Genomic DNA, 67,561 nt, shown 5'->3' with positions numbered 1-67,561 from the left:
GACCTGAATGCCGATATTGGTATAATCGACCGCCGGTTTTTGTATATCGATCTGGAATTGATCTTCTTGGAGGACAGTTCCTGGATTGCCAAACCACTTGCTGTACAAACCGTCTTGAATACCATTGTCTTTATGGGCCTCTTGTAAAAAAGCACGGATCTTTTCTACAACCGCCCGGTTAAGAGCTGAAATTTTTCTCGGTTTTCCAGCCTGTTGAGAGGTGAGACTCCCATGGATCTCGCAAATCTCATCCTTTGGAGGAGGGCCAAAAGCATAGGTCCATGGAAAACTCTTGGTCCGGAGTTTTTCGGTGATCTGTGCGTCATTCAAGATCCAGCTGTTGTCCCAATGAGCGAGTTCATCGGCGACGATCTGATGGATGAAAAGGTTCGATCTCAATCCTTCAACCTCTCGATGGAGAGAGATTGCACGACCGTGGCTATTATAGATCAAAGCCCCACTAGAGCCTTCCCCTCCATCCAGAGCTAAAACCAGATTTCCATTCGAAGACTCCCCCACGCAGACGGAAGGGTCGGCGGAATTATTCGCATAGTGGATCATCCCGTAATGGCCTATTGTTACCTCTTCGTAATCGAGCATCGCCCCTTGCTCATTTTCTGTCTGTGAAAAGGCTTCTTGTTCTAAAAAAGCCAAGGCATAGTTTGCATCTCCATTGAGACGGTTGAGTGTGAGTGGTATCTTGTCTTTAGAGGAGGTCTGTATCGATGCAGCGTAAGGGAAAAAATGGGCTGCTGTGAGGAGAAGTCTGGGAGATAGGAGATTCCCAGTACCAATAAAGTGGTTTCCTTGGTCAAAAATTTTGACAGTCCATCTGGCACTGTCGTGGAATATTTTAGAAAATACCCTCCCCACTTTCCGATTGGAGGCCTCTTTGAGAGGGGTATTGGAGCAAGAGATCGGATCCCCAAACGGTTCGTCAATCGGCGTAAAAGCGTTGTTGGAATAGAAGTTGGCAGGAACCAGATTAGACATCTTTACACCTCAATTGAGGGTAAAGTTTAAACTCTTCCATAGATAAGAGAGAAGGGTTTTCTCTACTTGACTCTAAGGGCGACCGTAGAGACGTGGTGATGGGTATGGCTAATCGTAATTAAGACTTCAGGGTTATTGAAGTGGAGCTTCACTTTTTCAGAGAAAAAGGCCTCTGGCTTACCTCGCGCATTATTGAGAATTTCGAGATCGAGCCAAGAGACCTCTTCTCCAAAACCTGTTCCCAGAGCTTTGGCAATCGCCTCTTTTGCAGAAAATCGAGCCGCATAGTGGGGGATGGGGTCTTGATATTTTGAACAGTACTCTTGCTCCCCATGGGTGAAGAGACGGTTGATAAATCGATCCCCATGCTTTTCAATCGCCTCTCGGATGCGGTCGATCTCTAAGATGTCATTCCCAAGGCTCATCACGACGAGTGGTCCTCATCGTCATCGGTTAAATCTTCCTCTAGGTAGTCTCCATTCTCATCGGCGACATTGCAGAAGATCATACGACCCGATGAGGTGTGTTTAACAGAGAGGACATGCGCCTCAATCGTATCCCCGATGTAATCACCCCCACCATTGACGACCACCATCGTCCCATCTTCGAGGTATCCAACCCCTTGGCGTGGCTCTTTCCCAATCCGTTGAATTTTGATCCGGATGACCTCTCCGCCAGCCATAAGGGGTTTTAAGGCGTTAGAGAGAGCGTGGAGGTTCACAACGGTGATCCCTTCGATGGTGGCCGTTTGGACTCGGCTGATGTCAGCGCTCAAGATATTTCCGTCGAGAAGTCGAGCGAGTCTCACAATTTTACCCATCATCTCTTTAACTTCGGGAAAATCGGTATCGTTATAACGGAGCTCCAGATGAGAAATCCCTTCGAGTTTTTTCACAACTTCTAGAGACCGTTTGGCTTTATTTTTCGTATTCTCTTCCCCTATCTCAGCCTGAGCATACAGCTCTTTGATGATAAATCTCGGGATGATGAGTTGGTGATCGAGAAGCCCTGTCGAAGCGAGGTCGATAATACGGGGGTCAGCGAGGACGGAGAAATCGACGACGAGGTCTTTTTTCTTTTGAGCGGCTTGGGTGAACCGAATGAAGGGGATGCTGATATAGACTTCATCGCTCGAGCGGAGTGTCATGATAGTCCCGAGATAGACGCTGAAGAGGAAAATCCCAATTTTGATGATCTCGACGGTTTTAGGAGAGAGAATAAAGGAGATGGAGCTGATATCGATAATCGCATCAAAGACGAGGAGAAGTCCTTGCCCCATGAGGTAGCCAAAGAAGATTCCGAGGACGGCGATATTAAACGACCGGAGGTTGAATCTTCGAAACGCGATATCGAAACCAATCAACAGAAGTCCAAAAAGCCCCCCCAACCCTACTCCTAAGATGGTATTGACAAACGTTTTGCCCGTTGGCATGGAGTGCATGTAGATTGTCATGAAGACAACGCTGAGGACCACGAAGAGCGACCTGAGAAAGGCTAGGGAAACGTTCATAGCAGAGTTCCTTTTTTTTAGAAGTCTAACCTGTACAGATTTTTTTGGACAGAGGGGATCATATGGTATCGCAAAAATCGGTGACTTTACCGTACAGAGAGTCGAGGGTTCAGATCGGGTTAGGGCATGGGCATCATGTTGTAGTCGAGGTCATTCACGATCCAAATCGTCCCTGCGACGATGAAAAAAGCCGTGAGAAGTGTGAGTACAAAGGCGATCGTATTCCAGTCGGGCTTTTCTCCTACTCCCAAAAAGAAAAAGAAGATCAGCTGTAAGACCATCTGAACGATGGCAAGTCCAAAGACGACCAAGCTTATCGTCAGGGTGAGGGGATACTCTTTGACAACGCCATAAGAGAGAAGGGTCAAAATAAGAGAGAGAGCGAACCCGAAGATGGGGGGTTTAAGACTGATGTTCCAGCCGTGGTGCTTATCAATCATTGAACACCTCCTAAAAGGTAGACGAGGGTAAAGGTCAAGAGCCACATCAGGTTGACAAATTGCCAGAACAGCTTCAGGCAAGCGACTCTTTGCAAGCTTGTCATGGTAAACCCATCTCGGTAGAGCAAGATGAGGATCAGCGGAATCCACAGGAGTCCAATGATGAGATGGAGGGTATGAGTTCCGATCAAGATATAGAAAATAGATAAAAAGGCGCTTTGATTCCATCCGTGGCCGGCGACGATCAGCGACTTGAAATCGAGACCCTGGAGCACTAAGAAAGCGAGACCTAAGAGAAGCGTCAATGCAAAGTAGGTCGTCGTTTCGGTTCTCTGCTTCCGGTGGGCGTAACTTGAGGCAACTCCGCTTGTCAAGCTAGCTGCTAGCAAGAGGAGGGTTTGAGTGAGTGCAGACGAGAGGTGGAAAAGGTCTTTGGCCGAAGGGCCTCCAAAGGTACTCCTTTTTAACACTTCATAGGTTGCAAAAAGGGCTGCAAATAGCATGAAATCGGTCAAGAGATAGAGCCAAAATCCGAAGACGGTCTTGGAGTAGGTGTCGTGGTGAGGGTCAGGACTTTTTTCGTGGGTGATCATACCTTTTCCATCTTTTTAATTTCGTCAGCTGAAATCAGATAATCGGGCTCTTTTTGCCACAGGTGTTTGATCACACAGGCGACAATTGCAATGACGCTTAAAGCCGCTAGCCAAAACATGTACCAGATGAGCCCAAAAGAGAGGAGGAAGCTCCAGACGCTGATGTAAAACCCAAGGGTTGTATTCTTAGGCATATGAATAGGATGGTACTGTTTGGGCTCTTCTCGATTTTTCCTATTTTTTGAGGCCCAAAAGGCGTCTCTCTCATGAACCTCTGGCGTGATGGCAAAGTTATAAAAGGGGGGTGGAGATGTTGTTGACCATTCGAGGGTTCTCCCATTCCAAGGATCTCCTGTCTGATCTCGGTTGGTATTCCGATTCCGAAAACTGACATAGAATTGGAGGAATTGGAAGGCGACTCCAAGAGCAATGATAGCAGCTCCAATGGCCGCGATGACAAAGAGGGGTTGCCACTCTGCGACGTCGTAGTTGTTTAAGCGGCGGGTAGCTCCCATAAAACCGAGTAGATAGAGGGGAAGAAAGGCGATAAAAAAGCCGACGATCCAACACCAAAAAGCGTATTTGCCAAGCCGTTCGTTGAGCTTAAAGCCGGCGAATTTAGGGAACCAGTAGCTATAAGCTGCAAAAATTCCAAAGACAACACCTCCGATGATGACATTATGGAAGTGGGCGATTAAGAAAAGAGAGTTGTGAATCTGGAAGTCTGCAGCTGGGATCGCCATTAAAACGCCCGTTGCTCCCCCCAGCGTAAAGGTGACCACAAAACCTAGAAACCAGAGGAGAGGTGTTGAAAACTGAACGCGACCTCGGAACATCGTGAAGAGCCAGTTGAAGATCTTTACCCCTGTTGGAACTGCGATGACCATCGTCATGATTCCAAAGAAGGCGTTGATAGAGGCGCTAGATCCCATGGTAAAAAAGTGGTGAAGCCAGACGATGAAAGAGAGAATGGTGATGGAGACAAGGGCCCAGACCATCGAGGTATAGCCGAAAAGTCGTTTATGAGAGAAGACAGGAACAACCTCGGAAAAGACCCCAAAGGCGGGTAAGACGAGAATATAGACCTCGGGATGGCCCCAAGCCCAGAAGAGGTTGATGTAGAGCATCGGATTCCCCCCAAACTCCGTCGTAAAGAGATGGGTCTCTAAAAGCCGATCGGTGGTCAACATTCCAAGGGTTGCAGTCAAGATAGGAAACGCTAAGACGACGAGAACCATCGCCACAAGTGTTGACCAGATAAAAATGGGCATTTTCATGAGACTCATCCCAGGAGCGCGCATCTTCAGGATGGTGACGATGAAGTTGACCCCGGAAAGGAGACTTCCAACCCCTGAGATCTGGATGCTCCAAATCCAGTAGTCGACGCCGACTCCAGGATTGTACTTTGTCCCTGCAAGAGGGGGGTAAGCTGTCCACCCTGTTCCTGCATACTCCCCAATGACAAGCGAAGTCATCACCAACATTCCACCTATTGCAAAAAGCCAAAAGCTGAGGTTGTTGAGGAATGGGAAGGCGACATCGCGTGCGCCGATTTGCAGCGGCATGACGAGATTGATCATTCCAAAGATGAATCCCATCGCCACGAAGAAGATCATCGTCACTCCATGCGCTGTAAAGAGCTGTTGATAGTGGTCGGGTTCTAAGTACCCCATCGACTCTCCTACAGCCATCATCTGCTGTGCTCGCATCATGAGGGCATCGACAAGCCCTTTCGCAAGCATAATCGTCGATGCGACGATATACATGATGCCGATTTTTTTATGATCGACGGAGGTGATCCACTCTCTCCAAAGCCAACCCCATTTTTTGTAATAGGTGAGGAGAAGGGCGAAGAAAAGAGCTCCAATGACCATGGAGCCATCGGCGACATATTCGATGAAGTCGTGTTTAAATGCGTCGATTGTGAGTCTTCCAAACATGAGCTACTCCTTAGGACTATATTTCATGAGAATTTGGTTAAAAAGGTCTTGTTCCTGGAGTCGATAAAATGTGGCGGGGACGTACTGCGATGGTTCGAAGACGAGGTTATAGTCGAGAGGAGGGGCGGTTGTTTTGATTTTTTCAATCCACTGCAAGTACTCTTCTTCTGAAGTCGCCTTTGCCTGAAACACCATTCCCGCAAAGCCGACACCGCTGATATTGGAAGAGGCTCCCCTAAAGAGACCGGGGTGATCGGCGATCAGATGGAGCTGTGTCTCCATGGCAGGCATCGCATAGATCTGTCCTCCCAGCGCTGGAATCCAAAAGGAGTTCATGGGAGCATCGGCGGTGATTTGGAAGTTCAGGGGAGTTTTCTCTGGAAATTGAAGAAAGTTCACCGTTGCAATCCCCTCTTCGGGGTAGAGAAAGAGCCATTTCCAATCGAGGGCAACAACCTGAATGGTGATCGGCTTTTTATCGGATTCAATCGGCTTATAAGGGCTTAATTCATAGGACGACTTCCACGTTAAAACTCCGATGATGATGACGATGATCAGAGGGAAGCCCCACCAGCAACACTCTGCGACTGTGCTGTGGTCCCAATCAGGGGAGTGGTCGGCTTGTCTGTTGCTAGCACGGTATTTCCAAGCGATGAACCACGTCATGATGTAGACAGGAACAATCACAATGAGCATCAGGAGAGAAGAGATGGCGATCAGATTCCGTTCCTTCAATYCCAATGAGACCTTGAGGGTTCATCACAGGAATATCGAGTCGGCTCATGTAGATGCCGGCAATGGCGATCAGAGCCAGCGCCAATAAAGTGAAGAATACGAGCCTGAATTTTCTGTTCATGAAATTTTTAGATACAAGAATTCACCACATTTGTCTAGACAATTGGTTTGACATTCTTTAAATAACAAAGGTTATGAAAAAATCTATTTTAACTTATGTTAGCGTGACAAAACCCGGCATTATCGCAGGGAATGCATTGACTGCAGTGGCTGGATTTGCCCTAGCTTCATCAGGCGGGAGGGGCGATTTTAAACAGTTCATCGCCATGCTCATCGGGTTGTCCCTGATTGTGGGGGCCGGTTGCGCCCTGAATAACTGTATCGATAGAGTCGCCGATCGTCGAATGGCTAGAACTAAAAATCGACCCCTTGCAACGGGTTCAGTCTCTGTACGGAACGGTCTAATTTTTGGCGCTGCTTTAGCCCTTTGTGGTGGTGTGGTCTTAGCCTGCTGGACAAATCCAACCGCGCTCATCACAGCGGTGGTCGGTTTTTTTATCTATGTGTTTCTCTATTCGCCACTCAAGTACCGCACCCGATTTGCGACTTTGATCGGAGCGGTTGCAGGAGCAGTCCCTCCTGTTGTGGGATACACAGCGGTTCATCCTGTAATCGATGGAGCGGCTTTGCTCTTATTGATCACCCTGTTTTTCTGGCAGATGCCCCATTTTTATGCGATTGCCATTTACCGTTTGAACGACTACTCAGCAGCTGGGATCCCCGTCTACCCCCTTGCAAAAGGGATGGAAGTCACAAAGAGGTGGATGGTTTTTTATACAGCGGCTTTTGGAGTTGCAGCGACTGCATTGATTGATCTCCAAGGTGGAGGAGCTCTTAGTCTCTCAATGACCATTGCAATCAGTCTCGCATGGCTTCTGCTTGTATTGAGGGGGTTTAAAGCTCCAAACGACTCAAGATGGGCGCGTCAGGTATTTCTCGTCTCCTTGATGGTCATCACGGTGCTTTCCCTGATGATGGTGGTCAAGGCCTCTCTCGCATAGCCAAAGGTTCATCGCCTCTTTTTAACTTCAGGCCCCCTCTTCTTTCCCGGGGCTCGAAGCTTTCACAACCCCAAAGCCGTGAGGAAAAGGTGGGTCGAATAAGAACGCATCCACCGTTTTATTAAACTATTCATATAGTTTGAACACATGCGAAATTTATCCTAATTCTCACAGTAAGTAGCTGATTTTAAATTGGTTGTAAAAATAAGAGGCGCTTATGCCTTTTGGTGTAAATCAGATGATCAAGGGAAAGGTTTTTATTCAAAATAATTATTTGCATCTCTGTGCCAGAATGGACGTAGTTCAAAGATAGATTGAAATTTAAGTCGAGAAGCTTGTTTTTCTTTATAATTTTTGAATTGAGGCTGTTTTGTAAAAAAAATGGAATAGATTTTTTAACCGATTTTGGTATACTCAATGAGGCTCAAAGCTCTGTTGTAGGGTTGCGGTAGAAGAAAAGGAGACAAGATATGACTCGAGGGATAGGCGAGATTTCAGTTAAATTAGACAACGCGTGCGACTATATTCCAATTGTCAGCACGGTGAGTAATTTGGTCGATCTATTTCAAAAATATATCTCCCTTTCGTTTGTGAAAAAAGAAACCATCCAGCAGAGTTATTACTATGAGCATTTAGAGCAAAAACACGCCTTGCGCTGCATAACTCTTTTGGTTCCTGTCATTGGGAATATCGGTGTGGGGATCTACGACTTTGCCAACAGAAGATATAATAATGAGAAGTTCTTACTGGAACAAGCCCAGTTAGATGTCTCTATATTTGGGAAAGCAAGTGAAAGACTCAAAAATGATCCCAAATTCTTGCGCATCGCTATTCAATCCGATGCTCAAGCGTTTATGTATGCTAGTAGAAGGCTCAAAAATAATAGAGAGTTTACGCTTGAAGCTGTTTGGGACAACGCCAAGGTGTGGGAGTTCATCGATCTAGCTTTTAAAAGCGATGAGGGTTTTGTGCTTCAAGCTGTTTGGGACAACGCCAAGGTGTGGGAGTTCATTGATCCAGCTCTTAAAACGGATAGGGACTTCGTGCTTCGAGCTATTTGGAAGAGGGCCAAGGTATGGCAGTTCATCGATCCAGTCCTTAAAACGGATAGAGATCTCGCACTTCAAGCTCTTCAGAGGAACAGCACCGTGTGGGAATTTCTCGATTCGGATCTCAAAGATGATGAGAGTTTTGCGCTTGATGCTCTTCGGCAAGATTACAGGGTATTTTATGAACTCGACGCCGGGGTTAAAGAAGATCCAGCCTTTCGAAGGAAAGCCGCTGGATGCCATCCCTATCTTAAAGCGTCCGTACTTTCTCCTTACCCCGTATAGTTCTCTCTTATGAGGACAACTCCACAGCCTTTAAAATCGACAGTTCGGCGGATTTCAATACATGACGCTATTGTGATCTCGGTCGAGTCTGATCTCACAGTGCGGAGAGTCGTACTCTCTTGAGAGGGTTCATTTTGGGCCTCTTCAGCAGTTGCTACAGATTCTGGCTGCTGGGGAAGCATTTTCCCCTCTCTTTGGCTTGTTTTGAGGTAGTACCTCACCTTACGCATGTGCAATGGTGAATAAACACAATCTTTTGATTATCGAGCTCTTAAAAAATGGTCGCCATATTTGAAAATATGTCTGTGCTTTTTTAAGAGCTCGATAATCAAAATCTCATATTTCTCCACTCATCACCCCTGCGTAAGGTGAGGTAGTAAAGAAGACCTCCATCTGCCATCTGCAAGATAGGCTTCTAGGAGTCTGCCGATTAAAAAACTTGGGGCTTGTGGGGCGTGAAAAGACCTTAAGAGATTCCGACTTTGACCGCTGCCTCTTTCAATTCTCGATTCTCTGGCTTATCCAAAGCGCCCGAGTTTTTTAGCCATTGGAAATAGTCGGGAGGGACCTCGGAGAGGAGTCTCCCTTGATATTTTCCAAAAGGCATCCGGTTCCCATTTGTCGATTGAGAGAGAAGCTCCAGTACCGTGGAGATGGGAAGGTCGTCGATCATGACGGAGAAGATCCGGTAGAGAGTCATGACGTCATCAAGGGCGCGGTGGGCTTGATTCGACTCAAATCCATAGATTTCTCGGAGGTTTTGAAGGGCGTGGCTTGGAAGATCTGACCGGTATTTGCGCGACCACTTGAGTGTGTCGACATATTTCCAAGCTGGAAGTACGAGATTTGATCGGGCCGATTCTGTCTCGATAAACGGTTTGTCGAATCGTTCATTGTTGTGGGCGATGAGGACAGCGTTGGGACCACAAAATTCAATGAACTGCTGGCCAATAATCTCATAGCCAGGAGCAGAGGCAACCATCTCATCGGTAATGCCGGTGATAGCTGTCGATTCGGCGGGAATTGGACACCCTGGATTGATGAATTGCACAAAGGTTCGGTTCTCCTCTGGATCATAGGCTGCAATTTCAATAATCCGGTCTTTGTCTGGCCGAATACCTGTTGTCTCAGTGTCGAAATAAATCGGTTTCATCAATTTATATGATACGGTACCATATTTTGGGAAATATGGTAACCCTTCTTGTTGCACTCTTCTCTCTACCCTTAACCCAAATACCGATAGGAGTGGCGATCTCGAAAGATGCGACGGTCTATTTTGCTCCAGAAGATCGGCTGGAGAGACGGCTGATTGAAATGATTGCACAAGAGAAAAAAAGTATCTCGATCTGCGTTTATGCATTCACTCACAGGGCGATTGCGAATGGTTTGGTCGAAGCGAAGAGAAGGGGGGTTGAGGTTGAAGTGGTTGTCGACCGATTTTCTGTGAAGAGGAATTCGCCGCTTCAACGGATTGTCAACGCAGGGATTCCGGTCTATGTCTGGAGCGAGGGGGATCGGAACAAGGTCAAACGAGCTCTGATGCACCATAAATTTTGCGTTTTTGGAATGGAGAAAGTCTGGACGGGTTCGTTCAATTTCACCTATGATGCCGCTAAAATTCATCAAGAGAATGTCGTCGTTTTAAACGATCCAATCGTCGTCGCGGCTTATCGAGATCGGTTTGAGAATCTCAAAACTCGATCATCCACTCCCTACACTTCTTATATTGCTCAAAACCGGAATAAGGTATAATAACTCCCTATGAGTATAAAATTTATTCTTGTATTTATGTGTTGTGGACTTCTGACAGGATGCTATGAGCTGGGTCCTAAAGATGAGGGAGTGCATACCATACCTGTAACCAATAACCCGAATGCGATGCCAGGGCTCATGAAGATGAGTCCGCTTCCTTCGATTTTTTAGGAAAAAAATGAATCAAAAAGCTGTAACCTACAACTTTTTCCCAAGCGATACCAAGCAACTAATTGGACAAATTGGGAAAGAAAAACTGATCCATTGTCTCAAGCAGATGTTGCTCATTCGGAATTTTGAGCTCCGTGCTGAATCGGCTTACCTTCAGGGGAAGATCGGGGGATTTTTCCACTCTTATATGGGGCAAGAGGCGATCCAGACAACGGCTGTTGAAGTCATGGGAAAGGAGCAGTGGTGGGCAACCTCTTACCGTTGTCATGCGCTTGCACTTCTACTGGGTGCGACCCCGGATGAGCTGATGGCCGAACTCTATGGACGCGAGACTGGGAATGCAAAAGGTCGAGGAGGCTCGATGCACTTCTATACGGAGCGGTTGCTGGGAGGATTTGGGATTGTAACGGGGCAGGTTCCTGTAGCTACAGGGGCGGCTTTTACAATCAAATATCGAAAAGAGGATGCCGTTTCGGTCTGTTTCTTAGGGGATGGAGCCGTCGCTCAAGGCTCTTTCCATGAATCGCTGAACATGGCGGTTCTTTGGAACCTTCCCTGTATCTATGTGATTGAGAATAATGGATGGGGGATGGGAACAGCCGTTGCTCGAGCCATTAGCGTTGAGCCGATTGCAGAGACAAAAGCAGCCGGGTATGGAATGAAAGGGTATACATTTGACGGGATGGACTTTTTCAATTGCTACGCTGGATTTACCCATGTTTTTGAAGAGGTCCGTCGAACATCAAGACCTGTTTTGATCGAGGTGATAACAGACCGTTTTCGAGGCCACTCGATTTCAGATCCAGGTCTCTATAGATCTAAAGAGTGTCTTGCACAGTCGATGGAGAAAGATCCTCTTTTGATGTACTTTAAGACGCTTGCAGAGCATCAATTGATCAGCGACGAAGAGTATGAAGCGCTCAATCAAGAACAGAAAAGTCTCGTCGTTGCCGCTATGAAATTCGCCGATGAGAGCCGTTGGCCTGACCCGATAACCCTTGGAGAGGATGTGTTTGCACCATGAAGACGCAAGTTGTAGAGATGAGAGAGGCGCTTCGTCAAGCGCTGGATGAAGAGATGACGCGTGATCAAAGAGTCTTCATCATGGGAGAGGAAGTGGCCGAGTATAACGGGGCCTACAAAGTCACCAAAGGGATGCTCGCAAAATGGGGCCCAGAACGGGTCATCGATACGCCGATTGCCGAAGAGGGGTTTGCAGGGATCGCCATTGGAGCTGCGATGACAGGGCTTAGACCTGTGGTCGAGTTTATGAGCTTTAACTTCTCTTTTGTCGCCGCCGACCAAATCATCTCGAATGCGGCAAAGATGTACTATATGTCGGGGAATCGATTTTCAGTGCCGATCGTGTTCCGTGGTCCCAATGGAGCTGCAGCTCAAGTCTCTTCACAACACTCTCACTGCGTTGAAGCGCTCTATGGCAATTTTCCAGGACTTATCGTGGTTGCTCCGAGTAATCCTTACGATGCAAAAGGGTTGCTCAAGTCGGCGATTCGGTCTAACAATCCGGTCTTGTTTCTAGAGAACGAACTTTGTTACAACGACAAGATGGAAATCCCCGTGGAAGAGTATCTCGTCCCCATTGGAAAAGCTCAGGTTGTTCGAGAGGGGAGTCATGTGACCCTCGTCTCTCACAGCCGTATGACCAATCTGTGCAAAAAAGCAGCTGAAGAGCTGAGCCGGCAGGGAATCTCTGTCGAATTGATCGACCTTCGGACGATTAAACCGCTCGACATCACCACGATTGCAACCTCTGTTCGAAAGACCCACCATGTCGTGCTGGTCGAAGAGGGGCATTACTTCTCTGGAATTTGCGCAGAGGTCGGTTTTGAGATCCAGACCCACTGCTTTGACTATCTAGATGCACCTATCAAGCGGGTGACTCAGTGTGAGACCCCCATGCCGTATGCCAAAACACTCGAACGAGAGACAATGCCGACAGTCGAGAAGATCTGTCAGGCTATTTTAGAAACCCTATAGGAGTTATTATGCCATTCACCTTGACCATGCCTAAACTCTCCCCCACAATGGAAGAAGGGACAATTACAAAATGGAGAAAAAAAGAGGGCGATTTCGTCAAAGTAGGCGAGGTGATTTTCGAGGTTGCCACCGATAAAGCGACTGTTGAACACGCTGTTCTCGATGGCGGTTACCTTCGGAAGATTTTAATGAAAGAGGGGGGATCGGCAGTTGTCAATCAACCGGTTGCTATTTTTACAGAAAAGCAAGACGAGAGTATTGAAGGGTATCAAGTCGAAGGAGCCACTCCACAACCAGAGGTTTCAGCCCCAGTTGCGGAGAAAACAGAGACGGAAAGTCGACAGGCAACCGTCCCCCTTAAAGAAGGGTTTGCCCAGCCGGCTTTCACTCCAGAACCCCCTTTACAAGGGTACGAATTCTCCGCTGGAAATTCAGACCATATCGCCGCCTCTCCTTTCGCAAAAAAAATGGCCAAAGAGAAGGGGATCGACTTGTCGACTGTCAAAGGGTCTGGCCCAGGCAACCGGATTGTGAGCGGTGATCTCAACCTAGGACAACCCGATCTTCCGGTGACATTTAACTCTCAGGCAAAACCGACGCTGCCCCCTGGTACTTACGAGGAAGAGCCGCTGACCCCGATGAGAAAAGTCATCGCGCAGCGACTTCAAGCGTCGAAAACATTTGTCCCCCACTTTTATATCACGACAGAAGTCCGTGCTGAAAAACTACTCGATGCGAGAGAACAGCTCAAGAAGATCGGGCATAAAATTTCAGTCAACGACTGTGTCATTCGAGCTTGCGCCATTGCGCTCCGAGAACACCCGCAGGTGAATAGCGGCTTTAACTCGGTCAATCAGACGATGATCCGTTTCAAGACGATCGATATCTCGATTGCTGTGGCGATTCCCGATGGTTTGATCACCCCGATTGTTCGGCACTGTGATTTCAAAAACCTCGGAGAGATTTCCGCCGAAGTGAGATATCTTGCTCAAAAGGCGAAAGACGGGAAGCTCCAAAGAGAAGAGTTCGTGGGAGGATCGTTCACCGTCTCTAATCTCGGGATGCTTGGAATCTCGGAATTCATGGCGATCATCAACCCTCCTCAGGCGGCGATCTTAGCCGTTGGAGCCGTTCTCGATCAACCTGTCGTCTCCGACCATACGATCATCCCTGGCAAGGTGATGAAACTCACCCTCTCAGCAGACCACCGTGTCATTGATGGAGCCGAAGGGGCCAAGTTTATTAAGACAGTTCAAAAATATCTAGAGAATCCAGCCTCTCTTTTACTCTGAATTTGGATCTTTCAGTGTGGAAAAAACGGACCTTTTAGGTCCGTTCATGCTTTTCAAGGGAGATGCCCAAATCTGTTGAGGAGTGGGAGAGTTCGTCCTTCCAGTAGCTGAACGTCTGTGGAGAGAGTCGTTGTTGCTCACACCACTTGACAATGGAGAGTCCACTCTCTTTCTGCTGGCGAAGGCGGGCTTCTCAGATTTGACGTTTTTAGATTGAAGCTTCTGTTGGCATACGGCTCCTTTTTATTTGCCACTCAGAATGCCAGTCTATGTTAAATTAAAAAAGATGCTCTTCCCTAGACGGTTACATGCATGAGGTAGAAACCCTTAGGACGAGGATGCTTGATAATCCAAAGGCCGATACTTACTCGGAGGGGTTCATATAGGTGTGAGGGACGGGAGTCAAAGCACACCCTCCTACTCAATAACTCCCCAAATTCAGCTCGGAAACTGAGAAATCGAAGATAAAATGAATGCTGTACGGAATGTAGGCTATATACAGAGCACGACTCACGATATGAACATTTACCGATCAAATGGGTTTTAATTTCTCTCCTCCCCACAGAAATCCAGGAACTTATGTTAGGTTATTTGAGAGAATAAAATTCACACATCGCGTTAATTTTGCTGACTTGAATATAAAAAAAACTTCAGCCGCAACGCATTTGTGCAATAACGCCATCTTAAATCATTAAAGAGGAGTTTTTCCCGTACAAATCTTGTCGATATGAGTTGTATTGCATTTCACAATATTTTTTATATATTTTGGAGATTTTTTCCTGGTTATCTCCTAACTCATTCTTAATAGAAGGTGAATTTTTAAAATCATTTAAGGGCTCAACGTGCTTCTTTATAAAATCTTCAAAAGACAAAATAGCTTTTTTCATGCCACCTTCAGATTGAGTTGTTTTGCTTTTATTTTGGCTATAATAGCACTTCTGACTTCCCTTGGTAAGGGCGCGTCTTGATACTAAACCTAAATATGTAATAGCTAACATTTTTCACCTACTTTTTAAATAATGTTTTCAGCTCTAGTTTTTTCTTATAGCTAAAAATCGTTCACCAGAAATTTTTATGGCGGATGATTTTTTATTTGGATTGGGTATAATTCGTTGTTCGAAGGAGTCTTTTATCAATTCTGAAATATTTGGAAGCATATCTTCTAAGTGATCAGAAAAATCAGCCGTAAGAGCGGATTTGTAAAACCCATCTTTGTCATGAAATGCCCTAATCCCATTCACCTCTTCTTTGGATTTCAACCCAAACTGTATTAAACCGAACTCCGTCTGACAAACAACCGTTTCTCCAGTTTTCTAATCTTTTACTGTCTCAAGCATAATAGAGGCCGCTTGCGTCGCTGACGCAAGGGAGTGGAGATGCCATAAGGTGAGTCTTTGATTTTCTGGATACGTCGGTGTTTGTTTTTTTGTTTAGGTAGTAAACGGCGATGTCTTCTCTTGGGGGGAGCTGTTTTTCAATGTTCTCAGCTCGAGGTTATTTTTGGGTATCAGGAGGAGAGTCGTCCGTTTTCATCATCGGAAAGAAGAGAACATCTCGAATAGAGGTTGCTTTTGTCAGCAACATCACAAGGCGGTCAATCCCAATTCCAAGTCCGCCGGTAGGGGGCATCCCTTGGCAGATGGCTTCGATAAACTCTTCATCGAGAGGATGGGCCTCTTTATCACCACCGATCCGTTTTCCATTTTGTTCGACGAGGAGTTCGCGCTGCAACTCGGGGTCGTTGAGCTCTGTATACGAGTTGCAAAACTCGGTTCCGCAAATAAAGCTCTCAAATCGTTCGACAAACCGCTCTTGACGAAGCTTTGGATCTCGGTGAAGTTTACAAAGAGGAGTTGTCTCAATGGGATGGTCGATGATGTGGTGTGGTTGGATGAGGTGGGTTTCTGCAGTCTCTTCAAAAAGCGCTGCAATCAAAAGACCACGAGGAGCTGTGTCAATCTTTTTAGGGTCTCCTCCTAGGTCGAGGAGAGTTTTACGCAATTGGTCGTCTGAAAGAGGGTCGACATCGATTTTTCCATAGGTGAGAATCGCCTCTTTCATGCTCATTCGAATCCAAGGGGTTTGTAGGTCGATCGAGTTTTCCCCCAGCTGAATCTTCGTTGAGCCAAAGAGCTGAAGTGCTAGAAACTCAAAGAGTTTCTCCGTGAACACCATCATATCGTTATAGTCCCAATAGGCGGCATACGCTTCGAGCATGGTGAACTCAGGGTTGTGAGTTCGGTCGAGCCCTTCATTCCGAAAAATCTTGGAGATTTCAAAAACTCGATCAAAACCGCCGATAATCAGTTTCTTCAAGGAGATCTCCAGAGAGATTCTGAGGTACATCATTTGATGTAGAGCGTTGAGCTCCGTTGTAAAGGGGGCTGCTTCAGCTCCTCCATAGATATTCTGCAGAATGGGGGTTTCAACTTCCATGAAGTCGGATTTTTCGAAATAGTCCCGAATCAGTCGGACGATTTTGCTCCGGAGTTTGAAGGTTGTGAGCACCTCTTCATGCGTGATGAGATCGAGCCACCGTTTCCGGTAGCGGAGCTCTTTATCGGAGAGACCTGCGTGTTTGTCAGGAAGGGGGAGGAGTGTCTTACAGAGGAGTGTCAAGGTTTTGACATAGAGGGTTAGCTCTCCTGCCTGTGTACGAAAGAGATGTCCCTCAACGCCAACGATATCACCGAGGTCGATCTTCTTTTCGACAAATTTAAGGGGGGTGAGCTCTTCCGTGGGAGTAAATCCAGCGACGGTTGTGTGGTTCCGATTGAGCATGAGTTGAAGACGTCCGGTTGCATCCTGTAGGTGGGCAAACGCGTTTTTCCCCATGCCGCGAAAAAGGACGAGTCTTCCAGCCAAAACAACGTGCTCGGTACGACCTGCTTCTGCCTCTTCGCTTCTGCCAAGTTCATGAGATGCATACTTATGTGCAAGTGCATGTGCTGTTTGGGTCGGTTTAAACTGCGCGGGGTAAGGATCGATGCCGAGTGTTCGGATCTCCGCAAGCTTTGCGCTCCGGTTTTTAAACTCTTCGTGGTGGTGGTAATCGGGATGCATAGGGGCATTTTAGTCGAGATCTACAACAGAAGTCAAACAGAACGTGACCTCGACTTTGCAACTTTTGGATGCGAAGGGCTCAAGATGTTTGTTCTCGGAAGAGTTATTTAACTCACCTTACGCATGTGCAATGGTGAATAAACACAATCTTTTGATTATCGAGCTCTTAAAAAATGGTCGCCATATTTGAAAATATGTCTGTGCTTTTTTAAGAGCTCGATAATCAAAATCTCATATTTCTCCACTCATCACCCCTGTGTAAGGTGAGTAAATAACTCTTCAGTTCAGAAGAGCAGAAACGACTGAGAGCAAAGAGATGAGACAGGCGCATCCAAAAAGTTGCAAAGTCGAGGTGACTGGAGGTTTTTCCAAATAACAGCGAGAGCCGGTTTTTGAAGTTGTCCGCCATCTCCAGTGCTGGAGCATTTTTACAGCCAACGCTTTCGCTGGAAGTAGAGGACGGCGAGGATGATGGAGACCCCTGTAGCACCGATGATATAGAGAAAGGCGAGGGGGTGAGACGCTAGGGGGAGCGCGATATTCATCCCGTAGAGGCTGGCGATCATCGTAGGGATATTGAAGAGGATCGTCAGAGCTGTGAGCAGTTTGATCGTCTTGTGCAGGTTGTTGGTGAAGATGATTTGGTACGAGTCTCTTAAAGAGCGGATGCTCTTTAAGCTGATACTGCAGAGGTCTTCCGACTGTTTGATCGCATTCCGTAGATCTTCTAGCAACCCCTGGTCTTTTTCATAGAGACTCGTATACCTTCCCGAGATGATAGCCTCTAGGACCGAATGGAGGGGAATCAGGGTAGAGAGGTATTGATTGAGCACTTCTTCACTGCGGGTGAGCTCTGTGATATCTTCGCTATCGACCGTGATCATCTCTTTCTCTTGTTTTAAGACGGTATGACGGATACGGCGGGTGTGTGCTGTGAACTCTTGGGTTATTTTTAAAAAGAGAGAGATCAAAAATTTCGATTTTTGAAGGGTGGAGAGTTTGTTTTTTTGGAGCAAAAAATTGCTGATCAGATAGCTTTTATGGGGAGTGAGGGTGACGATGTAATGGGGGGTGAGGATCATTGCAAGTGTTGAGGTGTAAAGCCCTGTCTCATACTCCGTTGGATAACGGGTAAAGATAATCACCGTATTTTGAATCCGCTCGATGCGAGGGACTTCGAATTTATCCAGGCAGTCTTGGAGGTCGGTCGGTTCAAGCTGAATCAGTCCAGCTAGGTTGACAATATCTTCAGGGGTCGCTTCATCGACATGGATCCAGCACCCTTCGTCGATTTGAGGGGAGATCTGAAAGGTGTCGTCATGAGCTGTTTTGGAGTAGATCTCGATCATCAACTCGATCTATGGACCGAATCAACTAAATTTATCAACCTCTAATTTAGAGAGCCGTTCCTCAACCGCTTTGAGTCGAAGGGGGATTTTTTTTTGGGAAACCAGCTCCCGTTGGTGCGTGTCGAGGGGAACAGCCGGATTTCCACCGTATTTTCCAGGAGAGGTGATCGATTTTTTTATGCCGCTGCGCGCTGCAAAGAGGGTGTGATCTGCAATCTCGATGTGGCCGACGGTTCCCGTCTGACCGGCCATGACGACGTACTTGCCGGTTTTCACAGAGCCGGAGATGCCGGTTTGAGAGACAATCAGATTGTGTTCTCCAAGGACAACGTTGTGGGCAATTTGAACGAGATTATCGATCTTTGTCCCTCGACGGACGAGGGTCTCCTTAAAGCGGGCTCTGTCAATGGTGGTATTGGCTCCAATTTCGACGTCGTCTTCGAGAACGACAACTCCGAGCTGTTCTTGTTTTTGGTGTCTCCCATTCCCATCAGTTGTATAGCCGTAGCCACAAGAGCCGATGACTGCACCGGGTTGAATGATCACGCGGTTGCCAATTCTGCACCCTTCTCGGATGGTGACATGCGAGTGGAGGGTACAGCTAGAGCCGATTCGAACATAGGCTCCTAGTGTGACAGAGGGGCCAAGAGTGGTCCCGGACTCGATCTGGCAGTGGGCGTCGACAACGACATACGGTCCCAGCGTGACATTGGGTCCAATGACGGCTGTTGGATGGACAACAGCGGTGGGATGGATCCCTTGAAACCCAGAGGTGTAGGCTGGACGGAAGAGTTTGATGATCTGTTGGAAGGTGGCAGACGGATGATCTGAGATGAGATAATTTTTCCCTTCGATACGAGGGGTCTGAGGGTCGATACAAACCACACCTGCTTGAGTTGTTTTTAGAGAGGGTCGGTAGAGCGGGTTTGCCAAGAAAGAGGCGTCGGATGAGCAGGCAGAATCGAGCTCGTCAACCCCGGTGATGAGATGGGAGGGGTCGCCGATGAGTTGTGCTCCTGTCAATTCTGCAAGCTCAAAGAGGGTCTTCACTACTTTCCAACAGCGGGTTGTTTCTCTGTATCGTCAAAAGATTTATCCATCTCTTTGATCACATCTGCTGTGATATCGAGCTTGGGATCGTAGAAGAAGCAAGCCTCTTTATTGAGGATCATCGAGTAGCCTTTAGAAGAGGCGAGTTTTTCTGCAGCTGAGGTGATTCCACCGACGACGTTTTGAAAAATTCGATTTTGTCCTTGCTGGATGAATTGGTAATATTGTTGGTTGTAACGGTTCATCTCTTCGCTGAGTTGGGACCATTTCCCTTTGAGCTCTTGCTCTCCTTCAGGAGAGAGACCATCGAGAAAATCTCTGTCTTGCAACTGTTCTGTGACTTCTTTGAGTTGTTTCTCTTTATCTTCGATCAACGTTGCGATCTGTTTGCGCATCTCTTCGACGGCCGATTGCTCGTGTTTACCGACTTTGGATTCAGTCACACAACTGACGAAATTGACGATCCCAACTTTTGTCTCCGTTGCACAGAGTTGCAAGCTGGTTAAGGTGAGGGCGATGAGTGTAGAGAGTTTTTTCATGTTGACTCCTTTTTTTGTTTAAAATTGTCCGCCCATCGAGAAGAAAACCCTCTCAATTTGGCTGTTGTGCTTTGCATTGACGGGGAATCCGATTCCGACGGTGATCGGCATCCGGTGCATGACTTCGAGTCGAATTCCAGCTCCGTAGCTCATATTGTACCGCTGAATGTTGAATTTCTTTCTCGAAATAGAGCCGGCATCGATGAAGAGAAAGCCGTCTAAGATAGAGAGGATCTCATGGAGGTATTCAACCGAAATGACAGAGGCGGAGATTCCACCGATCGGGTCGCCATTGCTATATCTCGATCCCAGGTCAAAGGCGCGGTAGCCACGGACGGAGTTCTCTCCACCGAGAAAGAACCGCTCTCCTTTTGGGATGTCTTCGACACTACTTGTCCACCATGTCGGTTGAACGAAGCGGGCCTCCCAACGGTATTTCATGACTCCATGTCGCCACAGCTGTTGATAAAAGGTGTTCACATAGCTGTATTTGAGGAAAGAGACATTCCCTCCGACCCCTGCAAATTCAAGCTCCAAAAGGGTTCGAAGACCGTTATGTGGCTTGATCATGCTATCTGTCGAGTCGTAGTTAAGGGAGGTTCCAATAGCAGAGATGTGACCTTTCCCCTTTTTTAAATCTCTTCTCTCTTGCGTGGTTGCGTTGTCATCGGCTTTGTCTTTTTCATGCTTAAGCCGGTATTTTGTCCCTGCTGTCCAGTAGGCAGAGAGAGGGTAAGAGGCGAATAGATTTCCTCCGATTGAATCGATCTGATACTCTTTTGCCTGAAGCTCACTCTGGCTTAAAGAGCCTTCAAACCCGACTCTCCAGAGTGTATCGCGAAAGTAAGGTGTTAGCCACGAGACCACATACGATCTCTCTTTAGCCCCCAGTGTTACTTTTGCGTGAGCGTATTCACCCCCACCCCGCATGGCAGAGGGTCCCTCTTTAGGGAGTTTTGCAAACCCTTTGTAGTTGAAGTTGGTCTCTGTAATATCGAGTCCTCCGAAGATGCTACTATCTGAACTGAGTCCGAAGAATAGGCTGGCATGTCCCGTGGGGGTCTCTTCGACCTCAATGTAAACATCGCGGTAGTTTTCACCTAAGATCTGATCGTCTTGGGTCCGGACTGAATAGACGTTGACACTTTTAAAATACCCCATGTTTTGGAGTCTTTCCTGAGTCGCTTTGAGGCGAACAGAGTCGAACGTCTCACCAGGGATGAGGAGAGACTCGCGTAAAATGACATGAATCTGCGTCTGCTCATTTCCAAAAACCCGGATCAATCCAATCTTGTATTGAGACCCTTCCTCGATTTCAAAACGGATGTTGTAAACCGGTTGATCACTGGAGAGCTCGGTTTCGTATTGAACATTGGTGTCGATATACCCTTTTCGTCCATAGAGATCTTTAATGGCTTCGGCGGTGTTTCGCAGGACTTCTGGGGAGTATTTCTCCTCGGGGTGGACCAAAAAAGCCTTTTCGATTTCTACATCGGTGAAGAGGGTGTTCCCTTTAAAGGTGATTGTCCCGTAGTGAAAGAGGGGGCCATGGTCTGCGGTGAGGGTGATAATGATACGCCCCTCTTTCTCTGCATTGGTGATTTGGAGATCGACTTTAGCATCGGCATACCCTTCATTTTGAAGCATCGTGACAATGGCCAGCCGATCTTGTTCGATCGCCTCTTCCTGGAGAATTCCCGACCCCGTCAGCCAACTGGTAAAGAGGCTGTACGACTTCGTGTAGATCTTCTCTAAGATTCGGCTCTTCTCTTTTTTCGTGAACCCACTGAAGACGATATCGTCGACAATTCCAGGACGCCCTTCGATCACATTCACATGAATATCGACCTCGTTGGTATTTCCAATCGGGGTCGCGGTATAGGAGAGTTGCGACTCAAAATACCCTTTTTTGATGTAGTACTCTTTGACTTTATTGAACTTTTTATTGAATTCAACCCGGTTAAAAACCTGATGCTCTTTCACTTCGAGCTCTTTCCGTAGGGTGCCCGATGAAAAATGGGTATTCCCTTGCCAAATGATCTTGTGAACCGTCGGTCGGAGCCATATTTTGAGCGTGATGACGACCTCTCCACTCACCGTTGAGATCTGGGGGTCGACTCGATCGTACTCGGTAGAGAGGGTTTTCAGATCTCCATCAAAGACGAGTTGTGAAAACGGGTCGCCGACCTTTGTCTTAAGTCTCTCTTGGACGAGGCGAGGGTCAAAAGATGTGCCTGGAGGGAGATTTTCAGCTTGAATATCGATCCGTCCAACGGCTCTCTGCTCATACGTCTCAACACTTAAAGCTGGGGCTGTAAAGAGCTGTTCAAAGGGAGCACATGTCAGTAGAACTGCAGATGAGAGTAAAACTATTTTTTTCATATGTGTCATTGGTTAACCCAAAGATGCGGAGTATAAGAAAAGGGTTGGAATTATGCAATGGATAGCTGTGATTTCTAAAAAATATTCCCCATGAGGCTGTTTGGGGGGAGATTTCATCTTTTAATGCTTCAGATTCGGGTATGCAAATCGCCCTCTAGTGCAAGAGGGCGATTTTAAAAAGTTATAGGGGTTTTTAAGTTTTGCGCTGCTTCTCGTAATAGGTATTGGCTTCCTGGCTCTGTCCCAATTTTTGGAAACAGTCTCCAAGATGACCACAAGCACTCTTTTCTCCTGCTAAATCACCTCTAGCCTGAGCGATGGCCAAGTGTCTTTTGTGGTACTCAATGGCTTTTTTGTAATCACCTAATGAATACCATCCGGTTCCAAGGCCACTACAGCTGCTACCGATCCCTTCTTGGTCTTCTAGCCATTCGGCAACATCAAGCCCTTTCTGATACCACTTGATCATGGTCTTGTAGTCTTTGATCAAGAGCCAAGACCCTGCAACAAGACCACACGATTTCCATTGCTAATCTTTTCGATAGGTAGGCACGATGTAGACTCCATCTTTTGCGTAGTGGATTTTGCCCCACGTGGTGAGAGTTTTTTCTCCTCAACGGTCTCCGATGTTAATTGACTAAAATAGGTGTCTCCCTGTTAGGGCTCTAGAGAGGGTCCCTCCATCGACGTACTCGAGAGGGCTTCCCATCGGTAGACCTAGAGCGAGCCTGGAGACGGGGATCTCGAGCTTGCTGAGTTGCTCTTTCAGGTAGAGGGCGGTGGCGTCCCCTTCCAGAGTGGAATCGAGTGCGACGATGACCTCTTTCACATCTAAATCTGCAATTCTTCGGAGAAGTCCGGGGAGATTGAGCCGTTCGAGTGTTCGTCCATCCAGGGGGGAGAGGAGCCCGCCTAAGACATGGTAGAGCCCTTTGTAGATGTGGGTCTCTTCGATCGCATAGGCGTCTTTAGGAGAAGAGATGAGGCAGAGAAGAGAAGAGTCGCGCCGGTCTCTATCACAGAATTCACACTTTTTGAGGTCGGTGAGACAGTTGCAGTGAGGACATGTCCCGATTTTTTCTTTGAGGGAGGCGACATGGTGTGAAAACTCTTGAAGTGCCTCTTCCGATCTTGTTAAAAGATGGAAGGCAAATCTCTCAGCTGTTTTAGCCCCCACGCCTGGCAACGTTTTTAGGGAGGAGATGAGTTGTTGAAGAGCGAGGGGATATTTGGACATGAGTAAAGAGATATCCGATCATAGAATCGATTTCAAGTTGAAAATTATACCGTTTTCGCAATTAAATAGATGGGAAGAGAGGATGCGATGAAAGGTTTAGACTCCGGAAAAGATAAGATTAAAAAAATTTGCGATGCGCTTCGCCGAGAGACGCTAGAGCCAGCCCGGCATGAAGCTGAGAGTTTGCTGGAGCAGGCGCACAGAGAGGCCGTTGAAATTTTGGCAGAGGCTCACATCCAAGCTAAAAAATTGATGGAGAGTGCACTAGCTGAGAATGAGAAGCAAAAGGCGATTTTTCAAGCGGCTTTGCGTCAAGCTTGTCGCCAAATGCTCGATTCTCTTAAAGAGAAAATTGAGAAGAAGTTGTTCAACCCGGCTCTTGCTCATCTGGTAGCAGCTCCGCTTCACGACCCTAAGATTGTCGCTCACATCATCAATACGTTGGTGGGCGCGATTGAAAAAGAGGGGTTGAAAGCCGATTTGAGCGCTGCTATTGCAGCTTCTATCCCCGCTAAGGGAGTCAATGAGTTGCTCGCTTCAAAAGTGGTCCAAAGGCTCCGAGAAAAGGGAGTTCTTTTGAGTTCTATTGGAGGCGGAGTTGAAATTAAGTTGATCCAAGACCATATCACGCTCGATTTTTCCGATGCGACACTCCGAGAGTTGATAGCAACTCATATTCGGAAAGATTTTCGAGACTATATCTTCAAATCATAGGAATTTGTGGCAAATTACTACTTTTTAGCAGCCGGGCTTCCTCCCCTGACTTTGGGTGAAAGGCCCGATTTTTCATTTGAAGAGTTGGTCGCTCGTTTAGAGATCAATCTCACCAAAGATGATTTGAAGCAGACAAAGATTTTTCGACAATTTATCGATATCAGTAATATGCGGATGCTTTTTTTGGAAGATGCGATCGATCCTCGAGGAAACCTCAACGAAAAGGAGCTCGATCAAGCCCTTCTTCTTCAAGATGGACTTCCAAGCTATGTTTTCGATTTTTTAGACCGGTTTGAAACGATTCAACAGAAAATCGGTTTTTTCCCCGGCTTGATATCGCTCTATTTCTCTGAAGAGGTGACACGTTGCAGAGGTTTTCTGAAAAATTATCTGAAGTTTGAGAGGGAATGGAGATTGGTGATTTTGGCGCTGCGGGCTAAGCAGCTGGGGAGAGATCTCGTGACTGAACTTCAATTTGAAGATTTAAAAGATCCACTCATTATCGATATTTTAGCTCAGAAAGATGCCCCTTCTTACGAACCACCTCCAGAGTATACAGAATTAAAAGAGAAGTATCTCTCTTGCGGCCCAGATCCGTGGCAGCAAAACCGAGTTGTGAGTGAGTGGCGTTTTCACAATATTGAGGAGTTGGTGGAAAAGCCTTTATTTTCCATCGACTGGATATTATCGTATATGGCACAACTTCTCATCGTGGAACAATGGAATGAGCTCGATGAGGCAAAGGGAAAGATCATTCTAGAGGCGTTTGTAGGTTAATTCATGAGAGATGTAGCGATTGGAAAAGTTGTAAAAGCGTTCGGAAACTTGCTTCACGTGGTCTTTGAGCGAGCTGTTCGTCAGGGGGAAGTGGGGATGATAAAACTCGGAAACACCCTCTTGAAAGGAGAAGTCATCGAGATTGCAGGTGACGAGGTGAAAATGCAAATTTTCGAAGATACCCGAGGGGTTAAACTCGGAACACCTGTCGAGTTTAACGGCCATCTTTTGGAGGCGGAGTTGGGTCCCGGTCTTTTAGGCGCTATTGTCGACGGGTTGCAAAATCCGCTTGAGAAGGTTGCCGATGCGACAGGCCTCTTTCTCACAAGAGGGGTCTACCTGCCACCTTTGGACCGGTCACGGCATTGGGATTACCACCCTGTTGCTAAAGTCGGCGATGTTCTGCAACGTGGAGAAGAGCTCGGCTATACGATGGAGGGGAGATTCCACCACTCCATCTTCATCCCTTTTAATCTGTTTGGGGAGTACACCGTGACATGGATCGCTAAAGCGGGCTCTTATACAGTCGATACCGTGGTTGCAAAGGGGACCGACAATAAAGGGGTAGAACACTCTTTTACCATGATTCAAAAATGGCCGGTTAAGTCCTCCCTTTTCGCCGGTGAGAAGATCAAAGGGACGCAGATGATGGATACGGGGGAGAGGATCATCGATACACAGTTTCCCGTCTTGAAAGGGGGGACATTCTGCTCACCTGGCCCCTTTGGTGCAGGGAAAACCGTTCTTCAACACCACTTGGCTAAATACTCTTCCGTCGATATCGTCATCGTTGTCGCCTGCGGTGAGAGGGCGGGAGAAGTCGTCGAGGTTTTAAGAACGTTTCCCCACCTAAGCGACCCTCATACGAATGAATCCCTCATGAATCGGACCGTGATTATCTGTAACACCTCTTCGATGCCCGTCGCTGCGCGTGAAGCGTCGATCTACATGGGAACGACCATCGCAGAGTACTATCGACAGATGGGACTCGATGTCTTATTGCTCGCCGACTCGACATCTCGATGGGCTCAAGCGATGCGTGAGATGTCTGGAAGACTTGAAGAGATTCCTGGGGAAGAGGCTTTTCCAGCGTATCTCGCCTCTCGTATCGCCGCCTTTTATGAGCGGTCCGGAGTGGTCAAGTTGGAAAATGGAAAAACCGGGTCGTTGACCATTTGCGGAACGGTCTCTCCAGCGGGAGGAAATTTTGAAGAACCCGTGACGCAAGCGACTCTCTCCGTCGTCGGTGCATTTCTTGGCCTATCGCGGTTACGGTCAGATGCTCGCCGCTATCCAGCGATCGATCCTCTTATCTCATGGAGCAAGTATATCGATGATGTGAGCCAGGAACTCGGGGCAAAAGTGCAGGGCTGGGGAAAAATGGCAAAGGGCGCCGCAAAGATTTTGTTCGATGGGAATGAGATCGGGAAGCGGATGGAGGTTGTGGGCGAAGAGGGGATTACCCTGCGTGATATGGTGACCTATCTTAAGGCCGAACTCTACGACTTCAGCTACTTGCAGCAAAATGCTTTTGATAAAGAAGATGCGTATTGCCCTTTAGAGCGGCAAATCCCACTTTTTCAGCTGATTAATAAAATATTTGAATCGCATTTTGATTTCGATGGGCACGATGCAGCACGGTCGTTCTTCCTCGATCTTCAAAATGAGATCAAGAATATCAATTTTATGCCATTCAAGTCGGATCGGTATGAGAAGGCGTTTGCACGTATTGAAGAGAAAGTCGAACAGGCAATGAGAGGGATCACATGAAAAAGATTTACGATAGAATTGTAGATATGCGGGGGAATCTTTTGACAGTGATCGCTCAAGATGTCTCGCTTGGCGAGATGGCCCGTATTCACAAAAAAAGCGGAGAGTCGGTCTATGCTTCGGTCTTGAGAATCAACGGCGATAAAGTCACACTCCAGTCGTTTGAGAATACAAGGGGACTCTCAACGAGTGACCGCGTTGAATTTTTAGGGAAAGAGATGGAGGTGGTTGCCTCGGATAGTCTGCTAGGGCGTCGGTTCAATGGATCGGGGAGATCGATCGACAAGGGGCCACAGGTTTCTGGCGATTCTGTCCAGCTGAATGCCCCCTCTTTTAACCCTGTTCGGCGGATCGTTCCCCACGATCTGGTTCGTACAAACATCCCGATGATCGATGTCTTTAACTGCCTCGTTAAATCGCAAAAAATCCCCATTTTTTCAATCGCTGGAGAGCCCTTTAATGCGCTGTTAATGCGCATTGCAAACCAGACAAATGCCGATGTCGTTATCATCGGAGGTATGGGGCTTAGATTTGACGACTACCAAGCTTTTATCGACAATGCCGAAAAGGCGGGCTCTCTTGAAAAAACCGTCATGTTTATCCACCAAGCGACCGATCCGGCTGTCGAATGCCTCTTGGTGCCAGATTTAGCTCTAGCTGTTGCGGAGAAGTTCGCGACAGAAGATAAAAATGTGCTCGTCCTTCTCACCGATATGACGGCTTTTGGCGATGCCATTAAAGAGATTGCGATTACGATGGATCAGATTCCATCGAATCGAGGTTATCCCGGCTCACTCTATTCCGACTTGGCGGCCCGTTATGAAAAAGCCGTCGACATTGAAGGGAGCGGCTCCATCACCATCATCGCAGTGACGACAATGCCAGGTGGAGATGTGACCCACCCCATCCCCGACAATACGGGGTATATCACCGAAGGACAGTTTTATCTACACGAAGGGAGAATCGACCCCTTTGGCTCCCTTTCGCGTCTCAAACAGCAGGTCATCGGGAAGGTCACGCGAGAAGATCACGGAGATATCGCCAATGCGCAGATTCGGTTGTATGCCGAAGGGAAGAAGGCGCGTGAAAGACAGTCGATGGGTTTTAAACTCTCTCGCTGGGATGAGAAGCTTCTCCACTTTACCACCCTTTTTGAAGATCGGATGATGAATCTCGAGGTGAATCTTTCACTTGAAGATGCCCTCGACGATGGATGGAAAATGGTCAGTGAGTGTTTTGAGCAGCAAGAGGTGGGGATTAAACAAACCCTGATCGATAAATATTGGCCAAAATTGAATGGTTAAGTTAACAAAGACAGAGCTTAGAAGTCAGCAATTACGGCTGAATCAGCTGCAGAAATATCTTCCGACACTCCAGTTGAAGAAGATGCTTCTGCAGATTGAGGTCAATCAAGCAGAGCTAGAGATAGAACAGCTGCGAGAAGAGTTCGCTATCGCTGAAAAAAAAGTGGCAACCTACTCTTTGCTCTTCTCTGACCGGAATGCTTTTGATCTTTTTCCCTCTGTGAAAGTGGTCGATATCGTTAAACGGTATGAAAATATCGCAGGCGTCGATTTGCCCAGCTTGGATCAGATCGTTTTTCAAGAGACCAACTACCTTCTTTTTGACTCGCCTGTATGGCTCGATGCTGCGATCGCGGGATTGAAAAATTTGATTACCATCCATGAGAAAATCGGAATTGCCAAAGAGAAAAAAAGTGCGCTTGAAAAAGAGCTTCGAGAAGTCTCTATCCGGGTGAATCTCTTTGAGAAAATTCTCATCCCACGCTCTTTGCAAAACATCCGCAAAATACGGATCTTCTTAGGAGATCAACAATTGGCAGCGGTTTGCCAAGCCAAAGTCGCTAAGCAAAAAATCGTTGAACGGGAAGAGGTGGCTCGATGATTACAGATATCGTCAAGTACTTGATTCTGGGAACCCAGGACAACTTAAATCAATTCTTTGAGCAAGCTCAAGAGAATGGATTTTTGGAGTTTATCACTGTTTCACCGAAAAAGCAGACGGAATTCCCCGCCGTTGTTCAGAATTTCTATACAGCTATTAAGATCCTGAAAAAACAACCTGTTCGAGAGCCGTACCAAGGTGCAGGGGATCTATTTTTAGCCATGCAGATCTCGGAGAGAATTCTGGAGCTCAAAGAGAGCCTCGAGAAACTCTACGAAGAGAGACGGATTCTCGATACCGAGATCACACGTGTAGCCCCTTTTGGGGATTTCTCCATGGAAGATATCAATTATATCGAAGAGAAGGGGGGGCGTAGAGTCCAGTTTTTCTGCATGAAGACGGCCAAGAGCCATAAAACACTTCTCCCCGAAGAGTTTATCTATATTGGAACCGAATACGACCTCGACTATTTTATTGCGCTCAGTCATGAGCCGATCGCAGTATCAGGGGTGATAGAGATGAGAATCGACTCTCCCTTAGGAGAATTGACGAGTCGGATCGAGTTTGTCGAAGAGGCGATTCAACGGTTTGAAATAGAGCTCAAAGAGCATGCTGGATATATCGAATTTCTTCACCACTACCTTCTAGAAGAGTTGAATGGGCACAACTTAGCTTGCGCTAAGAGAGAGGTCGCCTACCCTTTAAAAAGTACCCTCTTTGTCGTTGAGGCATGGGTTCCCAAGAACAAGGTCGATCACCTCTACCAATTGATCGATGGAATGGATGTGCATGTCGAGCAAATTCAGATTGAAAAAGAGGATAGGGTTCCGACATGTCTTGAGAATCAAGGGTTTGCCCATGTCGGCGAAGATATCATGAAGATCTACGATGTCCCTGCAATCACAGATAAAGACCCCTCCTCGTGGATCCTCGGAGGGTTCACGTTCTTCTTTGCGGTCATCGTTGGAGATGGAGGCTATGGACTCCTCTTTCTTGCGCTTGCCTTTTACCTAAAGAGAAAATTTCCTCAAATTCGGGGTTCTCAAAAACGGATGCTCCGTCTCTTCTTCCTTCTCTCAATCGCGTGTATTGGGTGGGGAGTTCTCACCTCGTCTTATTTTGGGCTTAAGCCGAAACCTAAGACCTTTTTAACCAAAATCTCGCCCCTCCATTACCTCGTTGAAAAAAAAGCAGATTACCACCTCAAAGTCAAAGACGACGTCTATGAGACTTGGGTGGCAAAATTTCCCCAGATTCGTCAGGTCAAGGACGGGAATCAGATGCTCTTAGCAACCGCCGTTGTCAAAAAAGGGACCACAACCTACCAAATGATTGAAGAGTTCATCGGTAATATCATCCTCGATTTCACACTGATCATCGGAGTTGTCCACATCTCTTTCGCTTTTCTCCGGTACCTTAGACGGAATTTTGCAGGGATAGGTTGGATTGTCTTTATGATCGGAGGGTACCTCTTTTTCCCCTCGATGTTGAATGCGACGACTATCTTAGAGTTTATGGGAGTTGCAACTAAGCAAACCGCAGCCGCCTTCGGTCTCCAATGTCTCTATGGAGGAGTCGGCTTTGCCCTCGTTGCCGCTGTCATTCAACACCGTTGGAAAGGGCTCGGCGAAATTGCAAATATGATCCAGGTTTTTGCAGATGTCCTCTCCTATCTTCGGCTCTATGCTTTGAGCCTTGCAGGTGCGATTATGGCGAGCACTTTTAACCAAGAGGGGTCTGCACTCGGCCTTGCCGCCGGTTTTGTCGTTATCCTCGCCGGACATGGGATCAACATGGTTTTAAGTTTCATGGGTGGAGTGATTCATGGACTTCGTCTTAACTTCCTAGAGTGGTACCACTACTGTTTTGACGGGGGTGGCCGTCTTTTCAGGCCTCTTCGCAAATTGAAAAATAAATAGACAAAGTTCAAAATATTTAGGCTATGCTAAAAAACCTTAGCTGTTTTAACGCCAGTTCGGGATTAGCGCATAGATAAAAGTAGGGAAGATTCTGATGAAGAAAGGCGAAGAGAAGGCTTGTTTGGAAGCAGCTGATATCCGATGAGCCCTCCAAATAGATTTGTCAAGAAATTCTTGCGAGATCGATGACGATGGTGCTCGATCTGACACCCCTGTTTAAGTCGATTATTCACGCTTTCTATAACCCCTCTTGCTCGTAGAAAGAGTTTTTCCCAAGGGGCCATGAGCTTATTTTTCATGTTCGATCGGAGTCTGGTAATGAGCTTAATCCCCTGATGATACAGTCGAGCAAACACTTTTCCAGAGAGATACCCTTTATCACCAAAGAGATGTCCAAAGAGTTTTTTTGTTAGAAAATCGATAGGAATAAGATCATGCCGATTTCCCCCTGTAAGCTGAAAAGCAAGAAGCTCTCCTTTTTCATTGATGACCAAATGGAGTTTAAGACCAAAAAACCATCCTGTCGATGTTTTCCCTTTAGAAGCCACTCCCTGAAAGGTTTTATGAGAAGAAGCTCTTCTAATAGGGCAAACAGTCAAGACGGTGCTATCGATGAAGGAAATTCCCGAGCAGTTTTTAAGCGATGAGAGCAGGAAGCAAAATAGAGGGAAAATCGTTCTGGGGATTAATTCGACAAAGCGGCCATAGCTCACCAAATCAGGAAAGTATTTTTTTAATAGAGGGTTTTGAAGGAGATAAAAGTCTTTAAAGGTTCGCATCTTAGAGTGATGAAATAAGATGAGAATGGTCATGATCTCACTTAAATGCATCTTTGTGGTTCTGGTCAGATATTTGCGGTTGGACAGAGCTGAAAGGCTCATCTTTAACTCAAGCATAGTAGAAAAATCGTCAATCGAGCAAAATAGAGATATCAAAAGGTTTTCGAACATTTTGGATCCTGTTGTTTGTTTGTGATAAAGGAAACGACAGGATTTTTTTACTTCTCCAAAATTTTTCTCTATAAGCTAATCCCGAACTGGCGTTAAAATTGGACGACCATTTCAGAGCATAAGGGACGCTTGCTCGCTGCAAAATTCTCACCCAACCCTCCTTTCCTTCCCTCTTGATCCTTCGGTTCATTTCGGTGTAAAAAGGGGATTGAAACTCCTCGAGAGCTTATGGTATAGTCCTCCGAAAAGGAGTTCGGTTATGGACTATGGAATGATCGGTCCTGCTCTTGTTTTAGGGCTTGGCTGTATCGGCAGTTCAATTGGATGTGGTATTGGAGGGATGGCCTCTCACGCGGTGATGAGTCGTGTAGAAGAGAATCATGGAAAATTCATCGGGATGTCCGCGATGGCGGCCTCGCAATCCATCTATGGTTTTGTTCTCATGCTTCTGATGCGGGATAGTATCAAAGCTGGAACACTCTCTGAAATGTCGGGAATCGGAATCGGCCTCTCTGTAGGTCTGGCATTGATGATCTCCTCGATTTATCAAGGAATGTGCGCGGCTTCGGGAATTCAAGCCTCGGCAAAGCAGCCCGCTATCATCGGTAAATGTTTTGCAGCGCTCGGAATTGTAGAGTCGTTCTCGCTCTTTGCCTTTGTCTTTGCCCTTCTCCTCATTTACTAAAAGCAGGACGACTCTTTTAGGTATTGAGATGGATTCCGATTTTGGTCAGCAGAAAACGGCTGACTAAAATTGGATGCTGCAGGAGGAGTTTAAGGAGAATAAGATACGAGACGCCCGCGACTTCTTTATAGAGAATATGCGGATGATGGGCAGCGGCATCGGAGATCCAATGGCCATAGGGTGGTGGTAGATGTCGAGGAAGTGCCTCTAGTGGAAAAAATTGTAGGTCTTTTGTCTCATTTCCTGTTTTCAAAAAACCGCTTTTCAGCTTAACCTCATAGAGATGGGTTACTTTGGCAAGTCTGTTTCTAGGAGTATAGATGGCAATTTTTCGAGAGATCTCAACATGACATCCGGTCTCCTCTTCCATCTCTCGACAAGCGGCGGCTTCAGGGGACTCTCCCGGCTCAATACCCCCTCCAGGCAAGACCCAAACGGGAATATCTCTCCGTTGAATGAGAAGGACTTTGTCACCTTTAAAAAGAATAGTTGCAACCGATTCAGCCATGGATAAACATTTTATTCTCCCCGCTCTTTTCTGCCTACTCTTCCTTACGGGGTGTGAGAAGTATTACCTCTCCCTTAGACAGGTGGCCGTCGATGCCTCTTATCTAGCCAGTACTCATGTTGCCACACCCGATCCCCGTCAAGCCCATCCCCCAAGGGGGCAAAAAGTCGTCTTACAGTGGGCAGTCCCACCTGAACTTTTGAGGAAGAACCCTCAGATCGTTTTTCAAGCTGTCTATAAAAACCATACGGAGAGAACCGTGATCTATCCGATCAAAAGTCGTTTGGGATACGAGGTCTACACGCTCATCGATGAAGAGTTCGATCAAACAGGCGGACTTCTCACCTATAGAGCTGAGATGGTAACGGCTGATAACCGGGTTTATCATCAGTGGAAGCACCAGCTTTGGGTTGAGTTAATCAACTTAACCGATATTCTGCAAACCCCATAACGAGCCCAGTCATTTGTAAAGTCTTATCGGGTAGCAGCCTTGATCTCTTCATCGTTCTTGAACTCGTCGCTGATATACCGGAATACTAACGAATTTTTCTTAACGGCAGCGAGGATGAACTCTCTGTTATTCTTGAGCTTGTCGCTGGCATAGCCGAGAGCTGCGCTATGTTTCTGAATGGCGGTAAGCACAATCTCTTCATCGTCTTTGAGCTCATCGCTGGCATAGTCAAGTGCCAAGCTATCTATCTGAATCGCAGCAAGCATGAATTCTTTGTTATTTTTGAGCCTGTCGCTGGCATATTGGAGAGAAAAGCCACTTCTCTGAATGGCAGCAAGCACGATCTCTTCATCGTCTTTGCACTCATTGCTAGCATACTGAAGTGTTAAGAAATGTTCTTGAACAGTGGCGAGTATAAACTCTCTGTTATTTTTGAGATCATCACTGGCATATTTGAGAGCTGCGCCACTTATCCGAATGGCGGCAAGCACGATCTCTTCGTTGTTTTTGAGATCATCACTGGCATATTTGAGAGCTGCGCCACTTATCCAAATGGCGGCAAGCACGATCTCTTCGTTGTTTTTGAGCTTGTCACTGGCATACTGGAGCGTTGAATAATCTCTCTGAATAGCAGCAAGCACGATCTTTTCATCGTCTTTGAACTTATCGCTAGCATGTTCGAGTGTAAATGGATTTATTTGAATAGCAGCAAGGATGAATTCTCTGTTATCTCTGAGTTTATCGCCCGCATACTGGAGAGTCTCGCTATTTTTCTGAACAGTGGCGAGCACGATCTTTTCATCGTCTTTGAACTTATCGCTAGCATGTTCGAGTGTAAATGGATTTATTTGAATAGCAGCAAGGATGAATTCTCTGTTATCTCTGAGTTTATCGCCCGCATACTGGAGAGTCTCGCTATTTTTCTGAACAGTGGCGAGCACGATCTTTTCATCGTCTCTGAATTCGTTACTGGCATATTGGAGTGCTAATGGGTTTATCTGAATAACGGCGAGGATGAACTCTCTGTTATTCTTGAGTTTATCACCCGCATACTGAAGTGTTAAGTAATTTTTCTGAACAGCGGTGAGCACGATCTTGTCATCGTCTCTGAACTCATTGCTGGCATGTTGGAGTGCAAAGGGATTTACCTGAACAGCGGCGAGTATAAACTCTCTGTTATTTTTGAGATCATCACTGGCATATTGGAGAGCTGCGCCACTTATCCGAATGGCGGCAAGCACGATCTCTTCGTTGTTTTTGAGCTTGTCACTGGCATACTGGAGCGTTGAATAATCTCTCTGAATAGCAGCAAGCACGATCTCTTTATCATCTTTGAATTCATCTCTGGCATAGTAAAGAGTCTTGCCATGTTTCTGAACAGCAATAAGGGTGAATTGTTTATTACTCCTAAGCTTATTACTGGCATACTGGAGAGCCACGCCATTTCTCTGAACAGCAGCAAGGACGATCTTTTCGTCGTCTTTGAACTTATCGCTAGCATGTTCGAGTGTAAATGGATTTATTTGAATAGCAGCAAGGATGAATTCTCTGTTATCTCTGAGTTTATCGCCCGCATACTGGAGTATTGAGGGATTTATCTGAACAGTGGCGAGCACGATCTTTTCATCGTCTCTGAATTCGTTACTGGCATATTGGAGTGCTAAGGGGTTTATCTGAATAACGGCGAGGATGAACTCTCTGTTATTCTTGAGTTTATCACCTGCATACTGAAGTGTTAAGTGATTTTTCTGAACAGCGGTGAGCACGATCTTGTCATCGTCTCTGAACTCATTGCTGGCATGTTGGAGTGCAAAGGGGTTTACCTGAACAGCAGCGAGGAAGAACTCTCTGTTATTCTTGAGCTTATCGTCCGCATATTGGAGTGCAAAGGGATTGATCCGAATAGCAGCAAGGAAGAACTCTCTGTTATCCCTGAGTTTATCGCTAGCATACTGGAGTGCGAAGGGATATATCCGAATAGCGGCAAGGAAGAATTCTCTGTTATCCCTGAGTTTATCGTCCGCATACTGGAGTGTTAAGGGGTTTATCCGAATAGCGGCAAGGAAGAACTCACTGTTGTCCCTGAGTTTATCGTCCGCATACTGGAGTGTTAAGGGATTTATCCGAATAGCAGCGAGGAAGAACTCACTGTTGTCCCTGAGTTTATCGCCTGCATACTGGAGTATTGAGGGATTTATCTGAGTAGCAGCAAGCATGAATTTTCTGCTATCCTTAAGCTTATTACCGGTGTATTGGAGGGTTGCGCTATCGATTCGAATCGCAGCAAGAGCAATCTCTTTGCTATTCTTAAGATCATCGCTGGCATATTTAAGCGCCGAGGCATCTTGCCGAATGGCGGCGAGCATAAAGTTTTTGTCGTTGTATCTATTCATGAAATCATAAAGGGCAACGGTGATATTGCCAATGAAGGGAAACAAAAGAACGACATGACGCAAAAAAGATTTGTTTTGTAAAGATGTGTAGTTGTGGTTGTCGGTAATGGTTTTTGGATTCTTGAAATGAGGGGCCACGTATTTTTGGAACAACCCATCTAGGCTAGTAAGGGTGCTTACCAAGGGGATGTAGTCCCGTGCATGATCCGTGTTTAAAAGAAAAAAATGGACACTATTCACCATATCTAATCCCCAATTATTTAATTGGGATACATGCTACAGAAACTTTAAAATTCATTGCAATATTTTTTACAAATTTAGCAAAGTATGTTTTTAATTCAAGGAGCCTATTCCGGTAGACCTTTTCTATGGAATATTTTTCTGTTTTTGGAAGGGGATTCGAAGAAGTTCCCAATGTCATAGCTGCCCCAACCATTACTTGAACCAGCAGATCTTGCAGGTTGGCTAGATGAGGGGTGATTAGCGTCAATTTTTCAGAAGGAAGAGGGGAGAGCAACTCCTTTGTGGTTTTGACAAATACCGCGGGCAAATGGGGCTACCAAAGCTATATTGGGCTATAGTGGTTTTTGAGGCAGATCAAGGTCGTGGTGCCGATATCGACTTCTCTATGCCTCTGTAGAATTTAAGATACTCTGAGGGAAGAGCGAGCCAAGGTTTCTGTCTCAGACCAACCTAGGCACGGATCGGTAATCGAGACCCTCTGTTTGAGGGAGGTGGAGTTTTCAGAAAAATATTGGTGCCCCTCTTCGAGATTACTCTCCAACATCATCCCGAGAATTTTTTGATTCCCTCTCTTAAACTGTTCAAGGACGGCGGAGAAGACCTCTTTTTGCTGGGTATACTCTCTTTGACAGTTTCCATGGGAGCAGTCGACTAAGATCCGATTTTTCAGGCTGTGTGTTGCCATTGTTTCGACGGTTCTCGCGATCGACTGCCTATCGTAGTTGATATGTGTATGGGCTCCGCGGAGGACGACATGGGTATAGGGATTCCCTTCGCTCTTATGCAAAGAGAGGGTCCCGTCGTTGTCGATATGGGGAAACCGGTGGGAAGCCGAGGCTGCGACCATGGCGTGAATCGCCTGGTCGATATTCCCATCAGGACTATTTTTAAAGCCGATAGGAAAGGGGAGATAGGAGGCGATTTCACGGTGAGGCTGTGAGGCAGAGGTTCTAGCTCCTATAAATCCCCAGGAGATGAGATCTTCGATATACGGAAGAAAAAGGGGGTTTAATACCTCTGTGGCGATAGGGATGGCGAGATCTGTGAGTTTTAAGAAAAGCTCACGGACCCAAAAAATCCCCGTTTGAATGTCGTTGGATCCATCGAGATGAGGGTCGTAGGCGAGCCCTTTCCATCCTGTGATCGTGCGGGGTTTTTCGATATAGACCCGCATGACGGGAAAAGCCCCCGCTTGAATCTCATCGGCCAAGAGTTTAATCTTCTCGCCGTATTCAAGGGCAGATGAGAGGTCGTGGATGGAACAAGGGCCCATGACGATGGCTAGACGACAATCTCTCCCTGTGATCAGCTGTTGCACGGTTTGACGACTTTTTTGAACAAACTCCCTTTGAGAGTCTGTCAGGGGGAAGGTCTCTTTGATTTTTCGCGGTGTAAGTAGTGTCATGGTATCAAAATGGCAAAACTCAAGAAAAAACTAAAGATTTTCTAACTTCTGACCAATCAGATAGAGCTCTTTTTCAGCTTGATCAAGATTGGTTTTCAGCTTATCGATCAACAGCGGAGGGGCTTTCGCGAGAAAATCTCGGTTCCCAAGCTGGATTCGAGTGGTGTTTTGTTGTTCGATCAGTTTATCTCGCTCTTTTGTGAGTCGAGTTCTCTCTCTTTCTCGCATCTCCAAGGGGAGGGGGATGATGAGCTTGAGATCTCCCACCACGGCTGTGGAGGCAAAGGTCAGCGGCTTTTCCGTTGTCATCAGTTGAAGGGTCTCTAGACGAACAAGGGCTTTGAGGATGGTCTCGTGTTTCTGCACAAATTGAAGCTGTTTCTCACTCCCCACAATATAGAGAGCGGTGGTAACCCCTGGTGGAATTTGCATCTCTGCGCGGATATTCCGAACGGCGTGCACAAGCCCGTCAACGGCTGCAAATTCATCTTCAATGGCAGAGTCGATGTCGAGTTCTCGAATCACCTTGGGATAAGGGGCAACGATACAGGCGGGAGCCTGAAGCGCCTCCACTGTCTCTTTGGTATACGGATCTTGTGGAAAGCCACCTGCAAAAGGTTTAAGAAGCTGGAAGAGCTCTTCGGTGATGAAGGGGGCCATCGGGTGGAGGAGTCGGACCGCATTGCAGAGCACGACGAGCAAGATTTTCTGTTTGTTGCTTTTCTCTTCCGCCGTCCCGAGTTTGCCGAATAACACCGGCTTGACCATCTCGACATAATAGGCGCAGAACTCTTTCCAGAAAAAGTCGTAGGCGGCTTTTGTCGCTTTATCAAAGGCGTACTCATAGAGAGAGGCATTGACCTCTTGGATGATCCGGTTGAGCTTGGAGAGGATCCATCGATCTTCGAGCTTGAGGATGTCCATATCGATGCCGTCTTTGACTTCAAGCCCTTCGAGGTTCATGAAAACAAAGCGAGCTCCATTCCAGATTTTGTTGGCAAAGTTTTTAAACTCTTCAAAACGGCGACGGTCGAGATCGATTTGCCGCGCATGTGTCGTTGCGGAGGAGAGGGCCATTCTCATCGCGTCCGTCCCGTACGAGGCGATGATCTCGAGAGGGTCGATGATATTCCCCTTCGATTTAGACATCTTTTCCCAGCGACTGTGAACTTTTGGAGGAGTCGGCTCCCCGAGATCGTACTTGAGCTTCTCTTGTGCGGTGAGGTAGGTGATCGATCCATCACCGTTATGGCTCCAATACGACTTTCCAAAGATGAGGCCATGGAGAAAGACATCGGAGAAGGGAGGTTTATCAAACGCGTAGTCTCCCATCACAATCATGCGGGCAACCCAGAAGAACAAGATATCATGCCCCGTCACAAGGCAAGAGGTTGGGTAGAACTTTTCTAGATCGGGGGGTTTCTCAGGCCATCCAAAAACGGCAAATGGCCAAAGAGCCGATGAGAACCACGTATCTAAGACATCGGTATCTTGTTCCCAAAGGGTCGGGTTTTGAGCGACCTCTGGAGGGATTCCCTCTTCGGCATAGCAGACCATTTGAGAAGGGTCTTCGGTGTTGTACCAAATGGGGATCCGGTGGCCCCACCAAATTTGGCGAGAGATACACCAGTCGCGGAGGTGGTAGATCCAATGGAAATAGGTGCTTTCGAACGAATCGGGAATCAGCTTCACCTTTTTCGACTGAACAAGGTCGATGAGCTTATTTTTAAAATGGGAGAGTTTGACAAACCACTGCTTCGAAAGGTACGGCTCAATCACCGCTTTGGAGCGGTAGGAGAGACCCACGCGGTTGGTGTATTTTTCGACCTTTTCGAGCAATCCTAACGATTTGAGCTTTTCGACAACCGCTTTCCTCGCCTCTTCCATTGGGAGACCTTGAAACTCGGCCCCATTTTCATTGATACACCCATCTGGTGTCATGATGTTGATCATCGGAAGGTTGTGTCGCTGTGCCATCTCGTAGTCATTCGGATCGTGGGCAGGGGTGATTTTGACAACCCCTGTTCCAAACTCGGGATCGATCGACGTATCGCCGATAATGGGGACCTGTCGGTTGACAACCGGAATGGTGATCTGCTTGCCGATCAAAGACTGATAGCGGAGGTCTTGAGGGGAGACGGCAACGGCCGTATCACCCAGGAGTGTCTCAGGGCGAACGGTTGCAACGGTCAAGTGTTGATCGGTTCCCACAATCGGATACCGGATGTAATAGAGGGCCGATTCTCTCTCTTCATACTCGATCTCATCGTCGGCCAGAGCTGTTTGTGTGACAGGGTCCCAATTGACGAGGTAGTCACCACGGTAGATGAGACCTGCGTCGAACATCTTTTTAAACATCGTTCTCACAGCTCGGCTACGCGGCTGATCCATGGTAAAGCTCAGCCGACTCCAATCACAGGAGCAGCCGACTTTTCTAATCTGATTGAGGATCTGCGTTTCGCTCTCTTCTTTCCACTTCCAGACATGGCCTAGAAACTCTTCCCGCGTAAAGTCAGACCGTCTCTTGCCAAGAGTCTTCATGAGATGCCGTTCAACCACGGTTTGTGTTGCAATACCGGCATGGTCGGTTCCCGGCACCCAGACCGTTTCAAATCCACACATCCGCTTCCACCGGATCAAGATGTCTTGAAGGGTGGTGACGAGGGCGTGTCCCATGTGGAGAACACCGGTCACATTAGGGGGAGGGATGACGATGGCATACGGCTCTTTCTTCGAACCCGCGGAGGCTTTGAAATAGCCGCCCTCTTCCCAGAACCGGTACCACTTCTCTTCAACCTCTTTAGGCTCATACGCTTTTGGAAAAGCTTTGAAAAACTCTTGCATAGAGGCAGTTTATACCAACTCTCGAAAATAAAGCTATGCTTTAGCGGAGTCTCTTGAGGCTGTTCGAGTTTTAAGCGGTTGTAATTGAGACGGTTAAAAAGACATTTATTTCAATAGATTACTTGTTTTTACTATATAGTTGTTAATTTTAGTTAAAGTGTTTACTTTAAAATAATATTTATTTATAATTAAGATAAATAATAATGAGATAATTAATATGTCTTCTGTTACAAAAAGTGGATTTGCAAATAATTCGCCACAACAAACAGGGAATTCTTTAACAAAGTCCATGCCACAAGAGAAGAAATTCTTTCATGAGTTGCCAATACCCCTGGTTGCAAAGATTCTGAGTCTATTGGATGAGAAGAGCATAGTTAAAGCCCATCTAGTATGCCGAGAGTGGGCTATCCTTACCACTTTCCCTGTAGGGCAGAATCTGTTTCAACATCAAAGGGTTTGCGAAATTGTCAGGGCTGTCCTTCCTCAAGTGCATCAACAAGCCTCTTATGAAGAGATCGAGCAAGGTAAACAAGAAGCTCTTTTAAGTGACTTTAAATATCTCTCACGACAAACAATGGGCCCTCCTCAATCTGCAACAAGTGCATTTTTAAACACAGATCCTCAACAAGCCCCTATCAAACATGGACTCATGGGGATTCAACAGGAGATGAAAGCAGATCCAATCCTTAAAAGGGTAGTTGACAATGTGATCCAAATGGAAACTGAAAAGACCGATACTCATACCCCTTTTTACCATTCTATGAATACGATCGTGTTTCTCTTTGGATATGCAGTCAATCGATATCTCAGTACAATGAATACTAAAACTTCTTTGCAGGAAGATTCGTTGAGAGGTAAGTACGAACAGATCCACTGGTTCCGTTTTCCTCAAGGGAAAGTCTCTGAATATCCAACAAAAATTTCAAAATTTCCAGTTAGTGAAATGAGCCATCCTGATTTTGATGATCACAATCAACTAATTAAGAATTTTGTTTTATGTGTTAATCCTTCTTTATTTACGAATGGGTGGACATGTGGAGAAGGGACATGGGATCTTTTTATTACGAATAAGAGTGTTTATCCTCCTTCTGGAGAGGCTTTTTTTAACATGTTTTGCAATCACTTTAAGCTTCTTCCCGAACCAACCACTCGAAAGATGTACGCAGCCCGTTTTGAGAATTTGATTGCAAATGTTCAAAGCCAGAGTCAAAGGTGGGTAAAAAACCAGAGGACGCCTCAGCAACGAGAAATTGACTTTGATAAAAGAGGAAACCGGGACCTGGGGGCGTTATTTCAAATCCTCGTTCCTCGACCGATTGTCAATGATATCGCCTATCCATGTCGAGAATACGGGGTTCCGAAAGAGTTTGCTGAAAAGCCTATGGCAAATGTTGCTGCAGATATCGTTGAGCAGCCTCATGAGAATTATAAGACTCAAGCACGGATGATGCTGGCTAGCGTTATTCATCCAGATAATAAAATTATTTTGAACACTTTTGGGTCTCCTGAGTTTTTAAAGAGTCCTGAAGGAAAAAAATATGTTCAAGAGATTGACCTATTCTTTTTAGAAATCGTTGTAGATATGTTACGCACAGTTAAGCAAAATCCCAATTCTGACTGAGATCAACGATTTGTTTTTTTACAGCTGATTGATGAAGATCTCCAAGAGATTCTAAAGAGTTAAACAAAGAAAAGGTGAGTTTTATCTGAGATATCCAAGGGCATTTTTCAATCATAGCTTTGAAAGGAGCTATGACCTTATTACTCATCCCATTGGTTTTAAGAGTTAGAATTTGTAATTGTTTAAGCTGAGGAATAACTGCAGCAATCTCGACCATTTGGTTTTCATTTAAGCGAAGATTGGACAATTCTAGAGAGATAATATTTTTTGTCTTTAATAAAGCCATTTTAAGCTGAGAAAGCTGCTCTTCAGAAATTGCAAAGCCCCCTTGAATTTTAAGATGACTAAGAGTCCCTTCGGAAATCAAGGAACACAAGGCATCAAAGGTAGTTCCAATAGGTTTTATCCATTTTAAGGTGAGGCCTTTCTTTTGTCCCAGAATTTGCGTTAGATCTTTTTTTGATAAATCAAGGGTGGTTGGAAATGGAAAGGCTTCTCCATCAACGGTTAAGTTCAATCCAGGTAAAGAAGCTATCCACTGCAATCCAACTTTAACTGAAAGTTGACTTAGGTCTAATCGATCTCTGGACTCTGTCAGATGGCTTTGTAAGTAAATTTTTTCATTCTCTCCCAAAGAGATTGTATTTTCCTGAAAAAGCTCATCCTTAAGAACAAGAGTTGGGGAGTGAGTTTCGCTTGTCATTAAACTTTCTAGACCTACAAATCTGCATGGCATTTCAGAATCTATCATTCTCCACCTCTTTATTTAAGTTATAAGAAATCTTATCAGATTTTTTCTTAAAAAGCAAGGTAATCTCTAGGTATTTTTATCAGCTGGGGAGGGGGGCATGGATTGGGTTTATCAACGAGATCATACGATTATAGAAGGGCTTGAACTGCCCCCGGACTTTTAGTCTCTAACTCTGGAGTTGATTTTTTTTAATCTATTTGAATCAAGGAGTAATTTTTCACTAATTAAATATTTTTTATTTCTGAAATTAATCTTGATTTATAACTGAATAGTTGCTATATTTTGCTCCCAAAATAAGGGGTGTTATGTCGGTCAATACTAAAAGTTATTGGATTTCCTATATCACAACAGTCGAGCGCGAAGCTGGAAATTTTCTCAATGCTTCAGAAAACCAAGCGACAAGTGCTGCGCGGAGTCAAAAAATTTTACCAGAACATAGCCCTGTCGTAGTGAACTACACCGATCGGAGCTGGAACTGGATAGACCAGAGCGTGCGTCAGACCATCTATAACTCACCGGTCGATTCCATCTGTGGAAAAAGGAGAAAAGGAAGAGCAAAAAAGGGCGGCTAGGATTGCTGCGATCATAGGCTCAGCGATAACGATGGGCGCTTCATTCTTATTTGGATATGTATACAAACTCTCTACCCGGCAACAAGAGACAAATGAATGCACAAAACAGGCCGATCGTGTTGTGAATCGGCTCCCGATGCCAAGTCATGACTCCAACTCGATGCCTAGCATCAAGGGAGCACTTCAAGAAGTTATTCGCAATCAGACGAGGATCAATGAGATCAACACTTCCAAGGTCAACAACTATCTCTATGCGTGCGTTGGGTTATTGATCGGAGGGGGCGCTCTTGCTACTGGAGGCTTTTTCGCTGTACCAGGGCTTATCACGGTTGGGAAAGTCGCAACCATTGCCTCGACAGCTTTTGCAATGCTCAACTTAGGGTTGCACTGGAGTGATCGAGAAGATCTCCGTAAACACCATCTTTTAATCCTTGGAGATCGCGATAATAAAACGCAAGGCTGGGCCTCTTATGCACTTGCCCGCTTGGAAGGGTATTGTGAAGATATGACACCTATTGCTGAGCCCCAACCTCAGGCTCCACACGCCTATCAGCCTCTCTATCCAGATTATTATAATTTCAGCTGGATGCCCAATGCAATTTCCCCCGATGGCGCTAGCTGAGAATCGGACTCTTCAGCTTTTCCGTTGAGAGGTGAGTCTCTTCAGCTTTTTTGTGTAGAGAGCAACATCGCTTAAGTTGCCAACACAGTGGCTGAATAGAATCAGTTGACGGAGAAGCTCCATCTTTTCCCAGAGGAAGGCATTTTCAATCCACCCTTTTTTTAAGTTGATTTTACCCGTTAGGAAGTGGCCGAGAAAGGCTGAAGTTCGGGGATAGGGGGTGTCGAGAACCGTGCTAAAATGGGCCTTCCCCACTTTTTCTCCTTGGGTAGCCCAAAGGTAACACCCAAAGAGAGGGAACATGGGGGAGTTTTCCGATACGAGGTGGTCGGGAGGGTAGTGTCTAAAAGCCATCTCGGCCTCTTCCCACCTGTGGAGGGTAAGCTGGGCCCAGAGTCTCCAATAGGTGTCGTGGGCATACAAGAGGATCTCCTCCGATCGATTGAGGTTGGTGGAGAGAGGAATGAGGTAGGCTTGCAGCGTCATCGATTGGGAAGCGGCTAGCTTTCCCGCTAAGGCTATTTGAATTTCAGGGAACTCTGCAAGACGCTTATTTTCTTTCACGAGTGCGACATACCCGAGTTCTAAGAGGGCATAAAAGGCGTCTTCAATCCAAGGGCCCGTCTCGATGATTTCAAGAAGTGTATATGGCCGGTCTAAGAAAAAGGCGAGTTGAACCATCACCGCCTCTCGATGGAGAAAGGGGATGATTTCCCAATTGGCCTGCAGGCTTTCAATCAATTTCCGATGGTCGGGATTTGCAAATATCTGAGGAAGGTGACGAAGAGAGAGGAGCGCAAAGTGGTAGGCTGCAATACGGTCGCGTAGCGACGATTCGTGAAGCCGAAAAATGAGGTGTTCCACAAGCTGTGAAAAAAGAGGGTGCTCGGGGTACTTGCGGATGGCGAGCTCCATGCATTTTGCCTCTTCTTCAATCTCTCCCATCGCCTTGTAGACGAGGGACTTTCCCAAATACTCCAAGGGGGCTCCTGCAGTCCCTCTCAACTTCCCAAACTCATCGAGCGCTGCGCTGAAATATTCGCTTCGACCGCGTGGGTTTGAAATGGCCGCTTCAAGGAGGGTGATCCCAGCCCGAAAAAGGGCTTCACGCCCTTCGGTACGACCTGGAAAGGAGAAGGCAATTCGCCTGTACTCGGTCAACGCCTTGGTGTAATTTTTTTCAGCGAGAAAGCTGTCGGGAATGGCCAAACAACTGACCGTGACATTCTGACTCCCTAAGAAGAGTTTCAAACGGGAGACTTCGAGGTCGGCATCTCGGAAAAGGAGTCCTACATGTGTTCCCGCAAGAGGAGAGTGGCTGATGTAGTGACACCGGAGGGTGTTATTGATGTAGAGGCGAACATGGCTCTCCGTCTTTTCAATCCGAATTTTATGCCAGGTCTCTGGTTGTAGATAGACGTGTTTCTCTTGGAGAACTTCGATATTACAGCGGAAAACCCTGCAGCCGGGATTTTGCTCTGCCCCGATCCAAATGCAGTACCCATCCATGAGATCACTCCTCTCCTCAGCCTCTGGGACATTCAGGAGAAATCCAATCCCTTGGCTGGTGGGCTTAAGCCGGATCAACGCTTCGATCTTCGTATTCCCTGAAAAAGAGGCTTTGGAAATCATGAGATTGACCCACTCCATCACCTTCGTCGCTCGAGTGATCGCAATGTGTTTTGCAAGGAGAATATTCTCCTGAAACTCCCAATCGTCTTTCCGGTCGATTCTGAGCTCTTGAACCTCCCTCCAATCGGGTTTCCCTTCTAAAAAAGTCTCCAGATCGAGAATGAGATCGGAGACTTTTTTGTACCGGAGATCTGTAGAGGGGTGGAGCGCTTTTTTAACGATTTGATTTAAAGCATGAGGGATATCTCGATAGGGGGCTGCTTCAATAGAGTCGACCAGCTCTTCATAGGACCACATCTTTTGGAACGTCTCGATGACGCTTCTTTTGAAGGGGAGCTTGAGAGTCAAAATCTGATAGAGAATGACTCCTAGGGCGTAGAGATCTGTCTGCTCAGAAGCCGGCTCATTCCGAGCCCGTTCAGGGGCTAAATAAGCGAGTGTTCCGACGATTTTTCCAGGGCGTGTGAGTTCACTGGAGACGGGGATCTCTTCCATCACCTCTTCCTTTTGTCCCCGCTCAATGGCCAGCCCCCAATCGAGGATGAGGACCTCTCCAAATCTCCCTACGATCATATTCTCCGGTTTTAGATCTCTATGGAGAATCTCTTTCGAGTGGGCATAGGCAACGGCTTGGCAGACGTTGGTGAAAATCCGCATGAGGGCGGGGATTCCCCATTTTTGTTCGGAGACCTGAGCCTCTTTGAGGATGTGTTTGAGCGTCGAACCTTCGACATACGGCATCGTGTAGTAAATCGAATTCTTCTCTTCAGAGATCGAAAAGATCGGAATGATGGAGGGGTGATTGAGTTTGGCGGCGATATGGGCCTCTCGAAGAAATCGAGTTTGAATCGACTTGAATTTAGAGAGATCTTCGCGGATCCGCTTCAAGGCGACTTCCCTTTGGCAAGCGCGGTCTTCGACGAGGAAAACCTCTCCCATTCCCCCTTTTCCAAGACTCTTAATGATCTTGAATTTCTCAATATCCATTGCTAGGAATATACAGATTTTGCAACATAATGCAACAAGAGACCTTGTAAAGAAGAGAATATGAATAAGAAAATCGTACTGACAGGAGATCGTCCGACAGGCCCTCTCCACCTGGGCCATTTTGTCGGATCGCTCAAAAACCGGATTGAGTTTCAAGAGAGCTGCCAACAGTTTGTGATGATTGCCGATGCTCAAGCCTTGACAGACAACGCAGAAAACCCGATGAAGGTCCGCGAGAATATCTTGGAGGTTGCCCTCGACTATCTCGCCGTGGGGATCGATCCGCTCAAGACCACCATCTTCATCCAGTCGCTGATTCCGGCTCTTCCTGAACTCATGATGTACTACCTAAATCTCGTGACCTGGAACAGACTAAAGCACAACCCGACCGTCAAGCAAGAGATTCAGCAAAAAGGGTTTGGGGAGGCGATTCCCGCCGGGTTTATGGTCTACCCGATCAGCCAAGCCGCCGATATCACGGCGTTCAAGGCCGAGCTCGTCCCCGTTGGTGAAGATCAGCTACCGATGATTGAGCAGACAAATGAGATCGTCCGCCACTTCAATCGGATCTATAAAACCGACCTTCTTATCGAAGCCGAGGCGATCATCCCCAAAATGGCGCGCCTTCCGGGGACCGATGGAAAGGCAAAAATGGGAAAATCGCTGGGGAATGCGATCTTCCTCTCCGATGCCCCTGAGGTGATCGAGAAGAAGATCAAAGGGATGTATACAGATCCGACCCATCTCCGTGTCGAAGACCCCGGGAAAATCGAGGGGAACCCCGTCTTTGACTACCTCACGATTTTTGATCCCGACCAAGAGGCTGTGCAAAGCCTCAAAGACCACTACCAACGAGGCGGTCTTGGCGACTCAATCGTCAAAAAGCGGTTAAATGAGGTGATCCAGACCTTTCTCGCCCCTATCCGGACGCGCCGTCTCCAGTTTGCACAAGATAAGGGAGAGGTGTGGAATATCCTGCGGAGAGGAACGGCCCATGCCTCCTCTGTTGCAGAGCAGACACTTGCCGAAGTCCGGAAAGCAATGCACCTCGACTACTTCTCTTAACCCTTTGAAAATCAATGGTATATCTTTTTTTGGGCGTACCTCTGGCTACTAGAGTTAACCGAGCTCTCGATTCCTCAGCGTTGAGATTTGATATACGTACCTTTCATCCATAACTTGAGAAAAGTCGCTAAATCTCGATCTATCTGAGGACCTTGTGTTTTTTGGATGACACTCACAACTCTCTCTGATAGAGCCATGAAATTCTCTCTTTGCAAGATGTCACGCTTGTGAAGTTCTTGTAAGAGAGAAAAAACAAGACAAATAACCTTATCACATCGCTTGTGGTCTTTATTTTGGGGAAGCCACTCGACGATCTCTTCATAGAGCCTGTGTCCTTCGGTTTGTAACTGAGAAGGTGAGGTATCGTTTTGTTGAATTTTAAAAATAAACGCTCCTGTTCGATCCGCAATACATGGAACATCCATCTCTTTCCTCCTGATTATAAAAAGGTTACAGACCTTAACTCTTTCTATGATTAAAAGTAAAGATTCGTTTTGGCATTGCATCGCGGATAATTTAAGTATCAATTACATTTTTTTGACCTCTTTTGAAGGGTGGTGATATTTTTTCAAAAATGTAAGAGAAAAATATGATTGTTATTCATAGACTAATGTAGTTAAAAAATGTTAATTCTATAGCTATATTAAATTTATTTGCAATTTGATAAAAATATGCAAATAAATTAACATAATAATAATGAAAACACAAATAAATGCAATTAAGTCAACAGATGGTGAGTCATACAAGCAAGTTAACTCATATGTAAGAGACTCTACAATCAATAAAAGGAAACAAAGAGAAGAGACAGAAAACAGCCGTGAACGATCTCATAAAAAAACTCGACGTATTCTATCTCCTAGTAAAACAGGAAGCTTATATGATCTAAATAACCTTTCTTCTCATGTAATCGAGGAAAATACAGAAATAAAGGTCATCGCGCGCATTGCTTTCTCAGCCTTTCGCTTTATAGTCTCTTCTGCTTGGGGATGTAAAACCAGTAGGGGAGCTACAAAATATAATGGAGCCCAATCCAGCGGTGGCAAAAAACAAGCAGCTCATGCTGCTCTCTCTCCGACACTCTATGACAATCGGTTGGATAGCTTTAAGAATAAAATCAATCAACAACAATTCTCAAACCTGACAGAAGATGAGCAAGAGTATCTTAATTGTCGGTTTCTCATAACAGAAGAAGAGACCACGACTCTTTCATCAACAGATCCATTAAAGCGGCTGGCCTGTATTCAATCGATTTTTTCTAGAATCAAGCCTGAAGAGCGAAAAGGGTCTTTTATCGGAACAGAAATTGAGATGCAGAGAAATGCCACCTTTGAAAACCCAACAGCATCGAATCGAATCGATTATCATCTAGAATTTGGAATAGATAATTTAAGAAGCAAAGAAGATCGAATTGCAAATGGGTGTTATGAAAATTCAAAAACATATAAAGAGGCGCTTAATGAATTTGTACAACACTACCAAAAGCGCCTTGAAATTATTCTATCGAGACTAGAAAAAGGAAAAAATAGCCTGAATTCTTTAACTTCACATTGGGAAAATTTCATTAAAAATCATCAAGATATCACTCAGTCAAAGAAAGATATCAAAGAAGAAGAGCTGAACCGTTATATCCTATCAATGGGAAAATATACCAAAGCTTATAAAAAATATTGCAATCTTGCCAGTGGTGGAGTTCCTTGGAAAAAGAAAATTCTCACAGCTGTATCCAAGTTTCCGCCTCCCTATTTTTTAAAGACCATCTCAAAGACATTTTGCGATGAGGGCTATGAGGAGGCAAGAGATCTGATTCTACAAGCTTCATCTATTTCCTATCAAAGTCCACTAAGTCATATCAGCAATGCTAGAAATTGTTTTAAAAAGACAATGAAAGAGTGTACAAAAAGAGAGGTGGAGGCACAAATTCAATTGTCAGTACTACAGAGGGGTTTTGAAGAAATTCATCGCCTGGTAAAAATAGATCTTGGCATTGTAAAAAATAAATCTGGCAATTATGAGACCCCAAATAAACTAGAGTTAGCTAAAAAGTTAAATCTCCTTCTTAAAAAGAAACCTTCTTTAGAGGGTAATCCTTCCACTCATGAAAAGAGCTCCCCCAAGAAGAGTAGCCGTCGGCTTTCCCCTGTTGGACAGGGAAAGCTCTTCCCCTAAAGAGCTAAATTTATTTTGCCTGGTGCTTCTAAAGGCAAAGGTGCTCTCTTCAGTTCAATCCGAAGGATTCTATTCAAAGTCGAGCAGATCTCTCTATTTTATTATGCTCAAAATTGATAATTGTCAATCTTGAGCATAATGGATTGACGCAAATGAGATGCTCATCTAGCATAGTCTCTATGAGACCCTTTGTTGGTAGAGACCTCGAGTTACAAAGATTGGAAGACCTCTCAAAATCGGGTCAAACCTCTCTGGTCGTCATTAAAGGACGACGTCGTATTGGGAAAAGCCGCCTTGCAGAAGAGTTTGGAAAAGATAAGGTTTTCTTACCTTTTAGCGGACTAGCTCCCGTGAAAGGGGTCACAGCGCAAGATCAGCGAGATGCCTTTGCCCGTGAGTTAACGACTCTCTTTCACCTCCCTCCTTGTACCTTTGTCGACTGGAGCGATGCATTTGCCTATCTATCCCGAGGTCTTACCAAAAGACCGACCGTTATTCTATTGGATGAGATCTCATGGATGGGGGCAAAAGATCCAACCTTTATCTCCAAGTTAAAAGTGTGGTGGGATCTCGTCTTGCAAAACCACCCTTTGGTCACTCTGATCCTGTGTGGCTCGATCTCAACGTGGATCGACAAAAACATCATCAATAGTACGGCTTTTTTTGGTCGTGTCTCTCTCTATCTCGAGTTAACAGAGCTCTCGATTCCTCAGAGCAGGCTGCTGCTAAAACTGCGCGGGTTCACGGGATCGGATCTCGATCTCTTTAAACTCCTATGCATCACAGGAGGAGTTCCCTGGTATCTCGAGCAGATTCAGGTGCACCAAACTGCGGATGAGAATATTAAACGGCTCTGTTTTGAAAAAAATGGTCTTTTGGTTCATGAGTTTGACCGTATCTTCAACGACCTCTTCAGTTCTCGGGGAGAGGTCTATAAAAAAATCATCAAAATTCTCAGCCAAGGGATGAGGGATCGACGAGCTCTCCAAAAGGAGATGGCTTACCCTTCGAGTGGAGTCTTGACGCACCATCTGAGAGCCCTTGAAATCTGTGGATTCATCACAAAGCACCCCGACTGGGGATTGAAAACAGGAAAGGTCGGCAAATCGACCCTCTATCGCCTCTCTGATAACTACCTCCGCTTCTATACCCACTATATCGAACCGAACCTTGCAAAGATTGAAAATGGGTCGTTCTTAGAGACACCTCTTTCCAGTTTGCCCGGATGGGAGCCGATGCTCGGGTTTCAGCTTGAAAATCTTCTCCTGAAAAATAGATCTCTCATCTACAAAGCGCTCGGGGTTTCGGCCCAAGATATCGTCATGGATAATCCATATGTTCAAAAATCGTCAGACCGGAAAAAAGGGTGCCAAATCGACTATCTGGTCCAAACGAGGTCGAATACACTCTTTGTCTGTGAGGTTAAAATGCGCCGCCGTGAACTTGGGCTTGAAGTCGTCGATGCAATGGAAGCGAAAATCGCCGCTCTTGCAGTTCCAAAAGGTTTTGGGGTTTCCCCTGTCTTATTCCACTTAGGCCCTCTCTCCGATGCTCTTCTCAGCAGCCGGTATTTTTACCGTATCATTGATCTCGCCGATCTCTCCTACATTCCACAGCTCCAATGATGAAAAAACGGGCTCATCTCTCTTGAATACGTTGGTTCCGAGCCGATACCCGGAAGTTTTTGGCTTCCGGATTGTGTTCCGGGTATTCACATGAGAATCTCATAAGAAGAGTTGTTAAAGCAGAAGAGGAGAACCTCTTGGGGGGGGTTAAGGAAAATACCAAAGGGTTAGAGAAATCACTTGCAAATACAGCAGGAGATCTCATAGGAGTCAGATGTGAAATTGAGATGAGCTCAAATCAATCTACGCCTGAAAAGGATGCCTTTTCTTCAAAATCTCAATTTTCTTTAAAAGAGGTTCGTTTCTGAGTCAAATTTTCGCAGATGGTTTTCTCATAAGAACACCCTCATAGCTTTTTTAACTCCAATGTCAGTTCCTTTGACCAAAGCCCTCGGCTCTTGAATCTCAGAGCAAGTCCTATTTCTCAAGAGATATCTTGATGAATGTATTTTAATTTTGAAAATTACAGCCCCCATTTAAGTATTGATAAATAATTTTAGTTTAATCAAAGTATTCTACTAAATTTACTTAAGTAAAATAACCCTAGAGGAGTTTTCACATGGCATCATCTTCAAACTGTCAACTTGCCAGGCAACTACCAGCTCAAGAGGGGCTTAACTATTTCAAATTAAATGTTTCCACCCAAAGTTCAGCAGACACCTCGGTTTTATGTGAAGGTGTTTCCTATTCCGTAAGCCCTGTTGAAGGTAATCGAGATTGTTTTTTTTACGCTATTGATAACCCTTTGCTCACGCGTATAACGCTGATTGAGAAACTGATGGCTTCTTCTGGAGAAGAGACAACTCGGAAAGGATTTGCTTCTGAGATTCGGCAATTTCTTTATCTAGGATCTATTAAGATGCATGATGATGAAGCTGAAAAAGAGGCTTACAAGAAAATTGTTTCGAAGCCATTTCTTGATTTAGTTGAATCATTGGATAAGTCTGAAGCAGCTCGGCAGAAGCTAATTGTAAAGGCTAGGGAAGAGAAAGGGGAATCAGACACCCAAGGGAAAACACCGGAAGAGTTGATTAAGATATTGACACCTCGATCGCGTGGGAAAAAGGAGTTTAAGAACGCTCATGAGGCTGTTATGAAGTGTGATCGTGAGATCACCGAGTATTGCTCCACAGAAGAGATTTTTAAAAAATATGTCCTAGAGTACCTTGACGAGGCTAAGGGATTTATCCCTTTTTCACGTCGACTTAAAGAGGAGAAGTTTAAGACCCCCATCGACGTTATCAATTTGTTATTTAATGTGAATATTCAGATTTTTTTAAGAGATGGAACGCGGGTGACCACTGAAAAGGATAAAGGCGCCGTCACCCCTATTTTATATAATGGACTCGGTTACTTTAATAGACTGAAAGAATTACCCCCTTTTTCAGCACTACAGATCACACTTGAGTCATGTGGTGGAAAATCGCCAAAGTACTTTAAGATGGGTCACCTTCTAAAAGTGGGGTATTCAGGAACACGGTATCAGTTTTTAGTTTTGATTGACACCATGCTAGAGCTTCTATTACAGGAGGCTTGTTTCGAGGCAGGATGTGAAATGAAGGGAGCTGGTAATCTGGATGATATTGTCATTTTGTCTAAGAGTAAAGAAGGGAAGACTGAACTTAAAGGATTCCAAGTTAAGTACTTTAAACCGCTCATTGAAGCAAGCCTTTTTTTAAATTCACGCTCAGAAAATAAAAAGCAAAAAGATAGCCAAGATATCGAAGCAAGTGAAATAGAAAAAAATGCCAAAATGCACATTGGGAAATTTCTCGAAGGGTGGTTAGCCTTAAGAAGGAAAGCGGACAACAAAGGTGAAAAATCTGAATCGATAAGAAGCATTGTCTATACCAATACTTCTCTAGATTCTATCCTAAAAAAGTGCACCAAACAGCAAGAAAAATTTTCCGAACAATTTATCATTCAAGATCAAGAGGGAAAAATTGAATACAAAAAAGGAGTCAATTTTTATCAAACTCTTTTGTCTCAGGCTCGAGAGTATATAAGTGATCCTACCTTCGATGAGGGTCTATTCCAAGAATTTTTGAGATCATTCTATTTTGTTACGGAGCAAAAAGACTTAGAGCACATGATAGGATCTATTATTGACAAACTCTCCTTACTGCTTAAAAAACGGAGTAGAAGAGTTCAGAAAGATCAGCTTTTTATTAATCTCTATGCTGGGATTGAAGAGTGGTTTACCAACCCTCGTAAGAATATGCAGGTGCTTTTACTAACAGAGACTGTTTTAAATGAATTCATAGAGAAAACTACAATTCACATTCAGGATACAGTAGAGTTACAAGGGGGAACAAAAGCTGCCTTGGGTCGGATTAATCATAGATCTGGTGAGAAAACTCTAGAGAGGAATGAGGAGAATCAAGAGCTTTCTACTGCTATGAATCAAGAGGGTCTTCTTTTCGTTGCTGGAGAAAAGGGGATAGGGAAATCCGCACTTGTTAAAAGTTGCCTTCAATCACGTAAATCAATGGATTATCTTTTCTTTTCCACGGAAGAATTGATTAAAAACAACGAATTGACGACGAAGGTTTTACGAGTTTTGAAGCAAGAAAAAACAATACAGGTCGTTGTTCTAGATGCAGCCGAGGTTCTTCTCTCTCAACCTCTTCATAAAGCACAGGCTTTTATCAAGAGGTTTTTGAGAGAAAATCTCTCCGTTGTCATGACTCTAACTTCTCAGGCAGCAAAAGATCTAGCAATCGATTCTCAGCAAAAAACAATTGAGGTTAAGCCTCTCTCTAAGGGGCTTGTGCTTGACACATTTCCTAATCTACGATTTTACGAGTCGATCACTGCTTTCATGGATCTGATTTGCATTCCATTCTATCTGAATATTGCGTCTCAACTGCAACAAGACGAGTTGAAGCAGATTATAACATTAGAAAAGACGGTTTTAGAGGCGACTTTAATCAAGCGGTTTGTCAAGGGATTTGACAAAAAACAAGCCAAGATGAACATTGAGGGGTGGATGAAGCTAGCAGCCTACCATGCGAGCTTAAAAGAGACAGCCTCTTTAAAGTTCAAGGTCGAGCCGTTAAAAAACCATGGAATCGTTGTTCAAAATGGGACAGAGTGGGATTTTAGTCATGATCTTTTCTTTGAATACGGATTGATTGAGTTTTGGACCAGACAAAAAATCGTTAAAGAAGTAGAGGGACCTCTTGTCTTTTGGGAAGGATTATCTGCTTTTCTACAATTTAGTAACGCTATTCCTGTCTTAGCCAAGTGGTTTTTACTGGGAGGTAGAGAGTTAAAGGTCGAACTTACTTCAAAAGCAGAAGCTCTCTCCAACAACCCGGTCTTTAGATCTCTCATTGCCATGGCCATTGTCTTACCGGACATCCCATTATTAACTCAACTTGTTCGAACTCGGGGTCAGACTGTTATTTCAAGTCAGATGGATAAACCGGTAATAGTCTCGATGGTTGCCAATACTCAATTGACAGAATCAAGTAATACCGGTTCACCTCTAGCATCTTCACTGAGTCTTACATCACTACGCGAGCTTTTTCAAAATCGTGATCTGGTTCTATTCCCGGATGCGACGAAGGATCCGATCCTTGTTTCAATTGTAACTGATAGTCCAGAAGCTTTGAAGGTACTTCTTTCTGCAAGTTTCCAAAAAGAGAAAATTCAAGAGGTAGAAAGAGGTGATGAGTCTCCAAAAGCCTCTTTAAATTTAGATGATTTAACAACCTTTTGTCAAAATCCAAGCAAATATTGGTCAGGTGATTTTGAAGAAGCACCAGATAACAATGACTACTATCTCCACAAGGCCGTTTCTCTAGAACGGATTGATTGTTTAAAGGTGCTTTTAGAGCATGGAAGAAGTATTTATGAGAAGAACAATGCTGAAGAGACCCTTTTGCATACAGCTGTTTTAAAAAAGAGGAAAGAGTCAGTTAGATTCCTTTTAGAAAAAAGAGCTGATCTAGAGGCTGTAGATAAGGGGGGAGAGACTCCTTTACATAATGCAGCCTATAGCGGCAATTGTGAAATTGCCAAGATACTCCTAGATCATCAAGCTAATCCAAATCAATTCAGCTGTCGTGGAATAACTCCTTTACATATTGCGATTGCACGCTTAGATCTCACGATGGTTAACCTATTTTTAGAACATCGAGGCGATTTGTCACTCCGGTTATTTAATTCTGAAGAGTTGACAATTGCTGATTTGCTAAAGAAAAATTACGACAATGAGGAGATGGAAGAGTTTGTTATACAATTGATCAGGATCCTCAAATTTGGGAAAAAGGAAAAGTTTGAAGGAATTGTAGACAGTCTGATGCCATTGATAAAACACCGGGCTCAAATCGCAGAAGATCGATCGGATTTTAATTACTACGATTCAGAGACTAAATTAGATTATGCCCTCAGTAGCCCCGATTGTTTGAAGATATATGAGATGACGGAGACGATTTTACAAGACCCTAAAAATATTGAAAAGGTCCTAAATTCGAATCAATTTTGTGATATAAAACAGCATTTTGTTAAAATATGGATGCAGGACTGCGACGATGCTCAATTTAAAAACTTGAAGACCTATGCAGTCGAGTACGACGATTGGGAGGTTCTAAACATGTTGGATCCTTTTTCTAAGGAACGCATTCCATGGGAGATCTTAGAGAGTGCTGAAGGGGTTGCACTCGAATGAAGGAGATAGGTAGACCAGAATACAACCTCCATTTTTTGATAACTCGATTGCGAGTGCTTTTGCTGCAGTTCTATGGCCGATCCTCAAAATCACATTTGGCATAACTCACTCGTTATCTCTGGGGTTTTAATTATTGATAAATAATTTTAGTTTAATCAAAATGCTTGCTAAATTTATTTGACAAAAACAGCTCTCAAGGAGTCTCTCTGTGGCAGTGTTTTCAGGTTCTCAACTTGCCTGGCGCTTACAAATGCAAGAGCATCTTCTTTGGTCTAACTCGAATGGTTCTACCCCAAGCCCAGAAAACACCCCGGTTTTGTGTGAAGGGTTTACGTATTACGTCAGACCTATCCATAATGACCCTGATTGCTTTTTTCAGGCCGTTAATCACCCTTTGCTCACGCGTGTAAATTTGGTGAATCGACTGATGGCTTCCGCTGAACAACAAGAGGTTCGCAGATGGTTTGCACCTGAGATTCGGCAATTTCTCTATCTAGGGCCTGTTGCAATTCATCACAATGAAGAGGGGAGAAAGGCTTACCAGAAAATCATCTCAAAACCATTTTTTGATTTAGCCGCATCATTGGGGCAGTCAGAAGCAAGGTTGCAGGTTTTAATTGAAAAGATCAGGAGAAAGTATGGAGAAGAGGCAACTCGAGGGAAAAAGCCGGAAGAGTTAAGTCTGTTATTGAAAAAACAGTCGGCTAAAAAGGAGTTCAAGAAAGCTTATGGGGCTGTCGTCAAGTGTGATCATCAGCTCTTTCTCTATTGCTCTACGGAAGAGATTTTTAAGAAGTATGTCATCGAGTACTTAAGCCAAGCTCAAGGATCTATCCCTTTTACGCGCCGAGTTGAGGAGGAAGAGTCGAAAACACCGATCGATGTGATCAGCTCTTTATTTGAGATAAATCTCCAGGTTTTTTTAGAGGATGGAACTCAGCTAACCACAAAGAGAGGAGATGAGTTCACCCCCATTTTATGCAATGGAGTTGACCATTTCGATAGACTGGAAGATTTTCCCGACTTTTCACCCTCTTCTTTCATTGGAGATGGCTGGCAGAGTCAATGGTAGGAGAGGAGTTGCTTACCTCGAGGAACCTATTCTGGAGGAGAGCTTGAGAGAATTGCTGGAGAGGTTGCGCTCGAACGGAGGAGAAGGGAGGCGGCAAGGGCTAAGATCACCAGGGGAATTGCGGCGATCCAGGTGAGGCCTGTTTGAGCGACGAGATAGGTGGCCAGAAGCGGGATGGGGGCGCCGAAGAGTTGGGAGCCCAGCGTCGATCCTAGACTTCCAAGGAGGAACCGGTTGTGAGAGGGGAGTTGATCGAGCTTCCAGGCGTGGTAAGGGGCGGCAAGAGCGGCTCCGAGAGTGACGAAGATGAGCCGGATGAGCGCGGCATGGCCCCAAGAGATGCCGTGAGGAGCGTGGTCAAAGGTCGCAAAGAGGGGAAGGGCGAGCACGGCGGTTGCAAGTGTTGCAAAGAGCATGAGCTTTTCCTTCCGCATCGACTTGCAAAGAGCCCCAAATCCGAGGAGGAGGAGGAAGTCGATCCAGAGAAGATGGGTGTTGAACCGGAGGGCATCGGAAGGGGTTAGGGCAGAGATCCGAGGGAGATGGCCGTTGAGGAAAACGGTGACCAGGTAGTAGTTGGCGTACGAAAATCCCGAGATCACGGCGATGCGGGAGAGGAGCCGTCTCTCTTGCCAAATGACCCTCCATGAGAAGGGGGTTGGGACAAATTCAGGAGACTCTTTCGCTGTCTTCCGAAAAATGACCCCAATAACACCGCCAAGAGCTCCGAGCCAAAAGAGGAGTCGCCAGTGGGTCTCTCCGAGCTGACTGGCGAGAAGCGAGGCCAAAAAAATCCCAATGATGCCTGAAGCGTCGTAGAGCGAACTCATCCACGACCTCTTTTCTACAGGTGTCTGCTCTAAGAGATAGAGGGCGGCCCCTTTCTCTTCTCCCGCGGAAAAAAAACCTTGAAAGAGGCGACAGATGGCTAAAAAAATCCAGGCGTGAGGAATCAGAGGAAGAGACCCTATTGTCAGAGTCGAGATCGACATCCCGATGAGGCTGGCCGTCAGGGCCGGTTTTCGGCCCCATCTATCTCCAACCCATCCCCAAAAACAGGCACCGAGGGGTTTGATGAGGTATTTTAAGGGGATCAAGGCAAAGGTCAGAAGGAGTGCATCGAGGCCGGTTTTTTCGGGGAACAGGAGGGGGGCTAAAAAGGGGGCAATCCATCCAAAGAGGGACGACTCGTAGTGGTGGAAGATATTCCCTACAAGGGCGCCTATTTTTGACATAACACGACTTTCATCACTGAAGTTTTAAAGAGGTCTCTACTGTGGATTTTTATTGAAGTATTTATATTTTTCTTAGCTCAAACTTAGGTATTAGCTTCTTCAAGAAGATCTGTTATTTGTTCCAATTTTTTATCTTTAGCCCAATCTAAGGCCGTTTTGCCATTGATATCTTTGATGGAGATGAACCTTTTTTCCTCTTCTGGTGGACAAGAGTTCAATAGTATTTTCACAACCTCTTCAAACTCTCCTTGCACACCGAAATGGAGTGGTGTTTGATTCTGCTCTTTTGGATCCATGGGGGTGGAAATTTGTTCAACCGTCATCTTTTCACAGAGAATCGCACATAGATGAGCGTACCCTTTCCCTGCAGCCCAATGCAATGCAGTTTGGCCATAGAAATCTACTATTCCAACTAATTGAGTTACCGCAGGAGAATTCAATAAAATGTTCGCAACTTCTGGATGGTTTCCTTGTACAGCAAAATGGAGCGCTGTTTGACGCTGCTTTTCTGGCTCCATGAGAGTGCAAATTTGTTCAACTGTCATCTTTTCACAAAGAGTAGCGCATATCTCGTTATACCCTTTCCATGCGGCAACGTGGAGGGGTGTCTGGCCGTAGCGATCTTGTAAACCTAGCAACTCTGTCGTTTCACTCATTTTCAATAGTTGATCCACGACTTCCTGGTCGTTCTTCTGGACAGCAACGTGGAGCGGTGTTTCCCCATCGATATCTTGAATTTTCACCAATTGTGCAGCAGATGGGGTATTCATAAGGGATTGGATAGCTTTTTGACATCCTGAACGAGCTGCAAAGTGCAAGGTGGTTTCTCGGCTTGTTTTTGTTTGATAGCAGATACCCTCTGAATCCATTTTTTTCAAAAGCGCATCACAAAGCTCTTCATGATTGGAAAGAACCGCCCAGTGTAAGGCTGTTTGTCCATGGTTATCCGGCTCTTCAATCGTTGCTTTGTCGATGCTTGCGGTTAAAATGTCTTGGTACTTTTCTTCACGTATCATCGCTTTCAAATCTTCTGAAGAGGATATCTCATTTTGTCTTACAGGAATGAGATACAACCCTCTCTCTGTCTCGAGTATTTTGAATGCGTTGTGAATGAACATTTTTGTCATCCCCCTTTTGCTCTACGTTATTTTTTTATTTTAATTAACGCGTGACTTTGAGCTTTCCCTCACTATTGGAATTCTTGACGGCGACGATTTTACCAAGGGGGAGATTTATTGAACATTCATCCTTTATGGGTGCATGCCGACAAATAGAGCTGTTAGGCTAGATACCGACCTGTGATGGAGCTCGGATTTTTCATGAGCTCTTCGGGGGTTCCTTGTGCAATCAGGTAGCCTCCTTCGGTTCCGGCTTTGGGGCCTAGATCGAAGACGTAGTCAGCGCACCGGATGACATCGAGGTTGTGTTCGATGATCACAAGGGTGTTCCCTTTGGCGGTGAGGTGGTCGAAGATTTTCACCAGCTTGACGATGTCATCGGCGTGGAGTCCGACTGTCGGCTCATCGAAGAGGTAGAGGGTTTTTCCCGACGACCGTTTGGAGAGTTCGCGCGAGAGCCGAATCCGCTGTTGCTCTCCTCCAGAGAGGGAGGCGATCTCTTGGCCGAGTTGCAGATAGTCGAGTCCTACGGCCTTCAAAGTGTCGAGGATCTGGACGATTTTGGGGAAGGCATCGAGGAACAGACGGGCCTCTTTGACGGTCATCTGGAGAATCTGCCCGAGGTTTTTCCCTTTAAACTGGATCGAGAGGCTGAGTGGATTTAGGCGAAGTCCCTGACACGCCTCACAGCTGATTTTAACGGGGGGCAAAAATTGGAGCTGAATCGATTTTGTCCCAAGGCCATAACAGGAGGGGCATGCTCCTCGTCGATGGTTCGAGCTGAAGTGTTTCGGTTGAAGCCCTTTGATCGTCGCTGCCGGAATCGAGGCGAAGAGGTCGCGAAGGGGGGAGAGGAGCTCGACATAGGTAGAGACGTCGGAGCGGCTCGTTTGCCCAAGGGGGTTTTGGTTGAGGAAGATCAGCTTATTAAAGGGGGTCTTTTCGAGGTTTTTCTCGACGTAAGGCTTGAGGAGGTCGTGGAGAAATGTCGATTTTCCGCTTCCTGAAACCCCTGTGATGCAGGTGAAGAGCCCGACTGGAATCCCGATATCGAAGTTCTTTAGGTTGTGGAGGCGACACTCGTTGAGGGTAAAGAAGGTTTTCGGTTTCCGCCGTGTTGCAGGGATGGGGACTTGGAGGCGGCCTGTGAGGTACCCTCCTGTGAGGGAGTTCGGGTTTGCGAGGATCTCGGGGAGTGTCCCTTCGGCGATGATTTGACCTCCATCGCGACCTGCATGGGGTCCAAAGTCGAAGATGTAGTCGGCGATCTTGATCGTCATCGGGTCGTGTTCAACGAGGAGCAGTGTATTCCCCATATCGCGGAGTTGCAATAGGGCTTGGTTGAGGAGTTCATTGTCTTGAGGGTGGAGCCCAATGGTCGGCTCGTCTAAGACGTAGAGACAGCCTGTGAGACCACTTCCCAGCTGCCTGCTGAGGCGGATCCGCTGTGTCTCACCACCGCTTAAAGTAGGAGCGCTCCGGTCGAGGGAGAGGTAGCCAAGGCCGAGGGCTTTGAGAAAATGGAGTCGATGGTGGAGCTGTCTATGCGTCTCTTCCAAGAAGGGAGGGGGAGTTAGCCGATCGATGAAGGCGAGTGCCATCTCAATGGGGAGGTTGCAAAACTCTGCGATCGAATGGTTGTCGATTTTGACATGGCGTGCCAGCGGATTGAGGCGTGAACCTTGGCAGGAGAGGCAGGTGGCCTCTGTTAAGAATGGGGAGAAGTAGTCCCGGAAATCGGACCGTATCTTAGCGGCCTTGCCAAGAACCGCATTGAGCCCGAGCCACTCAAAATTCTCAAGCCGCATCGGCCCTTGTAAAAACAGCTTCATCTGCTCCGAGGAGAGGTATTTTAAAGGTTGGTACGGCGGGATGTCGTATTTCTCTAAGAGGTCTTCCACCAGGGTTGTGGCTTCACTGGTCTCGAGCTCTTGCCAGAGGGAGTGTAAGAGGGTAATGGGAGACATGGCGAGCTGCTCGGGATTCAGCTCGACCCCGTACTGAAACCCAAGTCCTAAACAGTCGGGGCACATCCCTTGTTCGGTATTGAAGGAGAAGGTGTGGGGTGTGATCGACGGGTACGATTTTCCCGTTGTCGGGTCGGCAAAGGCGAGGTTGAAAAAGAGGTCTTTCCCCTCGGCATCGACCACAAGGCTCCCTTGTTTAGAGGCGTATTCGATCGCCTCTAAGAGGCGTTGACGACTCTCTGGAGAGACAATGCACCGATCGATCACCAAAAAGAGGCTATTTTTTCTATTGGGGTCGTACGGAATCTCTTCATCGAGCTCGTAATAGGTGTTATTCAGCCGAATGCGGAGATACCCTTGCCGTTTGAGATCGTCAAAGCTCTCTTTTTTGATGGGAGAGAGGATATGGAGTTTGGTTTTGAGGGGGAGTTGTAAAAGCTGATCGACGACGTACTCTTTGCTGATCGTCTCAAGTTTAGCACCCGTCTCTGGAGCATGGGCGACGCCAAGATAGGCGTAGAAGATGCGGAGGAAATCGTACGTCTCGGTCATCGTACCGATGGTGCTCCGGGGGTTCCCCGCGTGACTTTTTTGCTCGATGGCGATTGCAGGGGAGAGGCCGTCGATGTGTTCGACTTTCGGCTTTTCCATCTGTTTGATGAACTGCCGTGCAAAAGGGGACATCGACTCGACATAACGGCGTTGCCCTTCAGCGTAGATGGTCTCAAAAGCAAAGGAGCTCTTTCCAGAGCCGGAAGGGCCTGTGCAAAGGGAGATTTTTCCACGGGGGATTTTTGCATAGACCCCTTTGAGATTATTCTGCTCGGCTTTTTCGACCACGATGTGGTCGAGGGGATGGACTTCGGTTTTTTTGGGAGAGGTGGTGAACTCTTCTTTGAGAGCCCATGCCGTTGCTGTCTTCCCTTTTCGAATGGTTTCAGGTGGACCCTCTGCGATGAGCTTTCCACCGCCAGAGCCTCCTTCAGGGCCGAGCTCGATGATCCAGTCGGTTGTTTTGACGAGATCCATGTTGTGTTCGATGACGACAACGGTGTTCCCCCGAGAGACGAGCGATTGTAAAATCTCCACCAATTTTCCAATGTCGTGGAAATGGAGCCCTGTCGTCGGTTCATCCAAGATATAGATGGTTTTTCCTGTCGAAGGACGTGCGAGTTCTTTAGCCAGTTTAATCCGTTGAGCCTCTCCACCGGACAAGGTCGGGGAGGCTTGTCCCAGTCGAAGATAGTCGAGCCCGACATGCATCAGGGTTTCGAGTTTTGTTTTAATGTGCGGGAGGGTTGAGAAAAATTCGACGGCCTGGGAAATCGGCATCTCGAGGACGTCGTGAATGGTCTTCCCTTTGTAGAGAATCGAGAGGGTTTTCTCATCGAACCGTTTCCCTTCACAGTGGGAGCAGATCACCCACTCGTCTTCGAGAAAATCCATATCGATTTTCACCATGCCCATCCCACCGCAGTGGGGGCAAGACCCCTCTTTCACATTGAAGCTAAATCTTCCCGGTTTATAGCCTGAGGCGATACTCTCTGGGAGCTGACTGTAGAGGTCTCGGATATCGTCGAAAAGTTTGATGTAGGTAGCGGGGTTTGAGCGGGGGGTCCGACCAATGGGAGTCTGGTCGATTGCAATCACCTTATCGACATGGTCGATTCCTTCGATTTTTTGATGTTTTCCAACAGGCAACTTGGATTTGAGGAGCGCATTCGAAAGAGCTGGATAGAGAATATCGGAGATCAGAGACGACTTTCCAGAGCCTGAAACCCCTGTGACGGCGATGAAAAGGCCAAGAGGGATGGTGACGTCGACCTTTCTGAGGTTGTGGTGGGTCGCTTTTTTGATGACAACGGCGCGGTCTGTTGGAGGACGCCGTTTTTTGGGGGTGGGAATTTTATACCTTCCAGAGAGATATCCTCCCGTGATCGAAGCTTCGCAAGAGAGGAGTCCTTGGACAGGTCCCGCATAGACGACCTCTCCCCCCTTTTCCCCAGCAAGGGGCCCGATATCGACCACGGTATCGGCCGCAAAAACGGTCTCGGCATCGTGCTCAACGACAATGACCGTATTCCCTTTATCGCGCAGTGTTTTAAGGGTGAGGAGGAGTTTACTGTTGTCGATCGGATGGAGTCCAATCGACGGTTCATCGAGGACGTAGGTCGTATTCACCAGTCCCGATCCAATTTGGGAAGCGAGGCGAACCCGTTGGGCCTCTCCACCGGATAAGGTAGGAGATGTCCGTTCGAGGGTTAAGTAGCCCAGACCTACACCCAGGAGAAACCGAAGTCTTTCGGAGATCTCTTTGAGAAGCTCTTCGGTGATCTGAGTGCGGCTGCTCTTATTGAAAAACAGAGTGGCTTCTGCAATGGAGAGTGCAGAGACTTCTGCGATGGTCTTCCCTTCGAATTTAGCGGCTGATGGATACGGTTTTAAGCGGCTTCCGTGGCAGCTGGGGCAAACCGACTCTTCCATGAGGGGGTGCATCTTTTCTCGGTACTTTTCGCTTGAGGCTGCCGCATACCGATCGAGTGCTTCGGTAATGACACCCCGCCATTGAACGTATTCGATCCAGCGAGATTTTTTAAGGGGATGGACAAAGGTCATCCGTATCGACTTCTCTTTGAAGCCGTACAGGAAAACCTCTTTCCCTTTTGCAGGTAGATCTCTCCAGGGGGTATTGATGTCGAATTTGTAGAGGTGGGCGAGATTTTTGTAGATATTGCCGTACCGGACCGTTGTGACAGAGGAGGCAACCGAGCAGCAATCCTGCGCAATACTTAAAGAAGGGTCGATCACGAGATCGAGATTAAAGGTGCGTGAAAGACCGAGTCCTTGACATGTGGGACACATTCCAAGAGGGTGGTTAAAAGAGAAGTCGTAAGGCTCAAGTGGAGGATAGGATAGGCCCGACTTAAAGGCATAAGCGTGTTGCGAAAAGAGGATCTCTTCCTTGGTGTTGACATCGAAAACCGACATGAGCCCTTTGCCAAACTCAAGTGCCGCTGTGACGGCTTCCTGGACCCTGATGTCGTCGGGAAGAGAGAGTCTATCGATGACGACATCGATATCGTGCGGCTTCTGTTTGTCGACGCGGATCGCATCGGAGATTTCGACGATCTCCCCATCGAGCCGGATCCTCATAAAACCACGCCGTAAAAGCTCCGCGAAGTCGTCTTTAAACTCCCCCTTTTTTGCCTTTACATAAGGGCTTAAAATCAAAAGAGCCGTTTTGGGAGGGAGTCTCTGGATCGTTTCGACGATCTGTTTCAAGCTCTGCGGTGCCACAACCTCTCCACTGACAGGACAGTGAGGGGTAGCTCCTCTGGCATAGAGGACTCTTAAAAAGTCGTAGAGACCCGTCATGGTTCCAACCGTGGAGCGGGGGCTACGGCCTGCCGTTTTTTGTTCGATGGCGATCGTAGGGGAGATTCCTGAGATGAGCTCGGCATCGGGTTTTGGAAAGTCTCCTAGGTGTCTTCTAGCGTAGGCGGAGAGCGATTCGACATACCGTCGTTGTCCTTCGGTGTAGATTGTATCGAAAGCCAGAGACGATTTACCCGATCCCGAGACCCCTGTAAAGACGATAAATTGGTTCGGATCGAGCTCTAAATTGATCTCTTTGAGGTTGTGAACTTTGACTTTCTTCAGAATAATTTTCATAACTTGCAAATGGTGGTTGGAACGATTATATTCCAAACACATGATACGTACAAAAATAATCTGCACGATGGGGCCCGCAGTCTCATCTTACGACAAGATTTTAGAGCTGATCGATGCGGGGATGAATGTCGCTCGGATTAATTTCAGCCACGGAACCCACGAAGAACACCTTCGTGTTATACAAAATTTAAAAAAAGCAAGGGCTGCTAAAAATGTGCCTCTTGCAATCATGGCCGATACGAAGGGGCCAGAGATTAGGTTGGGGTCTATTAAGAATGAGTCGATTCGGCTCACCTCTGGTCAGAGAATTCTACTCTCTAAAAAACAGGTAGAAGGAGATGAGACAGCCGTCTCTTTGACACCCCCTGAAGTCGTCGATGCAATTGAGGTGGGGATGAAGCTGCTCTTTGATGACGGCTATATCGTTGCCAAAGCAGTCGAGAAGAAGGAAGAAGGGGTCGTCATCGAGATCCAAAATGCCGATCTGCTCAAGAGTCATAAGAGTGTGAGTATTCCCAAGGCCCATATCGACCTTCCCGCAATGACAGAGCAAGATCTTGTAGATTTGGCTTTTGTCTGTAAAAACGACCTCGATTTGATCGCCGCCTCCTTTGTTCGGTCTGCCGACCACATTCTAGAGATTAAACACTACCTCGAATCCCAAGAGAAACCAGATATTCTCGTCATTGCGAAAATTGAGAACAGTTTAGGGGTGAACAATTTCGATGCAATTTTACAAGTTGCAGATGGCATTATGGTGGCTCGTGGAGATTTGGGTATTGAGCTCCCACTCGAAGAGGTGCCACGACTCCAAAAGATGATGATCCGGAAATGTTGCGAAGCTTCAAAGCCGGTTGTGACCGCGACGCAGATGTTGGAGTCGATGATTAAACACCCTCGCCCAACCCGTGCAGAGGTCTCCGATGTGGCCAATGCGATCTACGACAGCTCATCCGCCGTCATGCTCAGTGGGGAGACGGCCGTTGGAAGCTATCCCGTCGAAGCGGTGAAAATGATGAAGAGGATTGTGCAGACAGCTGAGAACGACTTCTCTTTTCGGGAGTTTTTCAGCCACCAAAATTGGGGATCGGATAACGTCTCTAAATCGGTATCAAGAGCCTCTGTTCAGACCGCCTATACCGCCGATGCCAAAGCGATCTTTACCGTAACCACCAGCGGATCGACTGCTTGTCTTATCTCTCGGTTCCGGCCGCAAATGCCGATCTTTGCCCTCACCCCCCACGAAACCGTCTACCATCAGATGGCCTTTTTATGGGGTGTCATTCCATTGAAGACAAACCCTCTGAAAAATGTCCAAGAGGCGATTACCCTCGGTGCAGATTACGGGAAAAGAGCCGCCATGCTTCAGTCGGGTGACATCATTGTCGTCACGACAGGGTCTCCCTTCTTGATCAAAGGGACCACCAATACGATGATTGTCGAGACGATCGATTAGCCCTAAACCTTTAGGGCTACACTGGTTCAACGGGTTTTCCAGAAAATCTCCTAGGAGTCGCCTGACTCGCTGCCAACTCTAGAGCCGTGGATTTGGCGGTAATCTCTGCAATTTTTAGCTGCTATGACCTATGAGCCTTTTCATTCCATCAACAAGATCATTCTCTGGATTGATCTCCAGATTTTGGAGAGTCTGGTCAGAAGAGCAACCTAGGTAGATCGTTTGCTTAAAGCAGTTAAGCGGTGATAAGCCAGGGGACCATTGGGATCGAGCTTGATGGATTTCCGATAGAGAGCTTGCCTTGTCATCAATCTCCCGTTGAGCAGAGAAATGGGTGTTTGATCTGAAAGAGTATTGGCTAACTGGTAGTAGGCCTCAGCAAAATGTGAATTAAAATCAATAGCCATCAGGTAGAGATCCTGCTTTGTCATCAGTGTTTCATCGAGTAGAAGGATGGCCGCTGTACCTGAAAGAGTATTGGCTAAGCGGTAGTAAGCCGCAGCAAAACCTGGATTAAAATGAATAGCTCTCAGGTAGAGAKCCTGCTTTGTCATCGGTGTTCCGTTGAGCAGAGAGATAGGTGCTGTACCTGAAAGAGTATTGGYTAAGTTGTGGTAAGCGTRGGCATTRTTTGGATCGAGATCGATAGCTTTTAGGTAGAGAGCCTGTCTTGTCATCGGTGTTCCATTGAGMAGAGAGATGGGAGTTTGACCTGAAAGARTGGTAGCYAAGTTGTRGTAAGCRRGGGCATTRTTTGGATYGAGATCGATGGCTTTTAGGTAGAGAGCCTGCTCTGTCATCGAAGTTCCGTTGAGCAGAGAGATGGGTGCTGCACCTGAAAGAGTGGTGGCTAAGTTGTGGTAAGCGKGGGCATTGTTTGGATCGAGATCRATRGMTTTTAGRTAGAGMGCCTGCTTTGTCATCGGTGTTCCGTTGAGCAGAGAGATAGGTGCTGTACCTGAAAGAGTATTGGCTAAGCTGTAGTAAGCTTGGGCATYATTTGGACYGAGATCAATGGCTTTTAGGTAGAGAGCCTGCTYTGTCATCGGTGTTCCATTGAGCAGAGAGATGGGAGTTTGACCTGAAAGAGTGGTRGCTAAGTTGTGGTAAGCGKGGGCATTGTTTGGATCGAGATCGATRGCTTTTAGGTAGAGAGCCTGYTTTGTCATCGAAGTTCCGTTRAGCAGAGAGATGGGTGCTGCACCTGAAAGAGTGGTGGCTAAGTTGTGGTAAGCGTRGGCATTRTTTGGATCGAGATCGATAGATTTTAGGTAGAGAGCCTGCTYTGTCATCGGTGTTCCRTKAGCAGAGAGATGGGTGCT

General features: G+C 46.3%; 19 protein-coding genes across 19 annotated transcripts; 9 read left to right on the top strand and 10 right to left on the bottom strand.

Annotated features, from left to right (window-relative positions):
- Positions 1–3,538: 3,538 nt before the first annotated feature.
- On the bottom strand, positions 3,539–5,362 carry SAMD00019534_099960 (hypothetical protein; the record flags this gene model as incomplete). The annotated part of the gene is made up of 1 exon (XM_012894635.1): positions 3,539–5,362. A coding segment is annotated over one exon (1,824 nt), but the record flags the coding sequence as incomplete, so codon positions are not given.
- Positions 5,363–10,542: 5,180 nt separating this feature from the next.
- On the top strand, positions 10,543–11,547 carry SAMD00019534_099950 (hypothetical protein; the record flags this gene model as incomplete). Its single annotated transcript, XM_012894634.1, has 1 exon — positions 10,543–11,547. A coding segment is annotated over one exon (1,005 nt), but the record flags the coding sequence as incomplete, so codon positions are not given.
- SAMD00019534_099940 (hypothetical protein) lies at positions 11,547–12,521 on the top strand (the record flags this gene model as incomplete). The annotated part of the gene is made up of 1 exon (XM_012894633.1): positions 11,547–12,521. A coding segment is annotated over one exon (975 nt), but the record flags the coding sequence as incomplete, so codon positions are not given.
- A 26-nt stretch (positions 12,522–12,547) lies between these two features.
- On the top strand, positions 12,548–13,819 carry SAMD00019534_099930 (hypothetical protein; the record flags this gene model as incomplete). The annotated part of the gene is made up of 1 exon (XM_012894632.1): positions 12,548–13,819. A coding segment is annotated over one exon (1,272 nt), but the record flags the coding sequence as incomplete, so codon positions are not given.
- Positions 13,820–15,319: 1,500 nt separating this feature from the next.
- Positions 15,320–16,510, bottom strand: SAMD00019534_099920 (hypothetical protein; the record flags this gene model as incomplete). The annotated part of the gene is made up of 1 exon (XM_012894631.1): positions 15,320–16,510. A coding segment is annotated over one exon (1,191 nt), but the record flags the coding sequence as incomplete, so codon positions are not given.
- Positions 16,511–18,150: 1,640 nt separating this feature from the next.
- Positions 18,151–18,861, top strand: SAMD00019534_099910 (hypothetical protein; the record flags this gene model as incomplete). Its single annotated transcript, XM_012894630.1, has 2 exons — positions 18,151–18,216; positions 18,286–18,861. 2 exons carry the CDS (start codon positions 18,151–18,153, stop codon positions 18,859–18,861), a joined length of 642 nt encoding a protein of 213 aa, XP_012750084.1.
- Positions 18,862–19,280: 419 nt separating this feature from the next.
- Positions 19,281–19,820, bottom strand: SAMD00019534_099900 (hypothetical protein; the record flags this gene model as incomplete). The annotated part of the gene is made up of 1 exon (XM_012894629.1): positions 19,281–19,820. One exon carries the CDS (start codon positions 19,818–19,820, stop codon positions 19,281–19,283), a length of 540 nt encoding a protein of 179 aa, XP_012750083.1.
- An 18-nt stretch (positions 19,821–19,838) lies between these two features.
- Positions 19,839–20,390, bottom strand: SAMD00019534_099890 (hypothetical protein; the record flags this gene model as incomplete). The annotated part of the gene is made up of 1 exon (XM_012894628.1): positions 19,839–20,390. The coding sequence occupies one exon, from the start codon at positions 20,388–20,390 to the stop codon at positions 19,839–19,841; it is 552 nt and encodes a 183-aa protein (XP_012750082.1).
- Positions 20,391–21,065: 675 nt separating this feature from the next.
- Positions 21,066–21,575, top strand: SAMD00019534_099880 (hypothetical protein; the record flags this gene model as incomplete). The annotated part of the gene is made up of 1 exon (XM_012894627.1): positions 21,066–21,575. The coding sequence occupies one exon, from the start codon at positions 21,066–21,068 to the stop codon at positions 21,573–21,575; it is 510 nt and encodes a 169-aa protein (XP_012750081.1).
- A 3,358-nt stretch (positions 21,576–24,933) lies between these two features.
- On the top strand, positions 24,934–26,694 carry SAMD00019534_099870 (hypothetical protein; the record flags this gene model as incomplete). The annotated part of the gene is made up of 1 exon (XM_012894626.1): positions 24,934–26,694. A coding segment is annotated over one exon (1,761 nt), but the record flags the coding sequence as incomplete, so codon positions are not given.
- Positions 26,695–26,708: 14 nt separating this feature from the next.
- On the top strand, positions 26,709–27,998 carry SAMD00019534_099860 (hypothetical protein; the record flags this gene model as incomplete). Its single annotated transcript, XM_012894625.1, has 1 exon — positions 26,709–27,998. A coding segment is annotated over one exon (1,290 nt), but the record flags the coding sequence as incomplete, so codon positions are not given.
- Positions 27,999–33,141: 5,143 nt separating this feature from the next.
- On the bottom strand, positions 33,142–35,334 carry SAMD00019534_099850 (hypothetical protein; the record flags this gene model as incomplete). The annotated part of the gene is made up of 3 exons (XM_012894624.1): positions 33,142–33,787; positions 33,872–34,612; positions 34,697–35,334. 3 exons carry the CDS (start codon positions 35,332–35,334, stop codon positions 33,142–33,144), a joined length of 2,025 nt encoding a protein of 674 aa, XP_012750078.1.
- Positions 35,335–37,195: 1,861 nt separating this feature from the next.
- Positions 37,196–40,012, bottom strand: SAMD00019534_099840 (hypothetical protein; the record flags this gene model as incomplete). The annotated part of the gene is made up of 2 exons (XM_012894623.1): positions 37,196–38,325; positions 38,428–40,012. Coding segments are annotated over 2 exons (2,715 nt in total), but the record flags the coding sequence as incomplete, so codon positions are not given.
- A 6,353-nt stretch (positions 40,013–46,365) lies between these two features.
- SAMD00019534_099830 (hypothetical protein) lies at positions 46,366–47,253 on the top strand (the record flags this gene model as incomplete). Its single annotated transcript, XM_012894622.1, has 1 exon — positions 46,366–47,253. The coding sequence occupies one exon, from the start codon at positions 46,366–46,368 to the stop codon at positions 47,251–47,253; it is 888 nt and encodes a 295-aa protein (XP_012750076.1).
- A 9,564-nt stretch (positions 47,254–56,817) lies between these two features.
- On the bottom strand, positions 56,818–57,621 carry SAMD00019534_099820 (hypothetical protein; the record flags this gene model as incomplete). The annotated part of the gene is made up of 1 exon (XM_012894621.1): positions 56,818–57,621. The coding sequence occupies one exon, from the start codon at positions 57,619–57,621 to the stop codon at positions 56,818–56,820; it is 804 nt and encodes a 267-aa protein (XP_012750075.1).
- A 1,684-nt stretch (positions 57,622–59,305) lies between these two features.
- Positions 59,306–61,177, bottom strand: SAMD00019534_099810 (hypothetical protein; the record flags this gene model as incomplete). Its single annotated transcript, XM_012894620.1, has 1 exon — positions 59,306–61,177. The coding sequence occupies one exon, from the start codon at positions 61,175–61,177 to the stop codon at positions 59,306–59,308; it is 1,872 nt and encodes a 623-aa protein (XP_012750074.1).
- Positions 61,178–61,446: 269 nt separating this feature from the next.
- On the bottom strand, positions 61,447–63,595 carry SAMD00019534_099800 (hypothetical protein; the record flags this gene model as incomplete). The annotated part of the gene is made up of 3 exons (XM_012894619.1): positions 61,447–61,492; positions 61,566–62,939; positions 63,024–63,595. 3 exons carry the CDS (start codon positions 63,593–63,595, stop codon positions 61,447–61,449), a joined length of 1,992 nt encoding a protein of 663 aa, XP_012750073.1.
- Positions 63,596–64,823: 1,228 nt separating this feature from the next.
- On the top strand, positions 64,824–66,233 carry SAMD00019534_099790 (hypothetical protein; the record flags this gene model as incomplete). Its single annotated transcript, XM_012894618.1, has 1 exon — positions 64,824–66,233. A coding segment is annotated over one exon (1,410 nt), but the record flags the coding sequence as incomplete, so codon positions are not given.
- A 221-nt stretch (positions 66,234–66,454) lies between these two features.
- Positions 66,455–67,561, bottom strand: SAMD00019534_099780 (hypothetical protein; the record flags this gene model as incomplete). The annotated part of the gene is made up of 2 exons (XM_012894617.1): positions 66,455–66,993; positions 67,075–67,561. Coding segments are annotated over 2 exons (1,026 nt in total), but the record flags the coding sequence as incomplete, so codon positions are not given.

This window comes from Acytostelium subglobosum (assembly GCF_000787575.1).
Source record: "Acytostelium subglobosum LB1 DNA, scaffold: scaffold25, whole genome shotgun sequence".
In the NCBI taxonomy this organism is placed as follows: Eukaryota; Evosea; class Eumycetozoa; order Acytosteliales; family Acytosteliaceae; genus Acytostelium; species Acytostelium subglobosum.
This window is presented reverse-complemented; position numbering and strand designations above follow the sequence as displayed.